At 44.3% G+C, this 63,840-nt stretch overlaps 1 protein-coding gene across 1 annotated transcript; it reads right to left on the reverse strand.

The window, feature by feature from the left end:
• Positions 1 to 3,438: 3,438 nt before the first annotated feature.
• MDFI (MyoD family inhibitor) lies at positions 3,439 to 53,121 on the reverse strand. Its single transcript, XM_083745099.1, has 5 exons — positions 52,613 to 53,121; positions 52,145 to 52,249; positions 19,337 to 19,564; positions 6,769 to 7,041; positions 3,439 to 4,977 (listed from the first exon to the last, which is right to left on the reverse strand). Exons 2-5 carry the CDS (start codon positions 52,236 to 52,238, stop codon positions 4,721 to 4,723), a joined length of 852 nt encoding a protein of 283 aa, XP_083601225.1. The 5' UTR covers positions 52,239 to 52,249; positions 52,613 to 53,121; the 3' UTR covers positions 3,439 to 4,720.
• Between the last annotated feature and the right edge of the window lie 10,719 nt (positions 53,122 to 63,840).

The following is a 63,840-nucleotide window of genomic DNA, read 5'->3' on the forward strand; positions in this document are numbered from 1 at the left end:
GAAGGCGATTGGGCCAGATTTGGCCCCTGGGCCTTAGTTTGCCTACCCATGGCTTAACCTCTATTGCTGCTTTAGCAGGGATGGAGAACCTATTAATCCCTGGAATGTTGTTGAACTACAACTCCCATCATCCTAGCGTCCGCAGGCCACACTTGCTGGGGCTGATGGGAGTTGGGAGTCCTACATTTGGAAGGTCCCAGGTTCCCCATTCCTATTTTAAAGCCATAGACATGATCTTCAGGACCCCTAGCAATGCTTACCCAACATTTAGCAAAGGACCCAAGAGCTTCTGATTATCCTTCAAGTCATTTAAATCTGTGATCTGTTTGCGAGGCCTCTAAAACTTCTTGCAGGCATTTTTGTCTAGAAATTTAGGGATTGTTGTCCCTTGAAAGCCCTTGAAAACCAGCTGCTTAATAATATATTTTGCAAATGTGTTCCCTTGCTCCCTTTGTGGTATTTAATATCGAATTATTTGCCATGGTATTTTTAGGAAATAAGATGTCCGCGAAAGCTAATTAGGAACATGTTAGCATGTGTGTAATTAATTAGCCAACATATTTCACATTTTGAAGAGCGTTTATGCTGTTTATTCTGTCTTAACAAGATGGCCACCAATATGGAGGGAGGATGACCCATGATAATTTTCAAGGACTTGGTGCTGAATAAATGCATCCCTCCCATAAGCACAAGAGAAAACTTCCCCACAGGAAAATAGGGGGGTTGGAAAGGCCTGGTCAGCAGACCTGGGTCAGCCAAGGGCTCTACCATGTCTCAGCCCAGATGTTCTAGTGGGGATGGATTATTCCTTGAAGATGCCAAATATGTGCCTGTTTTACTCAAGAGTAGACCTACTGAAATTAAGGGACTTAGTCATACTCATTAATTTCAGTTGGTCTGCTCTGAGTAAAACTTCACTGAATACCACCCACAGGGGTTGCCCATTTAGTCCTAACTCAAAGCTCTTCCCAGACCCATTATATGTTAGGTAAAGGTAAAGGTACACCTGACCATTAGGTCCAGTCATGACCGACTCTGGGGCTGCAGCACTCATCTCACTCTATGGGCCGAGGGAGCCGGCGTTTGTCCGCAGACAGCTTCAGGGTCATGTGGCCAGCATGACTAAGCCACTTCTGGTGAACTGGAGCAGCGCACGGAAACGCCATTTACCTTCCCGCCGGAACGGTACCTATTTATCTACTTGCACTTTGAGGTGCTTTCGAACTGCTAGGTTGGCAGGAGCTGGGACAACAGGAGCTCACAGCTCACCCTGTCGTGGGGATTCGAACCGCCAACCTTCTGATCAGCAAGTCCTAGGCTCTGTGGTTTAACCCACAGATGATTGCAATATAAAATGTGAGGAACCTACAAAGGCAGAAGAAGCTCTCCACTTCCGAAGCTTATCCCCCAAAATGCAAAGGGCTGGGAACAGCCCAGCAATGTCAGGGACAGGGCTAAAATCATCACCGTCCATAATCATTTTTAATTGTTAAACTGTCCTTCACCCCATAGGATCCCAGGGCGGTTTACATAAATGTCAGATAAAATACCACAGAGCAGAATTTGACCTCCTTATCCAAACATATTACAATAATAAGGAATGACAGCAGCAGACAAAATAATAACTGTTGGGCTCCACATGTTTATCTCCCAAAAGCCCAAAGGAAAAGATAGTTTTCAGTTGACGTCAAAAAGCTGACTAGGGGGAGAGCTGCACCTCCACAGGGAGTTCCACAAACAAGGATGTCCTATCCAGTGTCACCACCAAAGCATGAGCTTGGCTGCTCCCCTCCCCCTCCCCTCCCAGCAGATCTCAAAAGCATGGGGGTAAAGGTGCCATCATCCCACAGCGACTTTGTTAGCTGTGTCACCAGTTCACGAGAGCACCATGTTAAGGGGGCTTATACAGAGAGCATTCTATCATGCAATGCCTCCGCCGACAGTCTGAAGCACAACCCAGAGAGTTTTGAACACTTCCATAAAAAAATGGAGCAGTCTGGCTACTAGACCTTTTTTCCTGGATGTAGTATAATCAAACCCAAAACGACCTTGTTCACCAAACAGCGTTCATCATTAAATGCTAAGGAATTAAGAGATGTGCAAAGGCTCCAAAAGTCAGAACCACTCATTCCAGCGCAACACCCCTGCAATTCTTCAGCTCTTTCCAGTCATTTGGGAAAGGGATATATCTTGTGAGTCCTACTTCAGATGCTCTGATCTGGGAGTTACCGTATTTTTCGCCCCATAAGACGCACTTTTTCCCCTCCAAAAATGAAGGGGAAATCTGGGTGCGTCCTATGGGGCGAATGCAGGCTTTCGCTGAAGCTTGGAGAGCGAGAGGGGTGGGTGCGCACCGACCCCTCTCGCTCTCCAGGCTTCAGGAAGACATCCGCAGCCTGGGCAGCCCTGCAGGAGGTCAGGCAGGGTTGTCTAGGCTGCGGATAGAAGCCTGCTTCCTGGAGCGTCGGGCGCCCTGAAAGCAGAGCGCCCGGCGCTTCAGGAGCACATCCGCAGCCCGGGCAGCCCTGCAGGAGGTCCGGCAGGGATGTCTAGGCTGCGGATAGCAGCCTGCTTCCCGGAGCGTCGGGCGCCCTGAAAGCAGAGCGCCCGGCGCTTCGGGAGCGCATCCGCAGCCCGGGCAGCCCTGCAGGAGGTCCAGCAGGGCTGTCTAGGCTGCGGATAGCAGCCTGCCTCCCGGCGGGTGGGGCGCCCTGAAGCAGAGCGCCCCGCGCGCCGGACAGACATCCGCAGTGTGGGGAGCCCTGCAGGGGTTCCCCGCAGGGCTCCCCACGCTGCGGATTGCAGCCTGCCGCCGGGCGGGCGGAGCGCCCTGAGACAGAGTGCCCCGCGCGCCGGACAGACATCCGCAGCGTGGGGAGCCCTGCAGGGGTTCCCCGCAGGGCTCCCCACGCTGCGGATAGCAGCCTGCCGCCTGAGGCAGACATCGGCCAGCCCCACAAGCTCAGGGAGGTGCAGCGCCCTTCCTCGACCTGGTTTGGTTTCCCCGACCTGCTTTTGGGGGGGAAATAAAGGGAAAAAAATTTTCCTTTATTTCCCCCCAAAAAAACTAGGTGCGTCCTATGGGACGGAGCGTCCTATGGGATGAAAAATACGGTACTCCCTGCCTGTCTCCATCTTAAAGAATGCCTTCCCCAAAAGGTCCTCCATTTATAAATTTAGGCTATTTGAAACAAAACATTTTGTGCTTAGATATAACAACCAAAATACAAGATGTTCATGGGGTTATTAATTAATCAATCACCACTGGCATGGTTTTTTTAAACACACTATGGCAGCTAATGCTTCATGCACTTAATATGTGGTGTGTGTGATTTGTACTGAGGTAAAATGACCCCAGAAAAGGTGTCTGCTTATCAGTGTGTGGTAGTTTCACCCCTAAAGCCAGTACACAACACTGAAGTATTCTTTGGCTCAAAGTGATTTTTTAACATTTTATTTACAGTAACAAATAACAATGGAAAGACAAAATATAAACCCATCACTGAAAGGGATTTGAGGACTCCCATGGCAAGGATGTCTACAGTTGGAGCGGTATCTGTTTTTCCCCTTTATGGTCCCAAAACAGGCTATCATTTTGGATGGCTCTCTTGGAAGGCTGTCATGTCAGTGTCCAGTATCAAATGGATTGCTGCCTTTGCATTAGGCCTAGTGTTTGCCTGCTGTGGGGAAAAGGCACAGAAATGAGGCTCCTGTTATCCCCTTCCACACCTATGAAGTACATCCTCATCCTCAGGAAAAATCTCCTTTAAAAGTATTGCATTCAAACACCAGATATGTCATCGAGATCCTTGAATGCGTATGGAGATGATTGGATGGGACTGTCTAATCTCAGCACCGATATGTCCACTGCAAAAGGTTGACTAAAGGATTTGGGTAGGGGAGTTAGGGGTGAGATACAAGTCCTCTTAAAAGTTCACAGAACAGGTCAGCTCCTGGTTGCTGACAATTGTGGAGGGGCTGCTCACAAGTCACTTTCTCATGGGATTAGGGACTGCTCTGAGGCTTTGGCTTCCTTTCTTTCTGCCACTGGAAGAATTCTGCTACAGGGCCAGGGATCAGCCCAGAGCAGCTGCATGAAAACATTCCATCTTGGCATACTAGGCTAGCTGCCATCCTCTTGGGCGCCGGAGATGTTCAGTGGCCAGCCAGGAGAGAGCAAGGCTGCCAGCTAGTTGACATCAGTACACTTAAGGCACTATTGCCAAACGAAAAGCACCAGAACTAAGGGGAGAAATACCCAGGAGTCGAACAGCAGCAGGACCCGACGGCCAGTAGGTGGCACAGCTTACTGGCACGCTAGACCCAGGCAGCACATCATGCCCATCTCTGGGCTCCGTGTGACTGCTCCAGATCCCGGCCAAGCAGCATAGCTGGATGTGCAGCTAATCTTTGTCTGCTCTTGGCTCAGGCAGCAGGAACACTCTTCTCCCCCAGCTGCCATTGGGAGGAATCTGGTGGGAGGGGAGAGATAAAGCAAGCACGCCCACCACTTGTCCTTCAAGAATCCTGCACATCTTGTTCCCAAGCAGTTCTGCAGCCCAGAATTTGGGTCCCCTCCGCAGGGCTCATCTGCTGTTTCAAACTTAGCTTCTTTGGATTCAGATTATTGGATGGTGGGGGAGAACAGTGGAGAGACCTCATTGCCAAGGTTTCCCGCACATTCAGTTTCTATTCAGGGCATGAGATCTGGCTGCATGTCTCAGGAGGAGAAGCACAGGCCACAGCACTCCATGCAGATCTCAAGGCAGTCAGCCGACTCACAGCATGCATCGATAATGCCGCAGTCCATGTCACATGGCAGGTCGCAATCGGCGCATTCCCCAGAGCCACAGCAGCAGCAGCAGATGCAAGAATCCTCGGAGCTGCAGGAGCCACAAGTGGCACAGTCCAGCATGATGTTGCAGAGGGTCAGGAACTCACAGAAGAGGCAGGAGAGGATGCAGTGGACACAGCAATCTGGAAGCAGAAAGAAAAGAGAATATCAAAAAGCAAGCAAAAGAGAGCCAAGTGTGGGAAGCTGAAACCAGGCATGGAGAGAAGTGATTGCACCAGAGTCAGAAGACAGGAAGAAACAGAAGATACCATTGTGCATAGCATTCTGCAAAGGCATTGCTCCAAAAATCTACTGATGCTAAGAAAAGCATAAATGTTGCATTTCAGTATATCAAGGCATCTGGTGCCAGTCTGGTGAAAGAAGATGCTGCAGACACTTGGATGAGAGTCAGTGATTATCTGGGATGCTATGGCTAGGGAGAAATCACCTAGGAATCTCTTCAGTGGTCATGAGATTGAGAGCCTGGCCAGCTAGGGAGAGTTAACATCAACACTGTGTACAGTGACATGAATTAAGGCCCGAACCTTCCTTTTGAACATACATAACTATAAATCCTCCCTCTTCCAGAGAAGATTCCATCATAAGCCAGGTGCCCACAACTGGTTGAAAGGGAGAACAGATAGTGATAGTTCATCTACTGGCTCGCTGGCATCAACAGTCCCTTGAGGTCTCTTGCCGAGAAACAGTGGCCGGCCTCTTGCAGCTGCAAAAATAATGACATGGAACTGCAAGGTCTGATTTGGAGCATTCCCCCACCCCTTCCAGTCTCTCTTTTTTCTCCACCCACCCACCCAGCCAGGGTGCCAACCCCTAGTTTAGGAGCCTGATCTGGCCCTTGAAGTGGCCATGTTTACTTTGGGCCACACCTACTACTGGCATACAGCCTCCAGATGTTTGGCCAATGGTGAGTGCGCAAGGCAAAAATGGTTATAGCAATTAGCGCCAACAACTGCACGGGGAATTGCTCTGTCAGTAATTCAGCACGCCACACAATGCCACAGTGCAGATAATACTCTCCAGTTCTCAAGCAAGGGCCACTCAGCAGCTTCATAGTAAAGGGAACCAGGGGACAACTCCCCATGAAACATTTCCCACTCCTGCTTGTGCTTTAGTGCACAGTGGAAAGTATAGGAGCCTGTACCGCCACTAGCCCCCCAAAGGATGATATGTCCACCTCCCTTGTGAAGGCTGCATTTCTCTGCAATTGCCATATGACTAGATGAAGAATCTGGATGAATCATACACAAGTCCCAAAAGGAAGAACTAACAGCTGCTAAGGTAGCTAAAGTAAGTAAATCCTGAAAGAGGGAAGGCATACAGGTTCAAAAGCTAATGCAAATGAACATGTGCATGTAATCAAATTGTTTCAGACACTGAACAAGAGTTGTGAGAATAGCAACTCTTAAATCCATCTCCATAATTTTGCTTTCTTCTGTCTCTGGCCCATTTCTTCAGGCCTGTGGAACTGCCCCTGATCTTGTCCCAGCTTCCACTTGCTGCCTGCATCCTTCCACTGAATCTGCCCTCTGTTGCATGGAAGTTGACCATTCTCCAGTCCTGCCACTGAGACTCTGTGGACCCTGGCTGGTTTGCTGGCTGGCTGGGGTCCAGTCATGTCTGTCTAATGAATCATTGGCTTTGTAATTGCATGAACTGGAACTCAGGTTAGAATATCTCCTATGGATAAGACATGCATCTTAATGCAGGCATTGACCCACTCCATGTGTCTGGAAACAAAACAGGTAGCGTATATACTAAAAAGTAGTAATCAGGAGCATCAGTGTTTTTCCACCTTCACATTCTCTACCATCCAGTCACTGGTGTGGTGGTGCTTTCTACTCTCCTCCCGATGAACGAAGGACCAAATAAACTCTAGCAGTAGCTGAAGAATATTAAGGTATGGGGAGAGGTACCTTCCTGTGCCTCAGTAGGTATTTGAGATGATGCTGATTTGGAGCTGCCTTTGCTCTTTTTACTGATCTGGCTGTTGATGGAGTGATGAGACTGTAGCTTCCGATGAGGCTTCTGGGAGCCTGACAGTGAGCTGCGTTCAGAGCACAAGGCACCATTCCCAGCTTCGCCGGTAGAAGCACTGAGGTCTGACACATGCCCAGCACCATTCTGCAGTAGGGGAATCAAAGTCGAGGTTGGAGGGATCCGGACAGTTACTCGGCTTTGGGGCTGACCTGTTAGGGAGGAAGAGGAAGATTACTGAACATAATGCCTATGCGGTTCTGACAGAAATATATCTAGGATTCCACACTGCCCTCAGAAGCATTGAGAAATTTTGGAATCCGTTATGTTTGGGCGGGGGGAGGGAAATACTTGCCTTTGCAACAGTTTGTCCCTTCAAATTTTGCTTTTAGTTCCCCTCAACCCACCTTTCTTTTCATAATCTTAAAAATAATTTGCAAAATGATAAACCTAAAGTATTTCAGAACGTTTACAATACAGCGGTACCTCAGGTTACATACACTTCAGGTTACATACGCTTCAGGTTACAGACTCCGCTAACCCAGAAATATTAAAAGCAAAAAAAATTCCTTCCAGTAGCACCTTAAAGACCAACTAAGTCAGTTCTTAAAGACCAACTAAGTCAGAAATATTACCTCGGGTTAAGAACTTTGCTTCAGGATGAGAAGAGAAATCGTGCTCTGGTGGCGTGGCAGCAGCGGGAGGCCCCATTAGCTAAAGTGGTGCTTCAGGTTAAGAACAGTTTCAGGTTAAGTACGGACCTCCGGAACGAATTAAGTACTTAACCTGAGGTACCACTGTATCCCTCTTCCAAGCAAACAACATCACCTCCACAGCTCCCTGAACAAAATCCAAATTGAGTTTTGTGATTTCAGACTGTAAGCTATTTCTTTTTCAGCTGAATAACCATTATGAAAGCTACACAATTAAAAGCTTTGTACCTACAGTTTGCAGAAAGTATTGTATTTGTCCAGAAGACTAGCTAGGCAAGGGGGGGGGGCTGGTCCTAGAATAGACTTTGGTCCCAATTCAATAATGGTCATACACAGCAGTGAGCTATCCTCCTGAAATCTAATCTACAGGGCCAGTGCTGTGCAGTTTGGGTACAAGTTTGAAAGAGAATGAGATTGCTGGAATCAGTTCTGCACCTGGAATACAGATCCTTTTGTGATGTTTGCTCACAGGTCCTCTACACTGTTGATTAGAAGTTTCCTTTTTATAGGTTTTGCCCATTTTATTGCTTTGAATTCTCTCTTAGAGGCTATAAGTATGGGATGTAGGGGGAAATCTAACATTCAAATATAGTAAAGGCTAAACTGAGAGCAGGGTAAGTTGAACAGTTTTAAATGTATGCAGTAAATTTGTCCAAAGGAATGTGCGATCATGATGTGGCAAGAAAGATGAATAACTAATAAAGTCATGGAGGATGGCAACTGGTCATTTTAGGAGAGTTCAATAAATAATAAACAATATATTGAAGACATTTCTGTATGGGAGATAGTTTAGCATTCCATGCATAGATTATCAGGTCTGATTATCATGCAAGCATCTTTCACTGCATGTAGAATCACTACCTGTGATGATGTAAGCATGGATGGGGAACCTGTAGCTCAGCACCAGCCAGCCCAGCAAATAGTCAGGAGTTGATGTGGGTCCATCATCTGGAGGGCCACAGATTCCCCACCCCTGATGTACATGCAGGTTGCTTACTATCTCCTACAGTGTAAAAACACACACTCCCTGGCCTAGTTTTTGAGATCCAAAATATGCTGATCTCTGGAAGAAGGTACGTTCTGCAAGATATCTGCTTCTGCTGTGGAGTTTCTCTCATTCATGGGATAAAAAAATGTTACAGAATGAATTATTTCTTGTTGGGGTTTTGTTTTTGTTTTTTGCCAGTCACCTTGGTTATTCTTTTGGTATTTTAATAATACCAAAACCCCAAGTGGCTTCCATTCTAAAATGTCTGAGGCCTTTTGGGAATGCTGTTGACTTTGAACCTTTTGTTTTCTGTACTGACCATTCCCTGTGGTTAAAAGATGTCTTTGTGCGCCTTGGCATTGCTTTTTAATAAGTGTGTGTAGAAATGTGGGGGAGGAAGATTATAGGAGCTCTTACCTGTGTATTACACAAATCCATACAAAATGTGAAATAAAGTAAACCCAATATTTTCCTCAGGGAATAGTAGCTTTAACTGATTATTCCTCCCCCTCCCACACCTTTTTTACTTCAATGAATTCTGAAAAACAAACAAAAATTATACTAGCTATCAAGTGGAAATGTGGTTAACATCACATACTGTACATTCTTGAACATTCACATATCCACAGTAACCAAGAGGCAAAATAAGCTGTGACTTCCGAAATACAGGCTATTATTGTACTGAATGGTAACACATGTGAAAATTGAATGTATGCAATGGAAGTCAAGAGTTAGCTGTGTGTCTCTTCCCTAGAAAATAAATGTTTGGTTCCAATGGCTCAGTCAAGTCTCCAAATGACAATGGGGATTTAAAGGGGGGGGAACGGTCCCCCAGGCTATTTACGTGGAATTGTACTTATTTTATTTAATTATTAAATTTGTATACCACCCTTCATGTGAAGATCACAGGGCGGTTCACAAAAATACATAAAAATGCAAAACGAGAACACAAAATATGTAATAAAACAAAAACAAACCAGTAACACCATCTCCCACAAACACATGGACAGGATCACTGCCGAAAACAAAAGGGAAACCATGCTGGCCATTTGCTTGGACAACAGAGACTCCTAAAATCAATTTTTGCTCTTCCTTGGTGGTGGGGAGGAGAGCAGAACTTCTTTGGGGTCTTCAGCCTATGTTTGGAGCCTTGGGACATGGACCTTTCCCTTTTATGAAGCTGCAGTCTCCTCTTTGGGCAGAGCCAGCCAAACCTTTGCTATGAATGGCATGCATCTGCTGGCCTGGGATCCCCCACCCCCCTCTGAGCCTCAACCACAAACTGTTCAAGAATGAAGAGCAATTGTGATTACAGACCATTGTCCGGTTGTGTCAAAGTAGCTCCGTTGACTTTAGGAGAGGTTACACAGTATGCATGGCGGCAGCAGTAAGGCAGGGGGGAGGCCTGTGTACAATAAAGACCTCCTACTGCTCTGTTACATATGCAGCACTGGAAGATTTCAAAGCATGTACACCAGCCCAGTGGGAAGCAGTACTTGCTCAGATCTAAGTGGAGGCGCTCTATTAATTTTTGGAGGCATCACTTAACGATGTTGTGGCATTCTTACATGAAATGTAAATGTACAGAAAATCAGTTTAAAGAGAAATTGGGAAGTGATGCAAAGATGTGAGTAACTTGCCCAAAGCCACCATTAAATAGGAAAAAATAAAATTATGAAATTCCCAAAATCCACTTGCCCAACTCTCTCCAACTGTAGACATTTTTTTTAAAAAAAGGAGCGAAGGAAGTCAGGTCTCCCCCTTAATTCTAGCACTACTGAAGCGACAGTCATGAATGTAAAGTGTGTCAACTACTCCTAAATGCAAGAGATTTCAAACTGCAGTTTGACAGTGGCCAAGTCATTGAAACAATCATTTGAATGGCCTTAGCCAAGAAATATATTTGGGGATATGCAAGCACCATTGGAACCTGCAACCTCTGATTTTCAGTTTATAAACCAACTATCCAGATCAGGATAGGGTTAAGGAAAATGACGTGATTGGCACCCAAACAAATAACTCGCCACGCATTCACCTCATCCCTCTCCCTCCAAGCTAGGGCTTGTTTTTTCCCTCTGCTAGACTTTACATTTCTCTCCCCTCTCTGATCTGTAAACACGCGGTGATTCAGCAGAAAGGCTTGAGAGCAGAAATTATCTTGAGCCAATCCAGGGAACAGACGCTGCATTCTCTTTGGGGTGTCAGCTGGACAGGACTCCTGAATTTCTGGGATGAAAAGGGCCAGGACTGAGTCATACTGAAAGCATCATGCACAACCTTCCAGCACAAGATGTTTCTTGTCTCATGATAGTGGGGGAGCAAAGCAATGCACAGTAGGTGGCAAAAAGGCAATCTTGGTTTCTCTAGCCTGGGTAACCTACCAGAGGGTGTTAAGTTGACACAGGATTCTATTTTGACACACATGGACTCAAGGAGAAAAGAGGTGGAATTGTAGGCACCAAGAAACACAGCTGCCATTTCCTGGATCTGGGCTTGGCTCTGCCACTAGAGACATCTGCCAGATACAGTAGGATGCCAATATTACTTTGATGGTGGTAAGAGGGCATCTCTGGATCAGGAGCCAACATTTTAGAATGGCAAAGCACCAGAATGGCCACCTAGTTATCTTCAATTATTATTTGTTCCACTGCTCAGGAAGCTTGTGAAGTCACTCACATTAAGAGACGAATGACAGACACTATATAGGAAAGCTGACTCATTAAAGGCTTATAGGGAAATATTACAAATATTACAGAAAAGCAAAGTGTTTCTTCTTCCCATACATACCACACCTGTACATGAGGCTAAGCAAGAGAGGATTCTTCAGTGAACCAGAGCTATTGGTAGTTAATAAAGGCCTCATAAAATGAACATGGATATACTAGTTATCTTGTGGTTTTGCATAGAACTGGAATGGTAGGGCCAGGCTCATAGGAAGGGTTATTCTTTTGCTGGAGAGTTCATGCTCAGGAGAGGGAAACTGGAGAGTTCATGCTCAGGAGAGGGAAACTGCTGGCCAATGAGTGCAATCATGATTATGAATAATCACTCTCTATTTTTTATTTACTTATGAAACGTCTATACCACTTTTCAGTCAATATTCCCAAAGGACATTGGATGGACAGGTGGCAGACACTGTCACTGTTTATAGTTGCCAAGATCATTTTCAATGCCAAGCATAGTCACTGACAACCGTACCTGGAGGGAGGGAGGATCATTATAGGATTAGAGATGGCAAATAGAAAAGAGCCCTTAATCAGGTGTGCTGAAGAGGGCAAGTTGGGAGGGAAGAGCACCCACAAACACACTTATCTCTGCCCCCATCCCCATCACGTGCATGTTCCAGGGTGATGGCCTGCAAAGTGAAAGCTTCCTATACTTGTGGAAGCTCCCACATGAATCAGAACCTTGAAAAACCATGAATAGAGAAGACTCCCCAGGGCAGAAATTCAGCCCAAAGGAATGGAGAGCTGAAGGGACAGGTCATCACAACCATAATGTGAGGGACAGCATCATTGAGCAAGGCCTGCTCTCCGTACCTGCTCTTGCGGTGTGCAGGAAAATGGCTGAATGGGGCTTAAGAAGAGGACTTGAACCTTGCTGTCCTCTGCCCAAACCCAATGTCCCACTCCCTACACCACACTTGTCTCATTCATATTGTGACATGGTGAGGCACTATCCTACCAGCAGAAGTTCCCTTTGCATACGCATAGCCCTTTCCAACACAAAGCCTTTTCGAATTCAACAGTCTGTTAAATAAAGGTTTTGACCTATCCATGACCTGAGTGTGCAAGGATCAGCATTTTGAAAACACTTTGTGCTGAGGTTTTCATTCCGACAGAATGCCAGTTGTACGGTTTCTCTCCTACCTTTTGACCTCAGAAGCTGCACATTAGCATGCTAAGGGCAGCAGGACAATCAGTGACTGCACAAGTCTTAATGCTTAAGACTTAATGCTAATGGTTGCAGTATCCAAGCACACCTATAGCTCCTTATCTGCAACATGACGGGAGCAAAAGCTTTATCGCTAGTTAAAACTTTTCTAAGAGGGAGAGACTCCTTGCTATATGCACATCTGCCTCATTTTCAGTTTCTGCTTAAGGCTAAGAATGAATTTCACCAGCTGAGTTCAAATAGAGCCCATGAGAATATGGGTTCACACACTGACATGACCTTAACTGCAGTGGCATGAGTGAACCATTATAATCATCATTATTTCGGGGATGAAATTATAGAGTGGTGAATCCCCTAATCAGATAATTACAGGTGGGAATTCCACTGATGATAAGAATTTCATTCCCAGCCATTTATTATAGTTTTTTTCCTGGCTTTTCAACACAGTCTCCTTTCTCAAACCAGGCCAACACCCAATTCACCATTAGCAACCTGGACCGTTTCAAAAGCTCTCTCTGTTCCAGGGGTGAATAAAGGCCAAGTAGCCTGAAGACCCATTTGATACAATCCACAGGGAGCTTCCCTTATGCAAGTTCACCAAAGTGAACAGGAGCTGCACACATATTCTATTCATAATCCTTTGGTCCTGTTTTCTGAAGGAAAAAAATATGGGGGGGGAGGGAGGGATTAAGCCAAGCTTATTTATTTATTTGAAGCCGGGGTGACCAACATCTGATCTGACCCCCCTCCAAGCAGATTTTTCTGCTCTGCCAAAAAAGCAACAACACACCCAACCCCATTGATTTGGGTAGTAATGATGATTTAATTTCTGTATTTAAAATATCTCTAAGCAGTGTACAGAAAACTGAAGCAACAACAGACAAGTTAAACAAAAATATTATAGCACGCAATTACATATAAAAATGTTACATTGATGCAAAGTTACTAATATAACATATCAATGTATATGTATCAATATATAGATATGCAGGTTTTGGTGTCCTCGGGTGTCTTCCCGTGTAAAAGTTGGGGTGTCTAGGCGACGTTTCGACGAGGTCTCACTCGTCATCTTCAGGCTGGTGCTTTCGGCTTCTTGTTACTGGAACAGAGCGGGATCTCAATGTTTGAGTTCCTATAAATACTGTAGAGGGGGTGTGGTGTCTAGCCTCCAATGTTCTGGGCAGAGAGGAAGTTCCCAGGCTAGTGTGCCTTTTCTTCTTTTGTTCCTTAATTACTTGAGAGATACCTTGAGTGATTTCTTGAGTGATATCCTGAGTACCACTTAGGTGGGTCATTAGGTGTGGATTAGTTGCTAAAGTCTTTGTGTCTTGACCTCTTGAACTTTGTGAAGAGTTTTCCTGAGAAGATGGCTGTATTGCACTTAGTTGTGCTTTGGCTTGGCTTCGTGTATAGGGGCGAGCTGTGGTTTTGTGGCTTGTGTCAGCCAGATCTGTGTAGGGATTGCAGGGGGGTGCAGCATCCGGAGGTGCCACCATGGATTGGCTACTGGATGGTGTCAGTAATTCATCTGTGGAGAGGGTCTGGGTTTGGGTCTGGTGTGGTTGATTGGTGTTGGCGTTCTGTGTGCCTCTGGATCTGGTGTCAGTTTTTGTGGGGAGGGCTAATTTCCAGATGTCTGGCAAGCGGGATGTGTCGTCACGCTTGTTCATGTTGTGAGGGTGTTTCTCTATCTCGATGGCTTCCATGATTATTCTCTTGTGGTGATGTTCCGTGTTAAAGAGCAATTTGGAATCTGCAAAATTAATTTCGAGATAGAGAAACACCCTCACAACATGAACAAGCGTGACGACACATCCCGCTTGCCAGACATCTGGAAATTAGCCCTCCCCACAAAAACTGACACCAGATCCAGAGGCACACAGAACGCCAACACCAATCAACCACACCAGACCCAAACCCAGACCCTCTCCACAGATGAATTACTGACACCATCCAGTAGCCAATCCATGGTGGCACCTCCGGATGCTGCACCCCCCTGCAATCCCTACACAGATCTGGCTGACACAAGCCACAAAACCACAGCTCGCCCCTATACACGAAGCCAAGCTAAAGCACAACTAAGTGCAATACAGCCATCTTCTCAGGAAAACTCTTCACAAAGTTCAAGAGGTCAAGACACAAAGACTTTAGCAACTAATCCACACCTAATGACCCACCTAAGTGGTACTCAGGATATCACTCAAGAAATCACTCAAGGTATCTCTCAAGTAATTAAGGAACAAAAGAAGAAAAGGCACACTAGCCTGGGAACTTCCTCTCTGCCCAGAACATTGGAGGCTAGACACCACACCCCCTCTACAGTATTTATAGGAACTCAAACATTGAGATCCCGCTCTGTTCCAGTAACAAGAAGCCGAAAGCACCAGCCTGAAGATGACGAGTGAGACCTCGTCGAAACGTCGCCTAGACACCCCAACTTTTACACGGGAAGACACCCGAGGACACCAAAACCTGCATTCCTGTACCCGTGAAAATCTACGAAAGCATATATAGATATGTATCAATATATATTGATAATATAATATATCAATTCATTTCCCCCCCCCCCACAGCCTCTGGGTTCTCACCCAGGTTCTGAACAAACTCTCAGCCAACCCACAGAAGTCTCACAATGAGAAGAGATCCTGGAAACGGCAGACATCACCCTAGTCTCGCACTCCAGATTTGCTCTTTATGGTCAGGCTCAAGGTGGATGTTACTTCCTCAGGCTACCCACAGCTGGGTCCCGTTCAGCTGCACTTTTCACACCCAGTTCCAGGTGCAGCAGGTTTGTGGAGTTTCCCGTGGGGTCCAAAGGATGGGGAAATGGCCCCCTCCACTTGCAGCTCTTTCTTCACTCTCTGTGCTTTTCTCCTCCTCCAGCTGCAGTAGCAGCAAAAAAATAATCAAGTGGACATAGCACTGAGGTGGGCTGAGAGGTTTGAGCTAGGGCTGCAAAATTGGCCCTTATCATTTGAGGAGCAGGGAAGAGGAAATAATTTGCATAGATCAGCCGAGGAGGGGGCCTGTGTGCTTGTGCATGTGTGTGAAAAGGTGCTGACTGGCCACATCTACTTTTGGCCACATCCATGACCGGCACACAGCCCCAATTATAGTGAAAATGGAGCCTTGCATCACCAGAAACATGTTTGTTCTTTCAGTTTGGAGTAGACTCGGTTTTGTTTTTCAGCAGAAGGACCCTCACTTTTGAGATGTAGTTCAACAATAGAACAGAAGGTCCCAGGTCAAATGTACAATGGCTTCTTCATGTAGGGCTGGGAGAAACTCCTGACTGAAAGCCACTGCCAGTCAATGTACTGTATACAGTACTGAGCTAGGCAGACTAAATGTCTGACACACTGCAAAGCAGCTTCCTAGGTTCCTAAGGGAATGTTTGTACAGTAATGAAACAAACTCAACATCTTGGCCTCTCCCTACCCAATACCATCTAAAGAGTGATGATCCTACCTGCTATGTAAGCACAGCAAAAAGTTCCGACTCAAGTTCCAGAACTAACAGAAGTGTCGTAATCTGGTGGATGCATTAACGCAATGAGTATTCCTTTGATCTGGTTGCTCAAGTCATACAGTGGTACCTCAGGTTACATACGCTTCTGGTTACATGCGCTTCAGGTTACAGACTCCGGCAGCCCAGAAATAGTACCTCGGGTTAAGTATTTTGCTTCAGGATGAGAACAGAAATCGTGCTCTGGCGGCGCAGCAGCAGCAGCAGGAGGCCCCATTAGCTAAAGTGATGCTTCAGGTTAAGAACAGTTTTAGGTTAAGAATTAAGTACTTAACCCAAGGTACCACTGTACTGTAGTAAGGTAGCTAGGACTTGTTCTAGATCAGGAATGGGGAATTGGTTCTTTATCTCCCCCCCCCCCTTCAGGGACCAAGCCTGACAAACAGTTGATGTCGCAGTGACATCCAGTGATGCATATTTTTGTATAGCGCTGTGCATGGAAGCCCTGATGATCAGCTGATCACTGGAGCTTCAGAAGCACTGTGCTTTTCAGGCATCAATGACCAGCTGATCAGCTGTGCTTGCAAAGTACTGTACACCCAGGCTTTGCAGATCAGCTGTTCCATGGTACCTGCAAACTCCTTTCAACCCAGCCTCACCTTTACCTGCCCCAAACTTGATGACATTCATGATAGCTTGGCCAAAATGGCATTATAGAGCAAACAGGGAGGCCTGGCAGGTCTAATTAGGTCTGCAAGTCAGAAGTTTCCCATTATCACTCTAGATAAACCTATTTTGTCTAGATGGTTTTATTCTCTCCAACCCCCACTCTTCTAGCTCAGAAGAATGCAAAATAGGATCCCAAATGGTGTTAAGTTGGAGTGGCTTAAATGAAAGCACAAGACCAACACTGGCGTTGCCAGTTAAAGATGAGAAGTCTACTTCGGATGACCTAGCCATGATGATACTGTGACAAATGATTCACAAACAATTCCACTTGAATATGGAGATGCACATTAGGTCAGATCACGGCGGAGCAAAAACCTTGCTCTCAGTAATGTTCTTTGTGCCGGAGGGATAAAGCACCATTTATAGCATGCTTGCAAAATCAAAAGCTTCTCCTAAGGAGAAAGATCTCTCCTTCAAGGAACTTTCGTTCAAGGAAGACACCTCAGGGAGTGGTTTGAGGGCCAGTGGCAATGTGTGTGTGTAAAAACCTACAGCAGAGGCGCAACATCTGGGAGCGTAGCTGCTGAAAGCTCCCTCTCTGCAGAGGGTGCAGCATGACTGCAAAGTGACTCATGAATGCAGAATGTCAACAGGCAAGCGGCCCAGCACCAGATGCTCTCAGGCAAGCATGTGGCTTCAGAATTGCACAGTTTCATTACGACAGTGTTTCTAGTACCCTTTCCCCAGTAACCTTTTGTTCTATATATATGCCTGCGCAACAAATGATTTGCAGAACTCGCCCAAAGTATTTTCCTAAATGAGGAAAAGCCTTTGAGGGATGAAAGGGCATGTTAGTGCCCAGAAGGGATCAGTCCTTTTAGGGTGGGGCAATCCCCCCTTCCTTGTTTTCCTGTTGTCTACTTATGGAAGGTGCCATTGGGAGCAGAAAAGCGAGGTGATGGGTGCTAGCCTCTGCCACTATGGTCGTAATTGCACCCTCTCAAAGCTTTCAGGGGGGAAATGGGTTATCAGGCTACCATGGCATGTGTTAACCTGTAATGTGCAGTTTGGCCCTCAAAGTAGCTTATGGTGCTACTTTGCCTCGACACAGATCTGTGTCCCAAGACCCATGGCGCCACCACTTTGGAATGATGCTTCTAGATGACCTGTTTCTTGAGCGTTTAATCTGAATGCCTACCTATACCTGATTTAGCTGGAGGGCTTCCCTACCTAAAAACAGCATCAATAGATGGCAGTAATAGAGATAGGTTAGGCCAAAATAGCTTTGTGCACCAGTATATCAAGTAACTTTCACACAAGTCAGTGTGTGCTTGCACTGACTGCTGAAGGGAGCTGTACATTGTGGGGGAGCATCTGCACTTCCTGGCTCAACAGCCTCCATGCAAAGAAGTTACTCTCTTGATGGCGACAACCTCACATGTAATCACCTAGTTCTACAGGGTGGACTTCACATCCCTGAGATTGGTATAAATCAAAGTTTAATCTCTCAACAGAAGGAGATTGTGCATGTCCACCCCAAATTTCTGTGGATTACCCTGTACTGGCTGTTCTTCAGATTTCTAAATGACAGCTGTTGTATCCTGGTCACACTTCAATTTTTTTCTATCCAGCCACGAGTGAGTGCAGGAAAGGGGGTGGGGGAATCAGAAAGTGGGCAATAATTAGTTTTTGTATTTCCAGTTAAGGAATCATGTATCTATTGGAATTAGAAACAGACATTTAAGAACACTGCATGAAGATCCAGAAATAAGTTCCTACCACTAGAGGAACAAAGGATTTATTATTGAAAACATTACCATCTTATAATCAGGAAAGATTTGGAAGCAGGAGAGTTTTATGGGCTACATAAGTGCCTCAGTCATTGACTGATATTCGAAAGACATTTTCTTAGCAGGGAGCAAAGTCAAAGTTGTTTAACAGTGGAATGGTCTCCCTTGGGAGGTAGTGGACTCTCCTTCCTCAGAGGTTTTAAAGCAGAGGTTGGATGGCCAACTGTCATGGATGCTTTAGCTGAGATTCCTGCATTGCAGGGGGTTGGACTAGATGACCATTGGGTCCCTTCCAGCTCTACGATTCTATGATTCTACAAATACAAAACTGGTGTATGCATCTCTAGACAACCTGAAGATCTCTGAAAATGGGAGGAACTATAATGTTACCTTTGCTTATTTCTTGCACATTTGCGGACTCACGCCCAGCTGTGCAACAGTTCTGGATGGAAATGGTGAAGGAAATCAACAGGATGATAAACTATAAGCATACCTTTAACCTTTTTAAAAATTTCACTTCAAAATGAATTTGTATTAACAGTACAGTATCTTTCCTAACAGCATAAAAAAAGATTATTCCTAGATACTGCTAAAAACAGAAAAGGCCCATCATTTGTAATTGACAAGGGTTTTGCAAACAGCTCCGTTGTATATAGGGAGTAAAAAATGTCATCCGAATAGGTAGTAGACAGAGAACCAATATGTAAAGAGTTGGTGACCTTACTGAAAGCAAAGCAATCTTGTTTATAATAGCACATGTACCGTTAATTTATTTTTGACAGTTTCGTTACTTGCATCAGATTCTTCTTTATTTAAGATAATCTGATTTTGTCTTTCTAAAAAAGAACGCTACCCCAAATTCATTTCACTATCAAAAGTAAGTGAACTTTGGGGGAGGGATTTTGGTAACTTTTAAAGGTGGGATTGACAAATGTTTCATGAAACAGGAGACCTTACTATCAGTTAGAGACAGGGGTAATAGACATACGTGTTATAGCTTCTCTCGCTACTGCAGAGTTGTCCTCAGACTTCCTCTTGGAGGGCGCTGTTCCATTAACCAGGGACCTGCAAGATGCTGAGTGTTCTTGTGATGGGTTTTCTTCCTTCACATCTGTGGTCTGATTATGAGAATGAGGAGCTGAGGTTGGCAAGTTTGGAGTAGTTGGTGCTACCGCTGAATTCGGCATGGAGGAAGGGCACGTGTTTGTATCTTGGCCTGAAAGACAGGAGGCAGTTCCAGCATAAGTGTTGCTTTGTGCTGATGACAGCAGGCTCACCTGATGCCTGAAGTCCTGAAAAGGAAGTATCCTCACAACAGCTCCCACCTGATTAGAGAGGATGGATAGCTCACTAAAGTTCTCTCTCTCTCTCTCTCTCTCTCTCTCTCACACACACACACACACACACACACACACACCACTTATCCGTTCAGACCTACAAATCTCAGTTTAGAGGTACCTACAAGGTAGTGTTGTGCTGAAACCTGTCCTCCAAAGTTTTCTTACCCTGCAAAAGAGGGTTATTTTTCTGACTAATTTGCAGGATGCTTTAGCATTGCAGCAGGCACAGGACTGAGCCTATTTTATTGTTGCAACATGGCCACAGAACAAAACACTAGAGCAATTTTTCAGTGCGGCACTAATATGCGCCCTGTGGCACCCCTTTATTGCAATACAACCAATGTTACTTATATTTATTAACCATGGTTTCCTCTCACCCCCAAGGTCTGAAGAGAGGTACAATGGGGGATGCCATGTCATTTCTTTTCAGACAGACCTGTAACTATCACACTTCTTTTCTAGTGGACATAACTGAGCCTGGAATCAAAAAGGAATGGGGTGGTGGACACGCCTCTTTGAAACCATCCCCATTCCTTCAAAACCATTCCACTTCCTTGCCCCCCGCCTGTCCCACTTTGATTACTTAACTGATTACCAGGTTAGGAACAAACTAGGATCTTCAAACTCTGGTTCAAGATCTTGACTTGTTCCAGTCCTATTAACCAAGATTTCCCCATTCGGACACAAGAAGAGCTGGCTGGGATGAGGTCAACAGCCCTTCTAGCTCAGCACCCTGTTAGAGAGGTAGATGGCTTTGGGAAGCCCACAAACAGGACGTGAGCACAAGAGCCTCTGCCTACCTGTGATTCCAAGAACCTAGTATCTTCAGGTCTAATGGAAAACTAGAGTTAATTAACCCCCGAAGTGCTGGATTGCAGCATGCAGAAAAGAAGAAAGGAGTGGTATGAGGTTGGAGCGTGCAGGTGCAAGGCTCGTTCATATATCGACTTAATAAGCCAATATATCTATGTTTAAGCCAGGACACAGAGCTGTGATGCATTAAAAGCATAAGTTAAAATGTATTCCATTACCATATTTTTAGTACCCTGGTGGGAAGGACAAAAGGGTGACTCAAATGCGTATTAAGCACTGTGCAATGAAGAGAATAGTTAAACTGTACAAATGCATTTGTAACAGGGACTGTGAAAGAAGAAATAAGGGGTGATACTTTTCCTGCATTGTTAAGTCAGGAAAGGGGAACTTGTTGCCCTCCAGATGTTGTCATACTCCACCCCCACCAGCATGGCCAATGGTCAGGGATAATGGGACTTGTGGTTCAGCAACATCTGAAAGGCCACAGGTTCCCCTGCTGTGAATTATGAAATACGGGGAGTCTGACCTTATGAGAGCTTCCCAAAGCCATATATGGTCTGCTGACCAATTGCCCTCTTAAGCTAATTTGCAATAAACCCTTCTGTCGGCCTGAGTTTGGCCTCAAACTGAAGAAAGAGCTCCGATGTCAGAATCTCCTTGCCATTAATGCCAAAGCACAGTCACTTACACTAAACCAGTTGTGCTCAATACTGATCTCTCATTTATTCCATCAGGAAAGAGCCAGAAATGTTCTGTGGATGAGAGACACTGGGGTGTTTACACCAGGATGCCATTGGCGTTCAGAATTAAATTTATCTCATGCACAAACCCCAATTATCAATGCCACTTTCCTTTTGGCACACAGTGCCTTTTGGTGCAACAGATGCAGCTATGGGCCCCTCTGTGTTGGGGAAAGCTGCTCCTGCTGGATTTCTTGCCCAACACACACCTGTTGAAGGCAAAGGAACCTTGCCGGAAAGATGGTGGAAGCCCTATTTCTGAGATCTTGACTAGTGGACAGATGGAAGGCCAAAAGGCAATACTTAAAAAGCAAGCAACATCTAGGAGTTGTTGATTTTGGCCAGGCCCATGAAATTTGCTTATTGTGCACTCGGGAAGCACATTCCACTTCACTACTTGAGGCAAAGCGGGAACGTGCTGCTGTCCCTGCTGCCACCTTGCCCCCTTGCTACCTCCTCACGGCCATCACCATGCCTCTCTTACCTGTGTAGTGCAACAGTGTCCACAAAGTGCCAACAGTGGCACTGACTTCTGGTGAGATCTTGCAGTATCTTGCTGAAGTCTTGTGAGATCTCTTGTGTTCTGTGTATGCTGCTGATCACCTCTAATGGTATTTATCTTGTTTGTATGCATGTGAACATGCAGGGGATGCAGGTGGCGCTGTGGGTTAAAGCCTCAGCGCCTAGGACTTGCCGATTGAAAGGTCGGCGGTTCGAATCCCTGCGGCGGGGTGCACTCCCGCTGCTCGGTCCCAGCGCCTGCCAACCTAGCAGTTCGAAAGCACCTCCGGGTGCAAGTAGATAAATAGGGACCGCTTACCAGCGGGAAGGTAAACGGCGTTTCCGTGTGCAGCTCTGGCTCGCCAGATGCAGCTTTGTCACGCTGGCCACGTGACCCGGAAGTGTCTCCGGACAGCGCTGGCCCCTGGCCTCTTAAGTGAGATGGGCGCACAACCCCAGAGTCTGTCAAGACTGGCCCGTACGGGCAGGGGTACCTTTACCTTTACCTTTATGCATGTGAACATGGGTTTCCCCCATAGATACTAACTGCAGCTTCAGCATTCCTATACACAGGGGCTTGTTTTTTTCCCAAACCTAACCTGCTGTAAGGGGCATAGAGTATGCTCAGGCCCCCAGCCGGCCACACATCACCTCTTGGGAGGGGGAGTAGGCCTACTAGGACCTTCCTCTTTCCCCCTCCCTGCTGTTTTGCTGCTCTGCCTACCCCCTATCCTCCTTCCATGAGAGAAAGTATGGGGCTGGGGCAACAGAAGTATATAGGTGAATAAATCACAGCCCATAGAATAGGTAAATAGGCAGCAGATTGTGGGTGAAGTGGAGGGTCCAATTAGGACTTTGTCAAATTTTGTTCCTCTCCATTTCTTGTTTTTCAGGTCTTAAGCTCCATTTTCCACATCAGTTTCTGAGTTTCCTCATCTATCTATGTTTCTATCTATCTATTCCTCATGAAAATTCATCAGCAATTTAGTGCATATTTCTCTGAATATGCATTTCTGTACGTAATTTTGCCCAATACACACTTATTTGCAAAGCAATTTCCTCTAACATACAAAGCATATGTGTTATTTTCACTAATAGATATGCATCTTTATGCACACTTTAGTAGATGCATTTTTGTATACTTTAATTGAGCTGAGAGACTGCTTAGCAAAATTCTGCGAAGCGTGAGTTTTGAAGGATGGCTATGTTTCAGTATTGCTGAATTAGCTAGCTTCGCCTTTAATTGAGAACTGAACCAAATTTCTTCCCCATCCCTAGATCCAATCCACACACAGTGCGATGAGCCCAATAAAACCATGTTGGCGCTCCTGTGTGTAGCCAGTTGTATAGTACAGTAGCAAAAGTGTGCAAAAGGAAACCTGCCTTATCTCAGCAAACCACTTGCTACAATGGAGGAATTTTATTGGGTGAATCGGGGCCTGTTCTAAGGGAATGGAATAATCACACACTAATGACCAGAGCATAGATTCACTGAAATCACACCGGGACTCGGGGTGCTGGTGGTGGTGGGGATTGGACCTGCAAATCCTTCCTCTCCCTCTTTTTAGCATCCCTCCCCCCTTCCCGGTTCAACCACAGACCTGTTCACTCCCCCCGCCCTCAGAGCCCCTTCCTGCTCCCTCCTGGCACTCAGAATAGCAACAATTTACACACAAGACAAGCAGCTGGAGTGCAACAGCTTCGGAGGGGTGGAACCACACTTTATATAAAGTAAATTACACCTTAGGCGCAGCGAGTGAGGCCAAACACCCATAATTACACTGACGGTAACAACGAGACCTACTCTCAGCCAGGCAGGGGGCTGAGGGCAGGAAGCAAGAGGCCCTTGGACCCGTTATTATACTCAATATAACAAGAGGTCCTACATGCAGGCAGACAGGGAGGAAAGGAGGCAGACTGCACATGCACGTAATTATAGTGACTGCATCACGGAGCCCTGCGTGAAAGAGAAAGGGCTGGATCCTCAGGCCATTACAGTTAACAGGCTACTTTCTATAGGCATCGGAAGGCTTCACATCAACCAAAAGGCTTGCCAGAGTTGGGGTTAGTGTCACAGCAGCAAGATGTGCTAAACACACAAGCTTGGATCCTAAGTTTAAGGAAGTGTGTAGCTTAGCGGCTGAAGACTATGGCACTCAAAACATGGTCTCCACAGAACACGTGCTCATAAGTTATTTAAGCATATGGGAACTTTAATTGATTGTAGAGGATGAGGCATCTCGCTCATGCTCAATAATTTTTCAAATTATTGCTTCATGTTTTCTATTCCAGAAGCGCATACTGGCATAAATGCAACCATTCACATTGCTGCTTTCTGTTGTATGTACCTAGAGTAAAACAGCCACTTGAACAGTTATCAACACAGCAAGTTCTGCAGCTGGTTTCTTATGTGATTATTAGGGATGAGTCATAGCTCACTTGCAGATGTTGCAGTCATAATGACAGGTTATTAATTGCATCATTTTCACACAGGATTAGTTTTAGATGACATCACCAAACCACTGTGTTTGGCCACACACACACTTGTTCCCTCCTGTCCTCAAACACTTCTGATTCCCCACTATGGTTCTTGTTTCACACAAACTACAGGTTGCCTGGACCTGGAAAATGAGGGTTAACTGCTGGGAACCTTTGGAGAGTGGGGCTACTTCTGCTCTTTTTTGGCACTGAGGAGCAGGGGGAGCGAATTATTTTATTTTATTTTAGGCAGGAAGGATATGCTGGAGTTTTGGTGACTGAGGTGTTTCGGAAATGTTATTGAGATTATCTGAACTGGAAACCACCAACTTTGCAACTCTGATTTGGAGCCAACTTGTAGTTAGTAGTAACCACGGTTTGCCTGATGATAATCAAAAGGTTGCCATTGTGAATATATTCACTGAATGAACCTTCAAAGAATGAGAGTTAGAATTTACTAAGTCATTAAAAAGGGAGGGGGAGTCACTTTAATGTGGTAAATTCCCCCTCTCATCACAAGAAAGAACATGGGTAGGCAAAGGCCCCAGGGGGCCGGATCTGGCTCAATCGCCTTCTAAATCTGGCCCATGGATGGTCCGGGAATCAGCGTGTTTTTACATGAGTAGAATGTGTCCTTTTATTTAAAATGCGTCTCTGGTTATTTGTGGGCCTAGGAATTCATTCATCCCCCCCCCCCAAAAAAATATAGTCTGGCCCCTCACAAGGTCTGAGGGACAGTGGACTGGCCCCCTGCTGAAAAAGTTTGCTGACCCCTGAGAAAGAAGATTCAAGCAACATATTCACCACACAAAATTTGATGCTGTTAAGATCACTGCTTGAATGTCTTTCAAAAGCCCCAAAGTAACAGCTCTTAATCTCCAGGAAAAAAGCCTAAAGAAAAAGAGAAATGTCAAGGAGCCTAAAACCCTTGCAGCTAAGGAAAAGACCATGCAGGCTCATACTTTCCATGGAATATATAAGCATTAAAAGTGCATTGCACTTTTCCTGACCTGGTTCAGCTGTGCTCATTGAGCCCCACTCCAGGGAACTTTACGTGGATGGTTTCTCCACAGTCTGCCTGTCAGATTAGCCCATATGAGAAGAAGGGGCTCTCTGAAAGCCCTCTCAGAGACACACACAGCCTTGTGTCCAAAAACAGGAAGACAAATATTGGTTTGGCGTACCAGTTTTTTTCCTCCTCGGTATTGGAATTATTTTAAGACAAGCTCTCTTTCTGGAGACGCTTTTATCAGCAAAGCGTCTCCTAGATTAAAGTTACAATTTCAAACAAATGTAGAAAGGTCCAAAACATTATCCAAAACAGTTTTATTATTCCAAGAGTATATATATATATATATATGTGTGTGTGTGTGTGTGTGTGTGTGTGTGTGTGTGTAAAAACAAAATTATTTTGGAATGCTCATTAGTAATTCTGACACCAAGACCTGCAAATTACTTCCTGCTAGAAGGGAACGCAGAGGTGCAGCAGGATAGAGAAGAGTCATATACCATGACTCTTGACTGGAAGAATTTGGTTGCATCACTGAAACGGGTTTTTTTAATGAAGAATCTTGCTAGAATACCTGTCATAAAGCTGCAAAGCTCCCAGGATTTGAAGATATGTCATCGGGATTTTTTGAACATGTCATTGCAAAATGAGCTATGCTTTTCCTTAGATACACCCCCACCAAAAAAAAAAAACCACGAACCATGCAATTTACTCAAAAGTAACCCCCATTGCCTCAACACAAAGCATGACAACTGCTGTATTTTTATGTGATGGGCCCAAATATTTCACCTTGGCAAGCTTCTATGCCTGTGGCATTATAAACTAGTGATAGGTCAACTTTTCTCAGTTCAATTTGGACTCTAATCAGCAATTGCAAGTATCGTTGCAGAAGGCTCTGGGAAAATCCAATTTTATTCTTAATGTTCTGAACTGATGTATATGTTTTTTGCGCATGCATGTTACTATTCTGGAACACAAGTGCATCCTTGGTAACTATAGAGTAGAACAGTGGGGAGGCAACTCCAGAAGCAGCGGTGATGGTGCTATCACCCACTGACCAGACAGGCAGGAGATGCCACCCAAGAGAAATGTCTGTTGCTATGGTCAGACTTCAGTTTTTTCCTACTCCTATGCAGATGCAAGTGGAGACAGATCCTGGCAAGTGATTGTGCATTTGTGTTTAAAACCACCCCTAGTTAAGACTCATTAATTGCTTCAAAGGTCACATTTCATACTGAATGCCTTTGGTACATGAACCTCTTGAAATTTTGACATTCCCAGTCCCAAGGGATTGCTCAGAAGCCAAGGTAAAGGTAAAGGGACCCCTGACCATTAGGTCCAGTCATGACCGACTCTGGGGTTGCGGCACTCATCTCGCTTTATTGGCCGAGGAAGCTGGCGTACAGCTTCCGGGTCATGTGGCCAGCATCACTAAGCCGCTTCTGGCGAACCAGAGCAGCACACAGAAACGCCGTTTACCTTCCCACCGGAGCGGTACCTATTTATCTACTTGCACTTTGATGTGCTTTCGAACTGCTAGGTTGGCAGGAACAGGGACTGATCAATGGGAGCTCACCCCGTCGCGGGGATTCGAACCGCCAACCTTCTGATCAGCAAGTCCTAGGCTCTGTGGTTTAACCCACAGTGCCACCCGTGTCCCGAGAAGCCAAGGTACTGTCCTGTAAATTATATTCTCATGTTTAAAACCTCTAGTCAATTGCAGAGAAGGATGGTTTCAAGGGGTTAAACTGACTGATATCAGAGAACTGAGCAAACAGCAGCTACTGACTTACAGCACCTTTGTCTGATGAATATAGACTGCACAGCAAGGAGGGGGGAATCTTAATAGTCTCGTTTTGCATTATGAGGCAAGGACATTCCTTTAATACATTTGGGCATTATAAACAAGGAAACATTGTATTCCGAAACCATTAATTCCAAACTTCAATGGCATCTCTAATGAAGATGCTGTCTAGCCAGTTTGGTGGGTCAGGATCTATAACTCGGTTGCAACCTGGTCTTAGGTGGATGCTGTCTAGCCAGTTTGAAGCCACAGTTTGACTGAACTTATGAGATCTCGTTGGCAGAGACTCTTGTTTCATTCTGGTACCAGCTTAGAACATCTCTATTTCCCAAGGCATTGGTGGGTGCTAGTTACTTAGTTTAAGAGGAAAATGTTCTGCAGCTTTATGGGCAGTTTTATGATTATCTGTTAATTGCAGCATTTTTTATCTGATTCATTTTGCTTTAACTTGTTAATTTTTATGCTACTGGGATCAGCTGTCTTCCACATTGACACCATCCAAGTATAAATTAAAAAACATTTCTTTGGCCAGGTGTTTAGGATGCAGCTAACTTAATAAAAAATTATTGCCTGTTGCTTAAGTTTTAATTGTTGAGTTAGATAATAAAACAGTAATTAAAATTTTCTATGTGTTGTATTTTATTATTATTATTATCTGTCCTGGATTCCTGTGGGAGAAAGAGCAGGATAAAAACAAAAAAACCCAACCCATATATAACCATCTTAATTGGCAAACCATGGTTAACACTTGCCCTTCAAAGCAAAGAAGAAACCATGATTTGAGGAGGGTTCTCCCATTTGTTGGGACAAACACTTGCCACAGTTTGCCAGTTCAGATGCCTTTCCAAATTATGGCTAGCATTCAACAGGAAAACGAGAAGTTAGTTATTGTTCATATCTATGCCACCTTTCACCCAAAGGATCCCCACGGTGGCTCTCAAAGTTTAACACAAATACAAAATTCAAACTATAAAGTGAAATATATGAAGGTTTAAGATAGCAATCTGAAAACGCTGGCAGCATTAAGATAAATTCAACAGTGTAAATATGTTTTGATGGATGTAATAATGGAATACTGAATGGTTTAGTTTATGTAAAATATGCAGTGATTTATGGTTTACAAAATGAACCATGGAAAGAGGATAAGGGAAGTCACTGATATTGTACAAATGTTTAAATGAGTATTTAAAATTGTAAAACAGAAGAACTAATAGAAATTATAGATGATAATGATAGAGAGATAGCAATGTATCCCAATGACAACTTTTAACAAAAAACGTAAAACGTGAACACATTTTTCACACACACACACACACACATACACACAAACAAACAGTTTTCCCCAAATGTCAAAGTAAGGGGAGTAATCTCCCCACTCCTGATGTTTCCAAACACACTCTTCCATCATGTGCAAGAGAAGGAAGTTTGTGGGCCTGCAGCTTATTTCCAAATTCACTCAATCATAGTTTTAAGGAGAGTCTGAATTGAGTCTCCAATCTTTGAGTCTTATGATAGAACCCTTTTTGGATTCTGTTTATGCTGCAACATCACATTGCTTTTATGTTCCTTATTACCCACAAAACCTAGATGTCTCTGAACAGTGCTGCTGCCTGACTAATTATGCACCACAAGCATTCTGGCATTTAGCATTCCGGCAGATCATGGAATCTGAATTATGCGTTAGTTTCAAAAAAACACTGTATTTTAGCACCTTTAACAATAATAGATTCATCATGGAGTAGGTTTAGTGGACCAAAGCATTGGTCTTAAACTGGTGGGTCAGGATCTATAACTCGGTTGCAACCTGGTCTTAGGTGGATAACAACAGCATTAACTACCACCAAACGTATATGTTAAAAAAGATTAAATAGTCCCACCACCACCACATCATACTTGTTTGGGTTAGATGTGGGTCTGGGTCTGAAAAGGTTGAAGACTGATAGTCTAGAGGGCGTATTCAGTTGGGTGCTGTAAAAGTGATGAAAACAGGGAGGAAACTTCCTACAAACTCAGATATCAACAGAGCTGTGCATACTCTGTAGACCCGTAATCTGGTGAACTGGGTTTGCGTCCCCGCTCCTCCACATGCAGCTGCTGGGTGACCTTGGGCTAATCACACTTCTCTGAAGTCTCTCAGCCTCACTCACCTCACAGAGTGTTTGTTGTAGGGGAGGAAGGGAAAGGAGATTGTTAGCTGCTTTGAGACTCAGGGTAGTGATAAAGCGGGATATCAAATCCGAAGTCCTCTTCTTCTACTCTTTGTGATATAACTGAAAACCAAGGTAACATAAATTCTGCATGAAGAACTGAATTCTCACTCAATATATGCAAAATGCAACTTAAGTACACCTGCATATATTTGCCTATTTTGCATAATTTATTCTGTTGCTAGTCTTGCCATTCAGGGAGTCTTTTTTCAGCTGAAGAGCAGGGTAAAAATACTTTAAATAAATGTAATAGGAAACTGTGATGCCTACTATGTTAGTGCCATTTGTTTTATCTCACTGTTTTTGGTGATGATTTGCATTACACAACGACTTCCTTTCTTCACCTATACTACTGGTCACTCTGAGTACATCAGTGTAAAAGAACAGGTCTTATATCAGACATTACTACTACTACTACTACTACTCTTACTCTTACTATGCAAAGTATTAGACCTCGTTTCCACATAAAATCATAACAAGCCCCTTTCTGGATCCTGAGATTTTATATTTCAATCCTATCCATTTCTACTCAGGGATTATTTCCACTGCATTAAATAGGGTTTGGTTTACTTAGAATTCCAGGATGAACCAGGTGTGGTCTACTTACATTCAGGTCTACTTTTTAGCCATGAGGTCTAGAAACTCATTTAAAGAATAAAAGCCAAGATGCACCTCAACCAATCCAACTCTAATGTGTGTGTGTGTGTGTGTGTGTGAGAGAGAGAGAGAGAGAGAGAGAGAGAGAGAGAGAGAGAGAAACACATAGCCTCTGAGTACAAGCTCAGCCACATCAAAGAAGCTTTGATACTTCAATGTTCATAGAATCATAGAATCATAGAGTTGGAAGAGACCACAAGGCCCATCGAGTCCAACCCCCTGCCAAGCAGGAAACACCATCAGAGCACTCCTGACATATGGTTGTCAAGCCTCTGCTCGAAGACCTCCAAAGAAGGAGACTCCACCACACTCCTTGGCAGCAAATTCCACTGTCGAACAGCTCTTACTGTCAGGAAGTTCTTCCTAATGTTTAGGTGGAATCTTCTTTCTTGTAGTTTGGATCCATTGCTCCATGTCCGCTTCTCTGGAGCAGCAGAAAACAACCTTTCTCCCTCCTCTATGTGACATCCTTTTATATATTTGAACACGGCTATCATATCACCCCTTAACCTCCTCTTCTCCAGGCTAAACATGACCAGCTCCCTTAGCCATTCCTCATAAGGCATCGTTTCCAGGCCTTTGACCATTTTGGTTGCCCTCCTCTGGACACGTTCCAGTTTGTCAGTGTCCTTCTTGAACTGTGGTGCCCAGAACTGGACACAGTACTCCAGGTGAGGTCTGACCAGAGCAGAATACAGTTATTCAATACTTTGCTGGCAATATGATTTTATATGTGCCCATTTCCAAATTTCTGTGCCAGATGCACATTGTAATCCTAAGCATGTTTATTCAGAAACAAATCCCAGTGAGTTCAATTAAACTTCTTCTCTGGTAAATGTCCTTAGGCATGCCACCTCAGGATGCATTGCAAAATGAGTCGTTTGTGTAATGTGGACCTCAAATGCAGTGGACACCTCAAGGCAATGCTGTAGTAGAAGCACTGAGTGTTAGCAATTCTAAAACTTAGCACAATTTCTGCATTCACACTTTTGAATGTGTAGGAGGGAAAGGGCTGCATAGCAAAGAAAAGAAAGCAGTCAATCATTTGCGTTTGTAAGCAGGGACCTTTTGGATATGCTGCCAATGAACCTTCCCCCAGTTCATTGAGATTTTGCATCATTCTCTCAGAGAAAGGCACATATAAATAACTTTGGTTGCAGACAGAAACCCACAAATGGGAGGATGTGTTTTGGTGGCAGCTGAGTTCTGTGAATTGTCTTCAAAGCTATAATGCTTGTGGGCAGACACTTGAGCCTTATAATAGGGAGGTCAAAACTGTGGTTTCACGAGGTCGATAGCTGCAATCCTGCATGAAATTTACACATGCCAATGTCCTATTATTTTCAAGTGACAGAAGGCTCCACTCAGCACTGTGTTAGGAGAATGCATATATGTCTTTGGAGGTCTTTAAGCAGAGGCTTGACAACCATATGTCAGGAGTGCTCTGATGGTGTTTCCTGCTTGGCAGGGGGTTGGACTCGATGGCCCTTGTGGTCTCTTCCAACTCTATGATTCTATGATGTCAACGATTGTGAAGTCTGGTGCAATAGTTTATTTTGCCACAAATGGGGCAGTGAGATACTGTATACTTTCTTCTTCTGCCAGTTGGCCACAGCGACACAAGCAACAAAGTAAATGTTTCTCCCCCTGACTGCTAAATCCATGAAAAGAAGCCTTGATACATACTGGCCTGAGCAAGATGTGTTGCATCAGGTTTTTGTCTACATGGGGAATGAGGTACTTCCAAATGGGCTGCTTATTTGCACAAAATTTGCTTCTCACACACTTGCTAGTTAAATCAACACACCACAGCATAGTCACACAAGCAACAGGTTATTGTCTTTGTTCATATGTTATGTATTTTTGTGTCTTTATATTGTAAACCGCCCTGTGATCCTTGGATGAAGGGCGGTATAGAAATTTAACAAAAGCAATACTTACCATTCTAGTTTATGAGTTTGTTCTCCAAACAGCTTATTTACATTCAGTCTGAAATGAAAGCACTAGAGCATTTCAGATTCAAAGCTATTTGGAGAAAGGGAAGTGGTGGATGAGGAGTCCAAAACGTAGGGTTGTACTGGCATACTGAAAGACAGACCGTGAAAGACATGCCATTTGCCAAGTTCCCTATGGGTGAAACCTGGTGTTGGATTTCTGATCTAATGGAGGCATCTGCTAATGCCTAATGATCTAATGGAGAAGGGGTTTTTTGTTAATCAGTTTTTCTTTCCTGCTGCATTCCCCTGTGCTATTTTCCATGCTTTTGGGGAGAGCACCCCCCATAAACTAGAATGAGTTTTTTATAAGTGCAGGGAATTGCGGCAGGAAGACAGAACCAGAAAAATAATCTCTCCTCTTACATTAGCAAAAAGCTTCTGTAGACCCCACATTGCACAGCATCCTATCTTAATTTACTATATTTGAAAGAGGTCTTTGCAGTGCAACCTTAAAATGCTTTTATTTTAAATTTTGCTGAAAGCAGTAGTCCTTATTCAAAGTTACTTATTTTTAAGGACACAAATAGTGCATCGAAAAAATGGAGATGTGGTACATTCCCACCATTCATTTGATTTCTGTGCAAATGCAGAGATGAGCTTGAAGGCTGGGAGAAAGATAAATATGGTACAGATCACCTTCAAGAGGTTTCGGAAACTGCAGACCTTTCACACAGATCGTCATGCCAAGGAAAATTATGGAGAGTCTAATTAAGGACATGCTGGTACAGTAATTGTATAACCTTCTCGGGTCAAACCAGCACAGGTTCTTCAAGGGGAAATTGTGCTTCTCTAACCCGTTAAGAGATCTTTTGAGAAGTTAATTGAAGATTAGATATATGGGAGCTAGTGGACATCATTATTAATGAGAATTATAATTTGAACACATCCAACTCTTTTGTCGCACATCAAACTCATCGCTTAGCACAGGTTTTATTAAAATGGTATCATCCAAGGCAGTGACTATGCAAGATCATGCTGCATTAGCTTTTCCATGAAATATGTATGCCAAAATGCTCATCTATAGAAGTTTCCAAGAGCTCAATGCCTAGGCCTAACCCCAGATGAGATCTAAGGGTGTGTACGCATTACCTGACTTGTGTGTCAGCCTTAACACCAGTTAATACTGACTTTGCATGCCAAATTGAAACAGTCTGGGATTCAACCTTTGTTGACAACAGTCAAGGTGTGGATGTAGCAAAGAACGTAAACAGCATGTTAAGCAAAAGCTCGAGCCCATTGCAATGCATAGATGCAGGAAAAGGTGCCAACATCATGCACCAGCTCTACCACTTTCTGCTAGGATGACTCAGCAGTTGGCTATATATGAATTTGTTAGTACACTTTTCCAACACCAGTACGCTTTCAATACAGTTTATATATAAACCAGGGTGGATATATGCACCCAATGCTGTTCCGGTTATGATCAAATTCTGCAACCTGCATGAGCAATTAGGCAATTTTTTTGTATATTATTCTGCATTTGCTTGTGGAGCATCAAAGAATAATGCATGACCTAAGCACTGGAAATCTTGCTCGGCTCCCCCTAGACTTCTTATATTTACCAGGCATTACTGACAACACTTTCAAACTTCTCTTCACAGCTTTAAAGCTGTCTTGAGAGTGAGAGTGTGTGTGTTCAGGTTCTCAGGATGTTCAGTTCTCCAGTCCACACCAACTTCTCTGTTCTTGTGCCAGGCAATTATGGAATACATTTGGCCAATCCCCATAATTAGGAGGTTGATATTCCAGAAAACTGAGGCATGATGTGGATCATCAACATAATCAAGGCAGAAAGCAGAGCTGGAAGGAGACTGCCTGTCACCAAGCTCAACTCTCTGCATTAATACTTGCACATTCATCCCTCCCACCACACTTTTAATGTCTGTTATAAGCAGAGAGCAAGATGAAGAAATGCAGAAGTCATTTTGACCTGCAGGGAGCAATGAAATCTACCTTCACTTACCACTATTCCCCACTCCATCACTCTTCAGGTCTGTTTTGAATGGTTTGAGCTAACATCATAGCTGTTCTCAAGTTCAGGACACCAACCCATCTCTGGACCACAGGCACACCTTGTGTACCAAAGTTCAAATACAGTGTAAGCTTTCCATCCATACAAGACCCAGGCCTGCTTTACTGACAGCCTCAGCGCTTTATTCAGTTTGTTTCTCAGCATACCAGACAATATTGAGGAACAAATGAAGCATAACCATGCCTTGTATGAAAATACATGTCAGACAAACTCAAGATTGCAACACCTCCTAATCTGAGTCATCATGATGTGATTGAGCTCCATGCAATAAATTGCTAACTGCCCTATTTTGTGGTTCTTGCCATGTAAAATTGTTGATGCGTAGTGGAAGTCTGATCTTTTGCTACCGTGTACAGATCTAGCCTCAAAACTCCCTTGTAACATTGCTGGTTACAGTGAGACCACTGCCTCAGGTAGTTATAGACCTACTGTCCCTGTATTGTTTGGATGTCTTCTGTTTTAGGTCCTAGGCCAGAGGTTTATAGGGTAGTTGTACTGCTATGTACAAAGGGAACAGTTAACTTGAAAACAGGGTCATATCAGCAACAGGCAGACATCCTTACAAGATTACGGGAGACAGGCTTCCCAGTGACAAAGTTTTGAAGAGAAGGTTTATTCCAGTTCCATGAGGCTAGCAGTCACAAAACCAAGGCACAATGCAAGTTACAGTCCACCAAGGTAGCAATCCATTGCATGCAACCTTTCTCAAGAAGGTTTTGTACAAAGGCTTAGGAATTAAAATTTAAAGCTGTCAAACTGGGTAAACAAGCAGGATGGCTTGTGAAACAAGCTGGATTGATGGTAGGGCAGCCTGAACTTTTGTGTCTTAACAGACAGACTTGAGGCGTGAAACCAATTAGCACTTGATCTGCCTGGCAGTTCCTGTGCAAACACACTATGGGCTTCTCCGCATTTCTGCTTGTCCCACAGGGTTTCTGTGCTTTCTGGGCATGGATCCAAGTGGTTTTGCATTTGTCACGCAGCTTCCCCCTGGAAAACACACTCTTTACTGCTGAATCGGAACAAACAGCAATCCGCAGGAAACCCAAGGGCACTGAGCCATGGATTTTCTAGGGTGTGTGTGAGAGAGAGTTGGGGCAAATGGAGGTGTGGGTAAGCCTTATGTCACCATATTGGGCAGGCATAGGCCAACTTGGCCCTCCAGATGTTTTGGGACTAAAACTCCCATCATCTCTAGTTAACAGGACCAGTGGCCAGGGATGATGGGAAGTGTAGTCTCAAAACATCTGGAGGGCCAAATTTGCCTATGCCTGATATAGGGTATATGTGTGTAAGTCAGGTTAGGGGAACATTTGGCTCTCCAGATGTCGCTGAAGTGCAACTCCCATCACTCCTGACTACTGGCCATACTTGCTGGGGCTGATGAGAATTATGGTTTGGCAACACCTGGAGGGCCAAAGGTCTCTTACTCCTGGTGCAAGTAAACACAGCTGAATACAGGATGCATACCGGCAAGAAAGAAGTGATTGGCTGTAGTTTCTGTGCATGTGTCCAGCACATGTTTTTATAAAGAATTTTTTCACTTTCAAACTTTATAGTGCTCAGCAGAATCAAACCTGTTTGATATGTAAAGTCCAGTTCAGCCTTCACCTATGCCAAACATGTACCAACATCCAGCACTTCTGAAGAAAATTGTATACTCTGGCAATAACAGCATTTTTTCTCCAGAACAACTACCAATTAGTCGCTGGTAAAAAGACTAGCGGAGTTGTGATGCTGTCATTTCACTTCCTCCCCCCCCCCCCCCGCCACACAGTTACTGCTAAGCATGGCTAGGTTTGAAACACAGTACATGTTTGCATAAATAAGAGGTGTAATGGAAAATGTGCGACACTATACTATGAGAGCTTAAGCAGGGCATGCTGGTCCCACAGAAATGAGAAACAGATAAACTAGCGCCAGCTAGTGCTTATGATTCTAGAAGGAAGCTTTTGAATCTTCCTCAGCTATAGATGGGAGCTGCAGAATGTTTCAGAAGCACATTTTTTGCACCCTGCTGTCTTGAGAACTTGGAACTTCTAAAATGCTCATGTACTGAGAGCAGGGATGGACGAGTTTGTCAATTTCTGTTTCTTGCTTTTCTAACCTTAAGTTCAATTTCCCACATCCCCACATCAGTTTGTGATTTTTTTCTTTAAGTCCTCATGAAAGTCCATCAGTATTATAGAGTGAATTTCTCCTTACATACACATGTTTGTATGCAATTTCCCCTAATTTACACATTTTTGCAAAGCAATTTCCTCCAATATGATGCATTTTTTGCAATGTTACTTGCACTACTACAGTGGTACCTTGGGTTACATACGCTTCAGGTTACATACGCTTCAAGTTACAGACTCTGCTAAACCAGAAATATTACCTCGGGTTAAGAACTTTGCTTCAGGATGAGGACAGAAATCGTGCTCCGGAGGCGCGGCGGCAACGGGAGGCCCCATTAGCTTAAGTGGTGCTTCAGGTTAAGAACAGTTTCAGGTTAAGAACGGACCTCCAGAACGAATTAAGTACTTAACCCAAGGTACCACTGTATATGCATTTTAATGCACACATTACCCCAGTACTGTATATGCATTTTTATACCCATTACTTGGCTAGAAAACTGCATTGCAGTGTGACTTCTGAAGGATGGCTGTGTTTCTGCTCTCAGATGTTTCAGGAAGTGTGAATTAGAGAGAGAGAGATCCTTAAATGAAAGCTGAAATCAATTTTCTCCCCATTCCCAACTAAGAGTGAGTAGCTGATGAGAGGTAACTGTTAAATAGCAGCATTGCATTCCCACACCCGATATTCCTTCTGTTGCTAAGCAAGCCATCACAAATGATGGGTTCCAGAGACACCATCGATTCTTTCAATCAATTACTTTCAGTCAAACATGGGCCAATTTTTACCAAATTCAATTAGTTTTTTTTAAAAAAATCACATTAGTGTACTTAAAGCCCTAAGATCACATGGTGGCCTTCAGGGCATGAATTCAGCTTTCCCCAGACCCCCCACTGCCACTTTGCATTACTCGCCAGAAGCAGAGCAGATAAGCAGGAGATACTAGTTGAGACTGTGAAATCTGAATTAGGGTTCAAGGCCTGTAGGCATGGTGTCTGCACTGACATCTGAGGAGACCCAACCCAGATCTAAAACCATATTAATTCAGAGGGTCTTGAGTCCTGGGTGAAATAGATCCATTCTTGACAATGAAGAAAAAAAGCACAACACCACTCAGATTTATATTAATTATCTGTACCTCGGCTCTAGGGCCAAATGCAGTCCTCCATGATTCTCTGTCTAGCACTTAGGACTCTCTAGGCCAATCCTGTCTGTAGTAACTAGCAGGACTCATAATATCCTCTCCTGCAAATCATTCCCACCCACTGACTTCCTCATATTCCCTAGAGGCAGCACCCATCCCACTGCTAAGAGGGCCACACCCTAGCCGTCCAGAGACCTCACATGACTAGAGAGAAAGGAGAGGCCACTGGTTCTGAGCCCATCAGGCTCCCTGTCCACCCCTTCAGAGTCCCATCCTGAGGCCAGTTAAAGTCAGATCTTACTAGCATGGAGAAGAGGAATGCCTATCTACCACTCCCTAGCCACAAAGAAACACCACATGTGGCAATGTCAAAGCTTTTGTTGCAGTTCATGCAGGTTTGCCAACCAGGCACCCCAGCAAGTCTCCTGGCCCTTGGGTGATGGCTTTATAAACAGCACAGTCTTAAAAGATCTAGGCCAACCCAAAATGAACCCAGGTAGAATCATTTAAGTCCATGCATGCATGCATCTCTTTGTGTTTTACTGAAGGTTCACGTAATAGTCTAGAGGCAACCTAAGGCCCGGGTCCCGGATGTGGCCCAATCGCCTTCTCAATTCGGCCCACGGACGGTCCAGGAATCAGCATGCTTTTACATGAGTAGAATGTGTGCTTTTATTTAAAATGCATCTCTGGGTTATTTGTGGGGCATAGCAATTTGTTCATTCCCCCCCCCCCAATATAGTTAGGCCCACCACATGGTCTGAGGGACAGTGGACCAGCCCATGGCTGAAAAAAGTTGCTGACTCCTGGTCTAGAGCCTTCTATAAAGTTCTGCACCCCACAGCTCCTGCTGACGTCACATGCCCTTTAATCTTGAGCCTCCTTGTACAACCCGTCATAGTTGGAATTTACAAGGTTGGCTGATGTGGTCAGTTGATCTTCTCTGAAAGAGCAATAAAAATTCTTAACACACACTGTTGTTGGGAAAGACATGTCCCTGGTGCACCAAGCAGACCTTGAGGGGAATGGAAACCAACAAAAGTCATCTAATCTAAAGACAATTTACTAAGAACTGGCCAGAGGTCAGCTAGCTAATTCTTTACCCCTCCCTTCTTTGCATGAATGAACCTTGACCAGACTTTTAAGCTTCTCTAATCTCCCGCATCTTCCAGCACTGTAGAACAGTTATGCCTTGAAGCCAGCACGCTCTTGTCCACCCTAGAGTCATTTTCTAACCCATTAAAGAAAAAATCAAATATGCTGCCTTCAAACATGGTGCCTTTCAGATGTTTTGGGCTACAACCCCCATCATCACTGACATAGGCCATGCTGGCTGCAGCTATTGAGAGCTATAGCCCATAAGATCTGGAGGGCACCACGTTGGCTACCCCAGTGTTAATGAAAGTCAGAAATGTCCAAAATCAGAGCATGTCTGGATCTGCATCCACTTTTGTCCAACTAAAAAAATGTAACGGAATACATTTTGAAAAATTTCTGAAATAAAAAAAAGATGCAGTTCCTATTTACATCAATGGCCTCCGACCCTTACAAGTAAAGCCAGTGCCACTGAATTCAGCTAAGCGATAATCTGTTTGCTAACCATTATTGTTCGGACCACCCTTGAGCACTCATTGTTTTATAACTAGATTCAGGATCTTTGTTTTGGAGGCTTCTTGTGTCACACCCAGAAAGTAACAAGAATATTTTTTTAAAAATAATAATGATAATCTGGAGTAGCTGGACATTTCAACACAGATGAAGGAAATCAGAAATCAGATGTCTTGTTTTATTATTGCTTATATTACAGCAGGGATGGGGAACTTGTGGCCCCCCACATACATGTTGTTGGTCTACGCCTGCAACTCTCATCACTCCTTATCATTGGCCGTGCTTGCTGGGAGTTGAGCCCAACAATTACTGTAGGGCTACAGGTTCCACACCTCTGTTCCACATCCCTGAGAAGGGAAAGCATAACCATCCCCACCAGTGTTCCATTGTGGAGAGTATTGTAAAAATCCATACCGTATTGTACATGATTTTCCTCTTCACCCCACCAGCATCCACACAGAACATGGGAGACTAGAAAGCCACAAGTTGTTAGAATGGAAAGTATATTATTATGAGTTTGCAGATGCCATACCAGAGGCTCAGAAATAGTGAAATTTCCAAGTGGTAAGTAACATATAGTACATCCTCTTACCCTAGTACCGTATTTCTTGGAGACATAGTATTAAAAATGTATTGAAATCCTGACCTCAGCGTGCTGAACATTAAGTCTTTTAAATTAGGAAAGCCTAAAACAATGCAACAAATAGAGAGCTGGCATAGTGCAGTTGGCATCCGTCTGTCTTGAGAGACAGCCTCACTGATGTAGTCCAAAGGAAAACAGAGCAATACATTTGGCACAAGCTTGGCTGCAAGAGTTGCCAGAAGGAGGCACCATCCAACTGTCTTAGGGACTCCACCTGTGTAGGGTTTACTCCTTAGCCCTTTCTTTGCCCAAAGATATCCTGCAAGGCAGTGGTGGTTTCAGATCAGAGTTTTCCTTCTCCTAGATGGTTGACAAGCCGCATCTGCCCATAGTGTAGCAATGGCTAGGAAACTGAACTATAGGAAGCCATGAACTCAGTAGGTGGCTTTGAGCAAGCCACTCTTGGTCAGCCCCCCCCCCCTTGCAATAATACTGCGTTACCTTCATTCATTCATTTCACTGAGTCACTTAACCTATATTCTAACACTTATTCTATATTCTTGTAAGAATTATAGCATCATAGCACAAGAAGACTGCAACTGATAGATGGCCTTCCAGCTTCTGGTTAGAAGCCTCCAGTGAAGAAGAGTGTGCCACTTTTCCAGACAGTACCAATAGTTTGTACTTTCAGGAAATTCTTCCTAGAATTTACTTGAAATCCCTTTCTTGCAATTTGAACCCTCTGGTGGTTCAGGCTCCCCCCTCTGGAGCCACAGAAAACAAACGTGCTGCATCATCTATGAGGCAGCCCACCCTTCCAATATTTGAAGGTGGCAATTACGTTACCTCGTAATAAGTCTCTTCCAGGCAACCAGAAAATACAAGTGTAGTACTTTGAACGCAGGAAGGCACCATGCAAATACTGTAGTAGTAGTAGTAGTAGTAGTAGTAGTAGTAGTAGTGGTGGTGGTGGTATTATAATTGACAAGTTCCTTCAGAACCTGCTCATGACAATTTTCACAGACTCCATCTTAAACTGGTTTACTCGTCTGCTTTCATTTAATCTGGGCTGTGAGGAATCATGGCAGAGGAAAACAAACACAAAATAAGCAAGGTCAGAACAAGCAACCGTCCCTTTTGCAGCACTTAATAACCCATCTTTGGTTCAGGCCTATCAACACAGATCAAGCCAGGGAGCCTTTGGGTGGAAAGAGCACAGCCTGGAACCTAGCATGCATGTGGTTTTAAAGTTCTGGGAAAGAATGAGAATATAAGAATATGAAACTCAACAATACCCCAATGGGATGCTCTTTGGTTTCTGCAACTAATAGAATCTAGTCAGGCAATTTCAAAGGAAATCCAATTAGAAATTAGTGCAAGAATGCAACGCTTAAGCAGCAAAGAACAAATCCCAGAAGGGGAATTTATTTGTTTTGCTTTAAAATTGGAACCCTTGAAAAGGGCAAAAAGCTGCTTATTGTTTCTCCTCTGACTCTTTCAGTTTATTATTATTTTAAACATATGCAGATATGTCACAAGTTGTAATGAAAGCTGAAGAATAGGGATGGCAACTCATGAAAGAAAATTCTGGTATGGGGGCGGTTGCATGGCTCAAACGGGATCTACTAGACCCATATATTTTTTTAAGCAATATGAACTAAAGTCACTTCTGGGGCTCCTCTGGGATTAGGGGCCCTGAAGCTTAAGCTTCATGAGTTTCATAGTAGATCTGCCCCTGCTGATGATAAGTATGTGCCATTAACTGTCATGTCAAAGGTATGAATGGAAAAGCTGGACACAACATATCTATATTGGTGAAAATATTATTATCAAACTGGGAAACAGTCAAAATATAAATTGATTTTCGATACATTACCTACAATACCAGTCTTTTTCAGTGAAGAGTAAGGATACTAATAGAGAGTTTGTAATTACAGTGGTACCTCGGGTTAAGAACTTAATTCGTTCTGGAGGTCTATTCTTAACCTGAAACTGTTCTTAACCTGAGGTACCACTTTAGCTAGTGGGGCCTCCTGCTGCCGCCACACGATTTCTCTTCTCATCCTGAAGCAAAGTTCTTAACCCAAGGTACTATTTCTGGGTTAGCGGAGTCTGTAACCTGAAGCGTATGTAATCCAAGGTACCACTGTACGGGAACTGTGTCATTGTAACAATATTATGGAATGCATCTTTTTAAAAGGAGGGAGAATTCGAGATGGTAATATCTGTGATTGTATGGAAAGTAACAACAGATCTTTGTTATTTATTTCATTGTTTCCACAAAAGGCACTGTAGCATTTATGTGAAGATGGCTGCAGAGGAACTCTGAAAAGTTTTTTTATTGACTTTTCTCAATAGTGCATAGTTTGTTACACAAAGAGGTGACTGTTAAAAAATTCAAAGGTTAAAACTTAAATGGAGCAATACATAGGGGGAGAAAACTCCTGAAAAGTGAAACATCTCCTTTGCTAATGAGATAAGCTAATAAAAACAGCATAAGAAATGGCATCTTACCCCTTGTTAAGATAAGCAAGTTCAATATGGGAACGCCAGACAGCACACTGGCCGTATTCAAGATGCACTGCCAATGACATGCATATGCTGTCGAGTGGGGGGAGATTATTTAGGACAAAGGAACATAAAGTATTAGAAATAAATCTTTATAATCATTACCTAGGTCTCCAATTTGGCTTTTGCTTGGGTTTACAGAAGACTTGAGGCAAACAGAACATCAAGAAATGGTGACCAATTAAGTAATAACAACAAGAAATAAAAGTATACAATGAATAGAAACAGAATACCGATGGAAGGTCCTCAATCAGTACAATGGTTAAAAAAGACTTTTCAGACACCTTGTATTATAGTTAAATATATGGCAAGATCTCGTGACAAAAATAAAAAGTTTAAGGCTGCAATCCCATACCCATTTACACAGGAGTAAACCCAGTTGAACTCAATGGGATATACTTCTGGGTAGACATATATAGGATTATGCTGTAAATAAAGTAAAAAAGCTATTAGAATAAAAATAGTTTGAAAAGCATTTCATATAATCACTGTTTCCCTAGAATCTCATTAAATGCACCCACTTATGATGAAGTTTAGCGGATACTCTTACCAATGAAATTATTGATAACTTCTTTTTCCTGCAAGCTGGAATTTTTCTGAGCTAGATATCCTTTTTAGGAATGACTCAATTAGGCAAAAGGGGGTGGGTCAGAATAGATGCTTTCTGGCACAAAGGCTTCAGTTAAGTTTTAAAATTATGATTATTCAGTGCTTTATGTATTTTGTCTTATAACCCACTTAAAATATATGGAGAAGCGATGAAACAATGCAAGATTAAGGTGGGGAGAGAACCCTACTTAGTTTTCGGGCAAAATAAAAATGTCAAGGCCAATATGTGATTTTTTAAAATGGTTTGTCTTTTGATACAATTTTGTACAGTTTACGGGTATGAGTGGCTTTATTTGAGGAGGTTTAAATCTGCAGTTGCCAAAAAAAAGTGGGGGGGGGAGGCTGCCCCACATTAATAAGTCAATGAAATTCCAGGTTTCTATGTAGAATTCATTTTGACCAGCATACATGGATACATACATGGATATCATTACAGCAGCCTAATCTTCACTAGGATTTTCACATGGATTAGTTTAACTCTGATTAAAGCATATTTTCTCCTACTGGGACTTGGAAACACAAACTTCAATAAGCCAACCTTCAATCAAAGCTCTCACAGATTTAAATAAATGCTGGCCCAAAATAAATTCAATTCTGCGTGCATTACGAGTCACATTTGTATTGAGAAAGTTAAACAACAGATTAGTCTAATGACACCTCTCACATCAAGGGGCAATCATATACACCTACCTGGGAGTAAGGCCCATTTAAGCAACAGAGGACTTACTTCTAAGTAAGCCTGCATAGGAATGCACTGTGGCATGCAACTATTGACTACATCTGTGACTGCATCAGCAGAATGTAGCCAATTTAGAAAAGCAGAATTGGACTATGGTCAGGAATGATGGAAGTTGAAGTTCAATAGCACAACGTTGGGGAGGCTGATCAAACACAATATGGCTGCCAGCTGCTTTACAGTTTCTTTGGGGGTCGAAGGCTAAACTTTGGGAGCTTCTTCGTGAAGAACATACGCTCTGTCACCAAGTTGTGTGACCTCTCCCTGCTCTCAGACAGTATTCTGACTGTAGACATGTGTGATCAGAATTTTTTTATGCTGAGATTTTGCTTTTCCCCTCTCCCTCACTCCCCATCAGCAGCCAGCAGTTATTGACATCCCCATTCCAGCACTCAGCCTTTCCTTCAGAGAGACAATGTCCATTTGCCCTGGCACAACATGCTCAACCAGATGCTGCCTGGAAGGTTCCATCTTTAATAAGACAAGGAAAAACATATCCCACGATGACAAGAACAATCTCGGTCAGAGGGAAAGAATGAACTCAGCTCCTCCTTTGCCGCACAATCACTCGACTTGCCTTACATTTTCCTGTTTTCACCTGCCACTAAATGCTGGGCAGAGCCAAGTAGCCGACACATGAAATTATGGATTTAATATATCAAGGAAGGATTCTCCATATGCAGAGGGTTGCACATTTTAGGCAGAACAATGAACTGAATGGAGGCCACATCAGCACTCTGCTTGGCTGGGCCAGCTGAACTCTGAGCAAAGTATCAGTGGAGCACTCTTGTGAAAGATGCATTGTTTCCGACTACCCAAGGGGATGGGCAGTCCAGCTAAGTTAGGATCTGGACAGAATGGCTTTCAAACCAGCATAATGCCTCAGGGCAAATTTGCCAGGAATGATCAGAAAGCTGCTGTTTATGCCCACAAGAAGTTAGTGCTCCCTGCCCCACCCCCCTGCTAATGCAGAAGTGGGAAGCCACAGAGCCATTAGTTTGGGCACCAAGAGAGGGATGCAAGAGCAGGAAGCTAGCCATGAAACAAACTTTTGTGGGCTGCTGTATTGTTTCCTGGGGAAATGTGTGCATATCACAATTTGGACCAGCCTTCCCCAACCTGGTGACCTCTAGACATTTTGGACTCCAACTTCCATCAGCCCCAGTCAGCATGTATCACTCAGCAGAATATTTGAAACAGGAGCCTACACAGATAACAGTGTTGCAGACACAGGCTTTCCATGTAATCGACAGCCCTGCATCCATGTCTATACACATGCAGGTCTGCAGGAATCTGTCCCACTTCTACTGGCAGGAGCATCCCATGAGCAGAACTCCACTCCAGGGCTGGAACCATCACAGAAAACCTAGTGAGGAGGATCCAAGCCTATGGAGGAAAAGTGGTATTTCCAATAAACAAACAAACAGCTAGGACCAGGCATCCATCCAACGGAGGCATATACAGTATGTATAGAATAGGAGCAGCCATCCAGACATCATCAGACTCTGACTCTTATAATACCTAATAATAATAATTTATTATTTATACCCTGCCCATCCGGCTGGGTTTCCCCAGCTACTCTGGGCGGCTCCCAACAGAATAAAAAGCACAATAAAACATGAGACATTAATAACTTCCCAAAACAGGGCTGCCTTCAGATGTCTTCTAAAAGTCAGGTAGTTGTTTATTTCCTTGACATCTGATGGGAGGACCTTCCATAGGGCAGGCACCACTACTGAGAAGGTCCTCTACCTGGTTCCCTGTAACTTCGCTTCTCGCAGTTAGGGAACCACCAGACTCACTGGGAATGATGGAAGTGGAGAGTTCAACACTATCTGAAGTTTTCTACCTTGGTGTTGAGTAACCTGTCATTCACCTCTAGTCTCTTTTACAGCAGATATACCCCTAAAAATGCAAAATGCAATGAGTTCCCATTTCAGTTGGGCCATCTACACGTTACTACAGCTCCATCTTCTGCACTATATATATAAGCAGTCTCATGTCACAATAAACAGTCATGCCTTCACCCAAAGAATCCTTCCTCTCCTCGTTCTATGATTCTACAATAATAGTACATAAACATAATACATATAAGTTCTCTGAAAGTCATTTAAAACACAACAAAAAGGGACTAAAAAGCTCAATAACAGATCAGCTACTTTGAAGTGGGCAGCTGAACTGTTTAGTGAAGCACTTTTGACTGGTTTCCAGAGTTTTCCTAAACAGAGTTGTTGGAAATTAAGGCAAAGTTTATCTGTACTAAACTTGTTAGAGTGAAGAAAAGCACAGCATAGGACAGGACTGAGGAAACACAGGCCCGTCAGATGTTGTTGTACTACAACATCCATCATCCCTAACCATTGGCCATGCTTCCTGGGACTGATGGGAGTTGTAGTTCAACAAGCCACAGGTTCCCCAGCCCTGCTGTTGGGAGAATTTAGTGCTTTCCAACTTTCAGTTCCCTTTGCTGCTTCTCACACTCTCATCCTACTAGTGGCTTGATAGAGAGCCTTGTATATTCAAGACTAAGTGCTTGAAGCTAATAACTTGAATAAAGGAAGGATCAGGCAGTGCAGAAGTTGAAGGTCCATCCACACAATAATTACGAAGGAAGAGACAGGCTGAATCTATTGCAATACAATCCATGACTCCCACTTCATCTACAGTAACAAATGCAGAATAGCTAAGAGTATGACTATTATTTGTCTTCTTTTAGACTTTTCAGGATTTCTGGTGTACCACAGACTCAGACACAATGCTAGGCCAGGGCTGCAATTGCAGAAAGTCCCACTGTATGTAAAGTGACTTACTTCTAAGACTTGCTTGAGAGTAAGCCTATGTAGTAATGCAGCCTTGCACCCCAAGGCTACACCTACTCATTTTGCTCAATAAGATTTGTTCTCTTTCTGGTAAGTGTCTGCAATATTGCATTATGGCCAAACTAGATGTTATGCACAGGCATGTGTGACTGTACCTGAATGGTCCTTTTTAAGAAGCAAAAGCCACTTTGGAGTAGGGAGGTGCTTAGGCTTTTGTTAAACCTTCCTGCTTACCCCCTGCTTGTTTGTCAGCTCCCCGCTTGCAGCTCAGAGTTTCAAATGGAGGAAAACACTCATTTAGAACTCCTTAGACAGGAAAGCTGGTGCAGGGGGCCAGGGGTGGTGAAGAGAAATAGGTGCTTCACCTTTTCCCCAGCTCTTCTCCAGTACCAATTACCAGCCCCCAAAAGCAACTTTTCTTGCTTAAAAAAATAGTGTAAGAGTAGATTTGGTCCTTAGTGTATATATTTAACACATACATGAACTCAGGAGACTGTCATTATCTTTTCAGAATTGCTATCCACAATTGGTGCTCCGACCGGAATTCTGTTTCCCAAACCATTCTGCTTGCTCTTGTGTTTTAAAGCAACTTGCTCATAGATTTCTTGCGACTGAAGATATATGCTTAAGAGTATGTAAGTAACACCTGGTGAAATCTCAGAAGCCAGAGGAGTTGCTGAATATTTTCCAGTAGTCGGAGGCCAAGTCTTAGTTTCCTGTATAGGGGTTTGGGGTTTTTTACCCCTTCTAAAGACTAATAGAGATATGAAAAATGCAAATGTGCTCAATTTGCATAATTCAGACAAAGTTACAGAATTCTGCTCTTTATGTTACAGGATTTGGGTTAATCTTGCACAGGATTTTGATATGCGTACACTTATTTGCTCCAACCTGCCTGCCGCCACTCATTTTAGTTAGGAATGGTTTGTGATATAGAATAATCCCTGAATCAGTGTTGAAAGTGGGGGCAGAAGATAACATGCAAGTACTTAACTGGGGTGTGTGTGTTATAGGTTTAAAACTACTCCTTAGTTATTAAATTCATTTGGCAGCTTTGTGAAGTGATTCCCTGGAGATCTCATGTACTCTCTTCCAGTACACCTGATCCTGATAGGACATACAAGAATACTAGAGCGTTTTTGTCTACACTGCTCACCTGTATGAACTGTAGGTGGATGGTAATGATCACTGTGCCAGCATAACCTACCCTAGTCACTCTGGAACATAGAAGCCACTCATCATGGCCTTATGCTAAGTAAGACCATTTGATAATCTAGCTCACCAACTACAGCATTTCTTCTGGGTTGCAGATAGGGGCATTCCCAGATCATAGAATCATAGAGTTGAAAGAGACCACAAGGACCATCGAATCCAACCCCCTGCCAAGCAGGAAACACCATCAGAGCACTCCTGACATATGGTTATCAAGCCTCTGCTTAAAGACCTCCAAAGAAGGAGACTCCACCACACTCCTTGGCAGCAAATTCCACTGTTGAACAGCTGTTACTGTCAGGAAGTTCTTCCTAATGTTTAGGTGGAATCTTCTTTCTTGTAGTTTGGATCCATTGCTCCGTGTCCGCTTCTCTGGAGCAGCAGAAAACAACCTTTCTCCCTCCTCTATGTGACATCCTTTTATATATTTGAACATGGCTATCATATCACCCCTTAACCTCCTCTTCTCGAGGCTAAACATGCCCAGCTCCATTAGCCGTTCCTCATAAGGCATCGTTTCCAGGCCTTTGACCATTTTGGTTGCCCTCCTCTGGACACGTTCCAGTTTGTCAGTGTCCTTCTTGAACTGTGGTGCCCAGAACTGGACACAGTACTCCAGGTGAGGTCTGACCAGAGCAGAATACAGTGGCACTATTACTTCCCTTGATCTAGATGCTATACTCCTATTGATGCAGCCCAGAATTGCATTGGCTTTTTTAGCTGCCGCGTCACACTGTTGGCTCATGTCAAGTTTGTGGTCAACCAACAAACCAAGACTCCTAGATCCTTTTCACATGTACTGCTCTCAAGCCAGGTGTCACCCATCCTGTATTTGTGCCTCTCATTTTTTTTGCCCAAGTGCAATACTTTACATTTCTCCCTGTTAAAATTCATCTTGTTTGTTTTGGCCCAGTTCTCTAATCTGTCAAGGTCATTTTGAAGTGTGATCCTGTCCTCTGGGGTGTTAGCCACCCCTCCCAGTTTGGTGTCATCTGCAAATTTGATCAGGATGCCCTTGAGTCCATCCTTGAGATCTACCAGGAGATACTGGGGGTCGAACCCAGGAACTTCTGCATACAAAGCTGATGCTCTACCATTAAGCTATGACTGCCTGTTCCCCAGAGGGAGGGTGGAACACCTTTTCATATGCCACACCATCCCTGCTCAGTTTCAGGGATGGGGGTTTGCTGCACTTTTAGCTTAAAGGACCAAACCAGAAGGTACAAAGAAGTTCCTGAAATCCTAAACTGTAACAACATCATGAAGATATACGTGAAATGAAAACATTCTTCAATGTGTTCTAATTCTTTGGGGACAGAAGGGAGAAGAGGAAGGAAAACCTAGTAGAATACACAGCCAATTCACACAATCACCATGCTCAAGAGAGGACACCTTCTTCTCCAACCTTCCATGGCTTATTTATTTGTTTACTGTATTTGCCTGCTGCTCAACAACGAAAAGTTTATCTGGATGGCAAAAAGGGAAGAATTGGGAATAAAAAAATAAAGACAATAACCTAACATTTAAAAAACAAATATAACTGTGTTGGCTCACGAGGAAAAACCAAAGAAACCTCAAATCCACAGCTGGAAATACCTTTATTTATACAATCATACCTTGGTTTTTGAACAGAATGCATTCTGGAAGTTCATTCAACTTCCGAAATGTTCAGAAACCAAGGTGCGGCTTCCAATTGGCTGCAGGAGCATCCTTTGCAGGAGGCAAAGTTCACAAACTGGAACATCTACTTCCGAGTTTGCGGCGTTCAAGTTCCAAGTTGTTCGTGAATTAAGTTGCTCGAAAACCAAGGTATGACTGTATTACAAAATATGAAAACAGGAGCAAAAGGTAGCACCAGCATAACAAACGTACATCTGGACTACCAGTTCTCACAGTTCTTAAACTTTCCAGAATCTCAGAGCATCATAAAGTATGTTTAAACCCAAGGGAAATAAAAAAGAACATCTTCACCCAATGCTGATCAGATCAGAGGGTTGAAGCCACTTGAGACTCTAGTCTGGGTAGGACACTGTATGCCTGAGGTGCTTGCTGTTCGCGGCAAACTTGACATGGGATGCAAAAACAGTGAGTCCGACAATCCGCTGGTCATGAGCATGGAAGGGGCAGGGACAAACACAGACAAAGGGGGTGGGGGTCTCATGCATTGGCCTCCTAAGAAAACAGGCAGAAATCCATGTAGGTTGATGCAGTCATGTCACCCCACATCCTGATTTCCCAATACAAGCTGGGAATTTACCACACCTTTTTTTAAAGGTCACTACAAAGGTTTCATGGTTCACTTTTGAAGAACATAAACTATTATCTATGAAGTTTGGGTGGAGCTCAGATCCCCACCCAGCATGACTTCAATAGAAGGGCCTTAGGCAAGCTACTCCCTCAGACTCCATACTAGGAACGGGGAGACTCAGATTCACATCCCCACTCCCTGGGTGACCTTGGGCCAGTCAGTGAAGAATGAAATGTTTGGAAGATAAAAAAAATGTCAACATATAAATGACACAAACATGACAATAATACAGGCCAGAGGTGCCATCTTCTCAAGATGATTGAGAGGGCCCAATGTGATGTCCTGATGTCCCAATCACAACGTCACAAGGTGCATGGGGATGGAGCTGGACCCCCTCTGAATGTTGAGTGGGCCAGGCCCCCTCCAAAAACACACTGGGGGGCCAAAATTGGCACGTATGATACAGACCTACCTAACCAGGGTTACAACCAAATCAAAGCACACGCAAGGCAAGTAACCATATATTCTTTCTGTGTTAATCCCAGCCTCTCTTCTGTCTATTTTATCTTCTCTATCTGGTTTTAGATTGTAAACTTGGGATAGAGACCTGTCCTCTTGTCCTCTGCAAAGCATAGGCGCAACAATGGTACTCTATTAACAAAGAGTGTAGATGAACTGCTACGAACACTTCAAGGTAGAGTTTTGAGGGGAGGGCTGTAGCTTTGTGGTAGAGCATCTGCTTTGTATGCAGAAGGTCCCAGGGATCCCTGGGATCACCAGGTAGGACTGGGAATGTCCCCCATCTGAAACCCTGGATAGCTGCTGCCAGTGTGGGCAATGCTGAGCTTGATGAACCATATAGGCAGTTTCCTGAATTCTTATGCCCTTAAAATCATGAATTATTTTGAGACCTAACCATCAGTCAGCCATCAGGTTCAATAAAAAGACAGTAAAAAAGGTAAAGGGACCCCTGACCATTAGGGCTAGTCATGACCGACTCTGGGGTTGCGGCGCTCATCTCGCTTTATTGGCCGAGGGAGCCAGTGTACAGCTTCTGGGTCATGTGGCCAGCATGACTAAGCTGCTTCTGGTGAACCAGAGCAGTGCACGGAAACGCCATTTACCTTCTCGCCGGAGCGGTACCTATTTATCTACTTGCACTTTGTGCTTTTGAATTGCTAGGTTGGCAGGAGCAGGGACCGAGCAACGGGAGCTCACCCCGTCGCGGAGATTTGAACCACCGACCTTCTGATCGGCAAGACCTAGGCTCTGTGGTTTAACCCACAGCACCATCTTGGGAAAATTGGTACTGTATTTGGTTACTGCACAGCCAAAAATTCACCCATGTGCCCAACCACAGCCCACATTCCCCCAATTGAGTTTTTATAAACGAGTTTCCAGTATTGTGTGAATCAGTTGCAGCTCAACAGGTCAGCAGTGCCAGGAAGGGGGCATCTCCGCTGAATCCTCTCCAGATCCCTCAAATGCAGTCTGCAGCCAAGGCTGCTGCAGGGGATACTGGAATGTACACTCCTAACTTCAGTGTACACTGCCCACTCCCCCCACCCCAGTTACAGAGCCCGAAGCTAGATCTGTTGAAAGGATTAGATGGAACAAAGAAGAAAACTCTTTTCCTGGCTGCAGCTCGGTCTAGAGGATGTTATTAAATTTAATATGATCAGGACTCGAAGTGGGGGAAAGGGGAGGGGTGGAGGAGACCAAATCCCACAAGGAGTTGGCCCCGGGCCCAGCAACACGCGATGCCTGAAGGAAGACAAAAGTTCTTGTGAGAAGCTCGGGTCCCTACACACCCCAGCCCCCAACGCCTGCGAAGTGTTTACAGTCCTGAAAAAAAGAGAATGGCGCACGAGAGAAAGAGGCTTTGGAGAGAAAAAGGAAATGGTGGGTTTCGTGCTGAATGAGGAGGGGGGGAGGAGGAGGAGGAGGAGACCCTCTGGCACGCAAGCCCCCAGCAAACGCGCTCTCGTGAACGCCCTGCGCTTCTGCAGGGGAGGGGGAGAGAGATCAACGCTCACATCCAACCCAAGAATGAGCCAAGGCGCTGGGAGACTCGCGCAGCTCCAGCCCTGTGTGCAGCCTTCGAGGAGGAAAAGTCACACGCACGCACGCTGCATGTATGTTGCGCGCGCACACAAAAGGAAAAGTCTCCAAAACACACATGCTGGGCCAGCGCCTTAGTGGATGCGGCGTAAATCAAAGCGTAATGGGGGGCGGGGGGTGGAATCTGCCTTGCCAGACTTCGGATGTGTGTGCGCGCACACACACACACACACACACACACACTGGGGGCCAGCTGGCACAGATCACAGGAGGCTTTTTGCAATATTCATACATACTAGCAAAGTTTCGACAAGGGAGGAGGGGGCGGGGAGGGGGAGGGAAAAAGTCTCTTTTCTCCCCCTGGAGTTTACCATTCTAGAATCAGGCCCGCAGCTAAACGCGCGCGCGCGCACACACAAAATCCACGAGAGCTTAAAAGTCCCCCCCCCCCACTCCCAACTACAAGTCGAGGCAGTTTGTAAGTTTCGGGAACAAGCGCTCTCTGTGCTTACCTGCGCTGGGGGATGGGAAGGGCGCCGGATCCACCTGGGGGTCTCCATGGAGCGAGTCAGAGCGGCTGGACGGCTCGCTTCTCACCTGGGACATCGGACTGAGCCCTGCGAGAGACGCCACACGCAGAGAAAGACACACACAGAGAGAAGCTCATTGAAGACGCTCCCTCCACCGCCGGCCCACAAGGCGCGCTGTCTCTCCCATGGAGATGAATCAGCCCTTTAGGTGGAGAAACCGCGCCGCGCCAACCCAGGCGCCCTCGGTCCTCTCGCCCCACAACCTGCCCCAAAGGCCATTCCCGTTCGCGGGGAAATCCGAGCCCCAAATGCCTGCTCTGGACATCTTTCCGCCCCTTGCCAGCTGCATGCAGGGATTCAGCAACACCTCTCCCTCCCTTCCCCTCTCCAACACGGCCCCCCACCCAATAAATCTATAGGGGAAGGGTGGGGAATTGGAAAAGGACTTACTTTGGGTGAATCGTTTAACGGCGCTCCCACAAGCCGAGGGTCATCTTACTGTCTTCTCCATACAAGTTTCTCTCTCGCTGCCAGCAACTCAGCCCCTTTTAAATTGGGCTCAGAGTCAAAGCACAACTTTTGGCTCTCTGCCCCGTTATTAAGAGTCTTTCACACACTTCATGAGAAATTGGGGGGGGGGCTTTGCTTCACTCCTTTATCTCCGCAGCTTGTCCTTTATTGCACTGTTTGGTTGCAAATGGACAAGTTTCTGCCTCTCCCCCTCGCCCCGTAAGCTCTGCCTCCAGCCTCTTCCACAGGAAATTGCATTCAGCCTTCATTACTCAGTTTCCTTCAAGCAGGAGATATTTGGAGTTCAGGCAACCTATAATAAGTTGCTTGGCGCTAAGGTTTCTGGTGGTTGTTGCTGGGGTTTTTTTGTTTTTTAGCAGCAAAAGTAAACAGATGCGCGCACACAATTCCACAAACCCACTTTCCGCAAAGTTTTTGTTTTTGTTTTTAAAGAAGAGGGAGGGGCAAAGTGAAGCCGATTTGCGCACTCCTGTGAGGGAAGTACCAGAACCCTAATTCAAAATTTACATGTGGCAGATCTTCAAAGTAAACTTTTGTGTCTGCTTACACACCCAACTTTTCAAAGAGTAGCAACAGTGAGACTAAAATCATATCAAAGGCCTGTTGCCAGCCTTAAAAAAAGTAGGGGGCAGTTTATCCCTGTCTACACACCAGTGTTTTACTTGTATTAATTAAGCCTCTGCTGATAATGATAACAGTTATTACTATTACGGTAGTACCTTGGAAGTCAAATGGAATCCATTCCAGAGGTCCGTTCAACTTTCAAAACGTTCGAAAACCAAATCCCAGCTTCTGATTGACTGCAGGAAGCTCCTGTTTGGGTTCCAAAAGAATGTTCACAAACCAGAACAATCACTTTCAGGTTTGCAGCATTTGGGAGCTAAAACATCCCAAGTTCCAGGGTGTTTGGGATCCAAGGTATGACTGTACCTGCACAGCAGATTCTTCCCGCGAAGAAAATAACCCCAGACCATTTTACACAACTTTGCATGTATGGTATTGCTGGACTCTTTTGTTGTTGTTGTTTAGTCATGTCCAACTCTTCATGACCCCATGGACCAGAGCACTGGACTCTTACTTACAGCTTATCTCATAATCAATCCTTGATTTAGAAGTTGGCATACCTTAAAGCAAGGATGGGGGATGTTGGGCCTGCCAGATGTTGTTGGACTACAACTCCCATCATCTTTGACTACTGGCCATTCTGGCTTCTGCCGATGGGATTTGGAGAGCAACAACATCTTACAAGCCAATTGTTTCCCTATCCCTTTGTCTTAAAGTGTCAGAGCAGCAATTGAGGTGAATAGAGACCACTCAGAGAAGAGATTAGAGAGATTTTCTTACATACACACCCTTTTGGTAATTTTGCATTGTTTCATGTTGCAACATTTTCATAGAAATGAAAAAACCGGCCTGGTTGCCTCTCCCACCTGACTTTGTTTAAGAACTAGTCACATGGCAGGCGCAGCTGAGACAAGAGACATAACTGGCATTCTTTGCTTCCCCATTACAACTTTGGTCCTGGGTTTGTTAGATATCCCACCAGGATCAAAGGGAGCTGGCTAGCAAACGAGGCTCAGCAAGTAGAAATTAGAAAGTTGTATTAGGTTAACTCTAGGTCATTAATTTTATTACCACCTGCGTCAAAGTGGCACAAATTAGAGTTTGCATGTTTAGCTGGACTCATTGAATATGTTTTGTTTAGCTTCCTTTCTTGTTCCAGCACCTCCAAGCTTGCTGAGACTGCTGGGAGTTGTAATCCAGAACCTGGGGGGGGGGGGCACCAGGTTTGCAAAGGTCACTAGAATAGGTGGAGTAAAATTGGACCTCCAGGCATGGGGTACATGTCACAGAGTCGCACATTCATAGAAATGCTTTTTAGACTACCCAGGCTATTCTTTTCACAGTTTTGACAATCAATATTTCAGCTTGGGAGGTGCCACGGGCCAAGGGTCTCAGGCAGCATAGGGGTCCCCCACTGCTTTCAGTATCAGGTAGCTAAACTTTGAATAGCATCATTTGACGAACGACTTTTGCAGTTAAACCGGCAGCCTGATACTATTAGGATTTTAATTCACACCAGCTAGTTAAACTTGCAATGAAGTTGACATATAAACATCAAATGAACGTAAGTTATAGGTTCAGGGCGGGGTAAGTACAATTTATGTTGACATATTTGTTTTTGGTTCAGATATCATTTTACGGCGAGATAGAAAGTTTGCTCAAGAAGATGTCAATACTCAACCTAATTTGCTTTATGAGTTCCAGACTTGTACATCATGGGCATGTCCACCTCTGTTAGGTGTTTTGTATTCAGGTACTGTATACACTAAAGCCGTATTAGCCACCCATAAAAGTGTCTGTTTCTTTCCTTTCAGTATCCATTGCTTCCGTTAACGCAATGTCCCAAACTTTATTATGGTATGTTGTTGTTGTTTAGTCGTTTAGTCGTGTCCGACTCTTCGTGACCCCATGGACCAGAGAACGCCAGGCACCTCTGTCCTCCACTGCCTCCCGCAGTTTGGTCAAACTCATGCTGGTAGCCTCGAAAACACTATCCAACCATCTCGTCCTCTGTCGCCCCCTTCTCCTTGTGCCCTCCATCTTTCCCAACATCAGGGTCTTCTCCAGGGAGTCTTCTCTTCTCATGAGGTGGCCAAAGCACTGGAGCCTCAGCTTCACAAGCTGTCCTTCCAGTGAGCACTCAGGGTTGATTTCCTTCAGTATGGAGAGGTCTGATCTTCTTGCAGTCCATGGGACTCTCAAGAGTCTCCTCCAGCACCATAATTCAAAAGCATCAATTCTTCGGCGATTAGCCTTCTTTATGGTCCAGCTCTCACTTCCATACATCACTACTGGGAAAACCATAGCTTTAACTTTAATTTTCATAGAAATATGTTATGTTATGGTATACCAATGATCTAAGGTGGCATCCTTCATATCTTTCCAGTTTTAGGCAATTGTGAATCTTGCTGCTGCCAAGGTGAGGCATCCCGGAGTTTTACTGTTGAGGTCCATATTTTCTCCTGTAATTCTTAAAATTCCAAGTAGCTAGTATAAGTATACCACTCTTTCCTTCAGTGTGTGGCAGTCTGGCAGTTCTCAGTGTTTCAATCTGTGGTGTATGAGGAAAAAAGACTACAGCACAAATCTTACGTGCAAAAGGTACCAGGTTTAATCCTTGGCATCTCCAGCTACAAATTGCTCAGCTGAGGAATCATAATAGCCCTGCTAGTTAATATTTGGGTCAGTTTTGTGAAAGACCTCAGAGACCCTGGAGGACTACTGCTAGTCACAGTACTGTTAAAAAGGGTGCATGCCACCCCCAATTTATGCTGAGCAGTGCACAAGATTCCAGGAAGTTCTGGGCGCTCCCCCAAGGTCATGTTTCCATTGATATTCAAGATATGGCAGAGGCTGTAGTGTCTTTAAGGAATGTGGTTTAATTACACATACAGTGGTACCTTGGTTTTAGAACAGCTTAGTTTATGAACAACTTGGAAATAGAATGCTGCAAACCTAGAATTATGTGTTTTGGTTTGTGAACTTTGCCTTGGAAGCTGAACATGTTCCGCTTCCTGTTGAGTGTGTTCCATTTGTAAATTGAGTCCCCCACTGCTAACCAGACGCTTCCAGTTGAGTTTGTCAGCTGTTGAGTCCCAAGCACCCACCCAACACAGAGGTGATATTTAGAGCTTTTGTTTTTGCTATTTTTATTGCGTTTTTGTTTGTGTGGCTTTTTTGTTTTTTTGACTGTGACTTGTTCTTCATTTTATGGGACTGACTTGTGACTGTGGCTTGTGACTTTGTTTTTGTGACTTGTTTTTGTGACTGTGTGGAACCCAGTTCAGCTACTGATTGATTGTGTGACTGCAGAAATGGGTAAAAGCCCCCCATCCAAACAATGACTATCATCAGTGCACATAAGAAAAAAAAAGTACCGTATTTTTTGCTCTATAAGACTCACTTTTTCCCTCCTAAAAAGTAAGGGGAAATGTGTGTGCGTCTTATGGAGCGAATGCAGGCTGCGTAGCTATCCCAGAAGCCAGAACAGCAAGAGGGATTGCTGCTTTCACTGCACAGCGATCCCTCTTGCTGTTCTGGCTTTTGAGATTCAGAATATTTTTTTTTCTTGTTTTCCTCCTCCAAAAACTAGGCGCGTCTTGTGGTCTGGTGCGTCTTATAGAGCGAAAAATACGGTAATTTTGATTTTTATTGTCTACAATACTGTCTTTATTGTCTACAATACTGTCTACAATACTGTTTTATAGTACAGTACATTGATTATTGCTTTCATTTTATGGATCAATGGTCTCGTTAGATAGTAGAATTCATGTTAAATTGCTGTTTTAGGGGTTGTTTCTAAAAGTCTGGAACGGATTAATCCATTTTGCATGATTTTCTATGGGAAAGTGTGCCTTGGTTTTAGAACACTTTGGTTTTGGAACAGAATTCGGGAACGGATTAAGTTTGGGAACCAAGGTACCACTGTATTTACATCTGTGTTTAGATGAAGGGGGTGCAGATCTTACACCATTGTTATCCGTAGCAGCCCGGCATTGCAGTCTGAGCCATTGTAAGCACCATCCCTTGGTTCCTGTGTTCCAGCCAGCTCTCATGGCTGCTACCCTTCGGCTCCTGCATGGTGTTCTCCCGACTTCCTTGATTGTTCCCAGAAACCCCCTGCTCCAAGCCCCTCCTCTCCATCCATCTGCTATCCCAAACCTAGTTTTAAAAGGGCACATTTTTCCTGTGAGCACACAGCCTGCCCCCTCTCCTGTTTTCAATCCTAAACCGTTCTTCTCCCACAGTAACCATGACAACTCTGTTTTGCACAGATCCAAGGATTTCTCTGGGATGGGCCATCAACACCTTTTGTTGTACTAACAGCCTCTATCCTAGGTGAGGCCCTGGCTTGAAAAAGGGATCTTAGCCTGTATTTTTCCACTGGCCTGGAATATTCCCTTCCATACTCCAAGTATTATCTAAATACTAGTGTTTATTAATATCTGCCCTTCAATAACAGACTCTGGTACCCCAGTTATAACAGTAGGCAACATTGGACTGGGGGGGGGTAGATGGTCTCTGACCAGTTTCCTGCATTGCTAATCCACTCAGAGGATTTCTGATGGGTTTCAGAAATAATATCTACATAATTTTCAAATGGCAGAGGGAAAATCCTACTCATTCACAGTTCCACAGCCATTTCAATCCTATGCATACCTACTCAAAAGGAACTCTCACTGAGTAAAGGGTACATAGGATTGCAGCCTTAAAACCCCCATTATTTTGTTCATGATAATCCTGTGGGTTGATCCTACTGCTGCTGCTAACGAGGAGTCTTAAGGTACCCAAAAGTCAAAAATAGTATCCCTCCCCTGCCCTGCTGGGAGGTTCATAGATGCAAGTTGGTTCGTATCAAAGTCAATATAAGGAATGAGAGAGGAGAAAGGTTGGCAGGAGAAGGATAAGACCTGATCAGTGAATGCTGGCAGTAGCATGCAATCAAATGGGGAACAGTTAGGGCCAGAGGCGCCAGCTTGCAAGAGCAGATGGAGTGGGGGCAATGTGTGTGTGATGCCCCTCTTACCCCAAGCCAGGCAGAAGCTCCCCAGGCTTTGGGAAGGAGGTGTCAGGCCTCTGACAGGATCTTACAGCCCTCCTGCCTCCTCGCCAAAGCTGGGTGGGCTTTGGGAAGGTGGCAGGAAGGCTCCTGGACCTGTCTGGGCATCACGTCTCCCTCCCTAAGCTGGGTAGAAGTTTCCTGGGCTTTGGGGAACATTTAGGAGACTAGCCTAGTCCCCCTAGTCCACTGAGCACACACCACTGAATGCTGGGCTGCTGAGTTTGTCCAAATTCCCAGATCCACGTGAATCAGGACTTTGGAGATGAAATGCAGCAGCAGCAGCAGAAATCTCAGGCCTATTAGTAAACATCTTGGAGAACCCACGTCAAAAAAAAGTTCAGAAAAGAGATAACATAATACCAAATGTCAAAAGGGGGGAAAAATATACATAGATGCATTTTAATTTATTTCTATGGAACACTATTAAGTCATAAAATGTTTAACAGAACAGTGTCAAATTAACACTGAACATGGATCAAATCTGTTAGCAGTACTATCAAAACATCTTATTTTCCAGACTATGCTCCGTCAACAAAGACTTTGCTACAATTCCATGTGACATATTAAGGTAAAGTAGGTTGAAAGCTACTGTAAAGTGGCTACATATTTGATGACAATTTCAGAGTTGCAATGCATGGGCTTCTGTCAAATGTTAAGATTATAGAGTTCCATAGAGAACTAGCCTTCCTCCTTTTTGGTAATGATTAAAGGAATATGGAATATGTTCACCATAGGTGGTGGTGATTAGCAATGGATAGAACAGAGGAAAGAACTGATGTTCAAAATAATATTTTAAAAGGGAAGCACTAAACTGAAGAAGTGGAATGCAATTCAGGAAAGACATAATAAAAGAGATCTAAAACACACAGTTAAGAAAAAAGATTAGCAATAAACTAACTTTCTGAGCAGGATCTAAGTGATGGAAGCACAATCTATTTAAGACCTGATATCTATCTTTTTCTGCAATATTATTGTGCTGTTTGATTTTGCTCAGTGCTTTGTCTACTACTGCAAGACACATTAAATAATCAATGAATGTGTAATGTAGCCAATGTCCCTTACCAGAAATAAAGGGATTGTTCTATTTACCATTCATTGACTGGCATCCAATCTTCTAAGGCTGGAACCAGGCAATGGCTTTAGGCTTTTCCAGAGAGCTGAAGGAAGTTCGAAAGATGCATTCTTTCTCTCACTTATGCCTCTTGTAAACAGGTATTACAAGAGAAGAGCTGCATCTCGCAAGCCTCTTGCATCTCTCCTAAAACCAATTGCCTGTCTCCATCCTAAGAACACCATATACAGACTGGAGAACAACTGGAGAACAATTCAAAGGAGAACAGCTATGGTGGTGAAAGAGAGTCTGAAGTTCACAGAGTATGTGGAATCATTAGCAAGACCTGGACAAGTTCAAAACACAGAAAATTAAACCTGGGGAATTTTAGTTTTCAAAACAACTGCCATGTTGCAAAGACAGGATAGTCAATGGGGGACAACTCAACCAATTGTGCAAAGGAATTATGGCTATACTACTATAAACAGGCTGTGCCCCATGGAAGAAGACAACCATACCCATTTGGGACTGCAAAGGAATCAGTCCAAAATGGAACAGTTTGAAGAAGTGCATGGCAGGTCTGATTTTGCTGTGACATGGCTGTCTAGTACATGGTTTGACACACTATACATAAGGCAAGATAAACCTAATGAAAGCATTCTGAATAGGAAACCATTGCTGTGTACACAATGTGAAGCACATTGAAGGCACATTTCCCCCTCTCAGATAATTCTGGGCACTATAGTTTACCTCTCGCAAAGTTACAATTCTCAACAACTCTTAACAAACCTGTTTTGCAACATGTATTCCTATAACACATTTTTAAAGGTCAGCACCTATCAAATCATGATTGAAAAAACTGTCTTCAGTATGTCCCCCCACCCCTTCTTGAAGTTGGCCTCTGCTGATAAGCAGCTTTCTAACAAGTAAACCCCTGGGTCCTGGTATAACAATAAAAAATAGACTGGAGAATGAAGGATTGCAAGTGGTCTGGGGTTGGTGATGTCATGAATCTACAGAGTAGAGGTAGCCAATGTGGTGCTCTCCAGATGTGGTTGGACTCCAACTCCCATCAGCCCCAGCCGATGTGAACAATGGAGTCCAACAACATCTTGAAGGCACCATGTTGTCTACCCCTGCTACAGAGGCGCACAGGGCCCAAGGAACAAACTGTGTGTGTGTGTGTGTGTGTTTCAAGTCATCTAGTACCTTGGTCAATGTGCACATTTGTTGGCTTCAGTGCTGAAAATTTACTCGCTCGGCAGTTTGTTTGTTTTTCCTAGGGGTCAAACCAGCATTGGAAATTCCCACCACTCTCCTTCAGAGAGACAGAGCCTGTCTTCATCCGACACTGTGCTACTCCAGCCTGTCATGGCCACCAAAAAGACCCTGCCAGTTTCTTCACAAGGGCTCATTGACCAACGATGACAGAGAGGCTGGCAGGGCTTGTGACACCCGGCGAGCCTGGCTGCAAGCATGTCTCACTGGGCGTGCCTTGGGTTTCCTGACTACTAGGCTGTGTGGCTGTGAATCATTCTCAAAACTTGTCAGAGCAGCCACTTTGGGCAACGGCTGCTTCTTGTTTGTTTACCTGTGTGGCTGATGCATTTTAAAAAAATAAAAAACATGCCCAATTCTCTCCTGATTCAGCAACCGGTTGGGGTGGGCTGTTTGTAGAAGGGATCTGCTTCCTATCACACAACTGAACCCAGCCCTCCACTTTACCTTTCTAGTCCTCCTCTGGGAATCCTGCCCTTTTCTCCCCCATCACCCTGTTGCCTGCCCTTTGGTGCTTCTCGAGATGGGAGGTGGCCCACATCCCCAAGAATGAAAGCAGTTTGTTTGATGATGAAATATGCCAGCTCACCACTTTCATGTGTCTATTAAGATTCATGCTCACAGGCAGGTGATGTGATAGAGAACCTTTTTTTGCCTGATTGTTCTTTATTTATAGTGAAAGAAAAGTGGATGTTTGAGTCCTTTCCCACTTTCCCCCCCTTCTTATAATGATGGGGAGTTAGAGAGCACCTTTCATGTGAAGTTTCATAACCACTAATTAAGCCTCCTGGCCCCACTGCAAAGGAGGGCAGAGCTGTCAGTCCAGTTTTGCAGATGGATGAGATGAAGCACAGGAAGACTAAGTGGGTTGTCAAGGTCACACATGAAATTCCTGGCAAGGTTGGGAATGAACTAAAGGGTGCATTTTTTTGAGATCACTTCATGCAGATTAGTTGCCCCTTAACACCATTTATCCACTCAGTTTGGGTGGGCCCAGAATGCAAAAGCATCCCTTTCAGAATCTTAGCAGTCCACACAGAGGTGGCTGCACACTGAGTTAATGGATAAGGGGACTCTACCAGGAATGACAGTTACTTCCGATGAATTCACCCAGAACATATATGCCACTTATTAATTGGCCACTATATGCAACTTTAAAACATCTTTCATTCAATTAATACAACAGAAAACAGAGTTATTAATTTTGACCAGAAGTCAGATTTGAGTTATATATGTGCAATCTGTGCCAGATATATCAGTAGATTTCCCGTTGGATAGAGTTCCTCAAGAACTCCCAGCACAGAATTAGTCCAGGTCCTTCCTTCCTCCTTTACACCCTTACTCTGCAGCATAAGAAAAGCATCATATGTGAAAACAAAAGGTGGTGCCCGCTTGTCTGATTCCCAAGAAAGAAAATTAAAGATTGGGCTTAGCATATTGGTCTTAACTTGTGGGATCAGCATTATAATTTGCAGTTGTTAGTGTCCGCAGTGAGGGACTCACAGGATGGGTCAAAGAACTCTGCAAAACAATGAACACCCATACTCTATTCATTGGGAATCGTATTCTGGTTTCAGTAGCCCCTGTCCCCCTGAACACAGTGGGCTCTGAGGTGTAGGCAACAGCAGGAGTGGTGCTCTGGGAGGCTGAGGCAGCAAGGGCCAGGTGGAGCTCGCTAGCTCTGGGAGAAGGTGTGTGATTCCTCAGCTGGAGTAGGCTTGGAACAGGTGAGGGTCGCATGCCTCATCAAGCCCAGATGCTGCAATCAGCATGCAAAAGGGAAGCAGAGCTGAGGTGCTGTGTTTGTTCAACTGCTCATGCTGATGTACCTTAGCTTGGATGTGCCTGGACCTCTAAGGGGCTGTGCTTCGGGTTTGACTCTGGACTGTGTCCTGACTGCTGGTCTTCAGACTTGGCTACTTGGATTCACCCTGGACTGTTTTTCGTGACCTTTGGACTGGACATACTGACTTGCTGCCAGGTAGGCCAGGGGTTCAGAACAACTCGTTCTATTGTCTTGTGTTAGACAGTTAACAATTCCATGGGAATTGAACCTGGAGGATTCAATCTAGTCTTCCATGCTATATAATGCCTATGTTGAGCCTGCCACCTGGAGTGAGGTATTACCAATATACTGATGACACCCAATTCTATCTTTCTGTATCATCTGAATCAGGAGAGACAGTGGAGGTGTTGAAACTGATGTCTAGAAGCAGTAATGGGCTGGGTGGAGGCCAAGAAATTGAAGTTGAATCCAGACATGGCTTCATTCACAGAGGTGCTGTGGATGAGTGATTCCTGGATTGGGATTAGGTACTCTTGGCAAGGCTGCACTCAGTTTGCAATTTGTGCAAAATGCAGGCAGCCAGGGTGTTTGTGGATGCAGCTGGTCACTAACATGTAACACCTATTTTGAAACAATTGCATTGGTTGCTTATTTAAGGTGCATATCAAGACATGTGAAGCTGAAAATGGCCTGGGCCCCAAATATCTGAAAGGACACCATCTTCCATACCAACCCGGTTGTGCTTTAAGATTGGCAAGAAAAGCCCTTTTGGTGGTTCCTGCACTCAGTGAGAACTGTGGGTTTGGGGTCCATGGGGAGGGCTTTCCCTGTAGAAGCTCCACACCTATGGAATAACTTCTCCTCTTAGGTGTGTCTCAACATTGCTTTCATTATGCAGCTCTTTGTACAGGCCTTTGAGGAGAGGAGAGGAGCATCTGAGCACTGAGAAAGTTTTGTTGTTGCTGTCTTGCTGAGGTTTTGTGGTGATTTATGTTATTGCTATGGTATTTTCTGTTGGTCATTATATTGTAACAGCTATGGGGTTGCACAGCCACAATGGGACTTCCATTTCCCTCTTCCCCCTGAACCCAAAATCTGCTCTGGGTGGTCCCCTAACTCTCCAGAGCAGAACTGAAGGGGTGGTTGGAAAGGAACAAGAGAGGGAGAGGAAGCTCTGCATCCCTGATCTAATTGGTTGACAGCCCTGTCCCTAATCAAATAATTTTTCAGCTGACTACCTAAGGTATTTCCTGTGTCTCTCTCTGAATTCCCTTTGGTCTTTTCCATTGACACCCAATATTTAACCCACACAATGGAATGATTTTCTAAGGATGTAAAATTATTTTCTTTTGCCTCTAAATATTCCATAGTGGTGTGATTTCATTTTAATAAGGACATATATGTCT

This window comes from Podarcis gaigeae (genome assembly GCF_964106915.1).
Source record: "Podarcis gaigeae genome assembly, chromosome: 6".
NCBI classification, from domain to species: Eukaryota; Metazoa; Chordata; class Lepidosauria; order Squamata; family Lacertidae; genus Podarcis; species Podarcis gaigeae.

Excerpts from the sequence above, each read along its gene's own strand:
- MDFI (XM_083745099.1), bottom strand. The coding sequence starts at position 52,238 with ATGTCCCAGGTGAGAAGCGAGCCGTCCAGCCGCTCTGACTCGCTCCAT. Across the intron at positions 7,042-19,336 it reads AGCGAGAGAAGCTATAACAC|GTCAGCCCCAAAGCCGAGTA; the intron begins GTATGTCTATTA and ends CCTCCCTAACAG. Across the intron at positions 4,978-6,768 it reads ACCTACTGAGGCACAGGAAG|ATTGCTGTGTCCACTGCATC; the intron begins GTACCTCTCCCC and ends TTCTGCTTCCAG.